This window comes from Corvus moneduloides, chromosome 33 (assembly GCF_009650955.1).
Source record: "Corvus moneduloides isolate bCorMon1 chromosome 33, bCorMon1.pri, whole genome shotgun sequence".
NCBI lineage: Eukaryota > Metazoa > Chordata > Aves > Passeriformes > Corvidae > Corvus > Corvus moneduloides.
Window position 1 is genome coordinate 753819 of NC_045508.1, and position 70742 is coordinate 824560.

General features: G+C 49.0%; 2 protein-coding genes across 5 annotated transcripts; one reads left to right on the plus strand and one right to left on the minus strand.

Annotated features, from left to right (window-relative positions):
- Window positions 1-8375: 8375 nt before the first annotated feature.
- Window positions 8376-40534, minus strand: LOC116437139 (butyrophilin subfamily 2 member A2-like). 4 transcript variants are annotated; one of them, XM_032094700.1, is made up of 16 exons: window positions 40265-40534; window positions 39952-40017; window positions 28450-28548; window positions 27565-27924; window positions 25993-26268; window positions 25549-25635; window positions 20421-20573; window positions 19333-19500; window positions 18826-18993; window positions 18253-18417; window positions 17388-17552; window positions 14302-14466; window positions 11987-12151; window positions 11477-11644; window positions 10169-10195; window positions 8376-9158 (listed from the first exon to the last, which is right to left on the minus strand). In XM_032094700.1, exons 3-16 carry the CDS (start codon window positions 28508-28510, stop codon window positions 8599-8601), a joined length of 2688 nt encoding a protein of 895 aa, XP_031950591.1. In that variant the 5' UTR covers window positions 28511-28548; window positions 39952-40017; window positions 40265-40534; the 3' UTR covers window positions 8376-8598. The 4 variants fall into 4 exon arrangements, with proteins under 4 accessions (XP_031950591.1, XP_031950589.1, XP_031950592.1 ...); XM_032094698.1 differs by having other exon boundaries at window positions 25549-25650; XM_032094701.1 differs by lacking the exons at window positions 25993-26268; window positions 27565-27924.
- A 16735-nt stretch (window positions 40535-57269) lies between these two features.
- On the plus strand, window positions 57270-59829 carry LOC116437164. Its single transcript, XM_032094768.1, has 2 exons — window positions 57270-58871; window positions 59593-59829. The coding sequence occupies exon 1, from the start codon at window positions 57617-57619 to the stop codon at window positions 58535-58537; it is 921 nt and encodes a 306-aa protein (XP_031950659.1). The 5' UTR covers window positions 57270-57616; the 3' UTR covers window positions 58538-58871; window positions 59593-59829.
- Window positions 59830-70742: the final 10913 nt, after the last annotated feature.

Consider the following 70742-nt stretch of genomic DNA (forward strand, 5'->3'; position numbering starts at 1 on the left):
GAGGGTGTTATGCCCTGCCACAGGCCTTTGTTGAGTCCTTGCCCACAGGAACAGGGCAAACCAGCACAATGTTCAGCAAGGACCTGCTCACATTTCTTCTGCCCTTTAAGCCTAAATATTGTTCCTTCTTCTTTTCTTCTTTCTTCCTTGTTTTATGCCAAGGGAACATCTGAATAGTTGAGATTTTTCTATATAAAGGACTAGAACAACAATTTCTGGGTATAGATAACAGCAAAATTGGGACTCGAAATTAGCAATTGCTGTACATCCCAGATTCTTCACACACACGAATTGGTAAAACACTTACAATCCAAGCTTCCCAGGACTCTTACCTGAGATTTGGTGTAGAACTCACTGGGTAATTCAGCTGCTCTGCTTTGGGGGGCACTTCGGCTGCTGTTTCCTTCATTTGCTGAAATGACACAGTCGATGTATCTGCCATGGCACAGGAGGATCACACACCAAATCACAGGAGATAGGAATGCCCTAAAAATGATCTGAGTCTTTTGGCAGCATGAGCACTTCCCAACACAGAGAGCCCAGGGAATGCAGGCAGGGTGGGAGGTCAAGCTCAGGACAAATGCGAAGAAGGCTGGACAGAAGTAGGAAGCAATACACAATTCCCTTAATGGCTTCTCCTGAGGACATTTAAATTCCAGCTCCATTCCTTCTTCAATCACAACCAGAATTATGGAGTAAAGTGATACTTTACACTAAAAGGATTTTTCCAAACACTTTGGAATTGCTTCCTGACTTCCATTCTGCTTGGTGATCAATAACCTTCCAAGAAGGATTCAGTACCTCTGTATGACACCACTCATTTCTTACGCACTTTCTATCACCATGTCTGCAAAGAAACAGAGGAAATGAAAATTAAATACACAAAGGAATTGGGTACAGATACAGTTCCATCTGACTTTGGAGATTCTGAAAATTGTGGTTTCAGATGTCTCATGCCCTGTGCAGAATCACAGAAACACAGAGTAGTTGAGATTGGAAATGACCCTAAGAGATCACCTGGTCCAACTCCAGACACCTGCTCCAGCAGCAGTGGCATGGCTCAGCTCCTGAAACACACTTGCACCGTCCCTCCAGACTTCCTGTGCCCTCAGGCAAAGCCTGCAGGGGGGATCCTGTCCCTGGGAGCCCTGGCAGGCCTGGCACAAAGGCCCCAGGCAAAGCTGGTGGGCAGCAAGGAAGGCAGGGGCTGCCCTCTGCTCCTTGTGCTCCAGCAGTGCCTGGGGCCAGCCTCTGCTTCCCTGGGCCAGCTGGGCACCCTCCCCGCAGCACGCTCTTGTCGGCACAGCACTGCGGGAGTGTCCTGGTTCTGGCCAGGACAGGGTTCATTTGGCAGGAGCCAGGAGGGGACTGGATGCGACCCCGGGGTTATTCTAGACCACCTCACACCATGTTCAGGGTCTGGGGGGGATGGATCCTTTCCACTCAGGGCAGAGGCGGAGTGAGTGGTCATGGAAGCACCAGGTTGCACGTGGTGAGCACTTGTGTGTGAATCGTGTCTCTCTTATACACTCTGCCCTTCATGTTGCTGCTGTAACTGCTCGTTTCTTATTTCATTGCTGGTTCACTGGTGGCTCCAGTGACCTGACAGGTCCCCACTTGAGTCCCCACACCCCCCACTCACACAGTGACACCAGGTTTCCTCACCGCTTCAACCCCAGGTTTCCCATGGCAGAGTCTCAGATGTCTCATTCCACAAAGCCACTGATTTGTGGTGCAATAACACAGAAACAGCTTGAGCTGGTGCATCTTAGTAAAGTACCCCTTGGGCTCACATCATTTTCCTGCACTTTTCCTATTTCCCCTGGTGTTTTCCACCCTTTCTTTTGCAAACCTTTTTTCCTCTCACTTTCCACCCTTTTCTCCCCTCACGTTTTCTGCCATTTTTCCTCTTACACTTCTCACTCTTCTGTCCCCTCACGTTTTCCACCTTTTCTCTCCTTCTGTTTCATACCCATTTTTCCTCTCACTTCCATCCCTTTTCCCTCATTTTCCCTGCTGGTTTTCCCCTTCAAGTTTTCTGCCCTTTTCTCCCTTCTTCTTTCCCCTGACATTTCCTACCATTTTTCTCTCACATTTCCCACCCTTTTGTCCCCTCTTGTTTCCCATTTTTTACCTCACATATCCTACCATTTTGTCCTCTCATATTTGTCACCTCTTCCCCCTCATATTTCCAGCCCAAAAGTCTCTCCTTTCCTCCCAAGTCTTTTTCTTCTGCTGAGTGTCTCCATGTCCATCCACCTCTCTGGCATCACAGGCCTTGGTCTCCTTTGTTATCGATCAGGTTTGGCAGGTCAGGGCCCCTGCTTTGTCTCTCAGTGTCCATCCACCTCGCTGCAGTCACTGGGTTTCTGTCCTTTGTTACAAAGGTTGGCAGTGCACAGCTTCTGGTCTCTCTAGGCTCCCAGCCAGAGCTCAGCCTGCATCTCAACCTGCATGTCCGTCTGCCTCTGGAACTGCAGCTGCAAACCCAGCTCCTGCACCAGCTGTGTTCCTCAACAGCAGAGCTCCGGGCATGCATCTGTGCGGGGACATACACACAGTGTTCTGCATTTCTGCTGTTATGTCTCGGTCTGCCATAATATTTTGGAAAATGTTTTGGGGGTGAGAAGCCCACTGCAGTTTCTCCTGCATTTTCTCATCCTTCTTTAGTTTAACTGAGTTTTTTATTTCTTTCTCTAGGTGGTCCTTCCAATTCATCTCCTAATGCTTTAAAATCCAGTCTTTTCATTCACTACAACTCACATGAAAAAATTGTGTCAATGAAACTCTAACAGTCAATGAGGTGGAAAACAATGCACAAGCCTAAAGAGGAAGTGATACTAAAAGGTCACTCTCAATAGTTTGTTAAAATTTCATTGCACTAACTGACAATTCGGGGAACATTTAAAATTTCACAGTGACGGAGGTCCATTATGTGTCAGGCAGCTCCACAGGCAATCCCACTTCCCTCAAGGGCTGCCATTGCCCCTGTGCCCATTGGCTCTAGAAAGAACAGGCTGCCCTGTGGGGGAACAAATGCGGCTTCTCCTGGGGAAAGCCTCAGCAAGGGGTCAGTTTGCCATTGGTCATTGCAGTGACTGCAGGAGAGGGGCATCCCACCATGGGACATTTCTTGGTCAACTCTAGACATGAAGAGTGGAAAACCGTCTATGACTTTGGTTTTGGCCTTAAGCTGTTGCTGTGTGTCTCAGTTTTGACAAATTTCAGGAAAAAACCCTGGAATGAGTGTTTCCTCTAAGGAGAAAGGGCTTCAATAACTCCCTTTTCTTCTGCCAATGAGAGAAATGGATACGAGAGGGTGAAAGTGAAAAAAAACCCCCTGTTTATTAAAAAAAAATTGAATAAATGCTAGATACTGAAATTGTGGAATCTTACCCCCCACCCCCCCCAAAACCCAGTGACAGTCTTCTCTCTGCCGCAGGCACTTTCCCCTCTGGTGCAGTTCCGGTCACGGCCGGCAGGGGCGCTGGTGGCTCCCGGCCGGGCAGGGCGGGTGCGATGGTTCCCCCGCGGCTGCAGGGGGCGCTGTGGCGCGGGTCCCGCTGTCTCTCTCCGTGTGGACGATGGCGGGCACAGCCGGCAGGAAGGGATGGAGAAGGAACTTCCTTCACAAACCCCCAGGGGCAGCCGATCCCAGTGCCTCCTCTGGATAGCAAAAGGAGCTGTAGTAGGAAACCTCAGGGGCAGCAAGCTGGAATGGCAGGGCGGGCTCTCCCGCGACCAGCAAGCAAGAGGCAGCAGAAACTCTGCAGCTGCAGCTGGACCACGGGACCTCCCAGCAGGCAGGGGTGAAACAGCTACAGCGTAGCAAACAACCCCAGAGCAGCAGCACAGGCATGGCGGGGTTTGGGCAGCAGCAGCAGCCCGACTCCCAAACACGGTGGAGAGAGACTCCCTGGGATTTCTCACCAGCTCTGGCAAGTCCCTGAGTCAGTGCCATGCGGAGGAGCGTGGCCCCGGGTCCTGGCGGGCACACACTGGCTCTGGGCTTCCCGACGGCAGAGCAGAAAAAGAAGCTGAAAGAAACAACTGTAGCAAATTTCCTGCTAAGCAGGTTTATTAATGAGATAAACGAGATTGCCCAATCAAAATTTATAAAGAAATAACATGTATTATGCGACCGAAATATCAGTCTCAAAAGCCACGATCGAGAAAAGCAGCACCGAGCCCGGGGTCGGAGCTGGGTGAACATGCATAGATCTGATCTGTATCGCATCAGAGCTCCCAAGTTCACGGCTGCTGCTTCGGCTGGTCCCTTTTTATACAGTTTTTGGGCAGAGTCTGAATTAATTCTATTCTTCTCGTAATTTTAGCATATTCATGAAGTTTTCTTGTCCCGGAATTGGGCTGCACAAAGCCTTTCCTGGGTCTGATGGACTGTCCATCCTGGGTGATGAGTGGGCCATTTCTGCTGATGGATGGGCCATCTCTGGTTCCTGGAACAGTTATTTTTAGTTCCCAGAATGTCCGATCCCTTATCAGATGAGATGTAGATATCAGAAGGTGGTGATCAAGTCGTCATGGTGCAAATGTCCCGGTGATAAGATCCAACCCCACCTAGGTGGAATCCTCACTTATTGATTACATCTGTGAGAGAACTTCTTTTGGTGCTGTGAAATTTTTCTCTCAGCCAGGCTGGTGGAGGGATTTTGAAATTCTGTCTCTGTATGGTCTGATTACATTTCAGTTTTATACATAATAGCACGAATTACATACTTTATTTATAACATTAACAAAAACTAACAATGGAGCAATTAAGGTTTCTAACAGCTGGCTAGCTTATTCCTGGGGAGGAGAACCCAACCCACGCTGGGACAGATGGTCAATGGGAAAAAGCTGTGAGGCGCAATAGAAGGAAAAAGAAAAGAAAATTGAGGAAAAGGAAAGGATCAGGCCTATATGGGGGTAGCTGCCAAGCAGCTCTGGGTCTGAGCAACAATGCTGCAGTGGGACAAGAAAGCCACAGATCATCTGACCAAACTTTCTGGCTGAATTCAAACATCACTGGGAACTTGAGTGATTTCCTAGCCATGAGGAAGGTAAGATCTGTGGTGGATGGAAGCACAGAATCATTTCTGCTGATTTGGAATAGTCATTCCTACCTGGATATAATCTGAGGTTTGGAACACCACAGGCAGCCCTTACCTACTAAATTCCCAGAGAAGAGCTATATAGCGACCAGAGGAAGACCAGACCCTTCTACAGGATCACCGCTTCAACAGAACCACTTTCACCACTTCAGAAGGACTGCAGCCACCATCTTATCGGACTGCTACCACCACCCTGACCAACAGGGTGTCAGGTTGTATCCTGACTCTGTCCGTTTAAGACAGTGTTTCTGTATTATTGCCTATATCTTAATTTTCCATTTAATTGTAATTCCAATTTGGGATCTCCCACTGGTGTGCTTTCAAACTAGTACACACTCTTTATGAATAAAACTTCGACAGGTTAAATTTTGAGAATTGCCAGTGATAGTATATGAACAAAAAAATATATTCAAAGCGAAATACTATCAAGCTCTAATCCCCAATAAAAACTAGCTTGAAATAATCATTCCACATGCACAGAGTACAGTTCTTACCCAATCAGCATCCCTACAGGGGGAGAAGACAGGTTCAGCCATCCACTGATCCCAGAAGTTACAAAGGAGTTAATCCCAACTTCTCCCCATTCTTAACTCACTTTTGTATTCTTTCTTTACATTTAGGTGGAGCTTGAGTGACTTTAGTCATACATATTACTCAGTGAGTGGTGGTCGTACCTTGGGGGTGAGTATCTCAGTACGTAAGATAACCTTGGGATGGGGACATGATCAGTCCAAGGAGAAGGATTTCCCAATGGCTGCTAGTTCAACAGCAAGACATCCTCCTGTATCTCCCTTGGTTTTCAGCTTCAAATAATCACCAAATTCCCTCCTCTGCAAGGGCTTTGGCAGAGCCTGGCAGTGGGGTCTCTATTCCCCTCCCTCTGTTAGTCTCCTTAGCATGTAGGGGAGTCAGGCACACCAAACATAATCTCTGTTTATTAAAATGTAAATCTACCCCCAGTCTTTTTCCCACATAATCTTACTGAAGGGCATTCTAAACTAATTTTTACAAGAAGAAAGTGGAGAATCCCATGATCAGGACTAGAGGGACCCTGTCTCCAACCAGTTGGACAAGAGAGACAACCAGATTTGGACTGGGTGGATCCAATGGCCTTGAACATCAGCCCCACGGCAGTCCAAGGCTCCAGCAGACAACAGGGCACAGGGTAGCCCAGGCAGAGGCCAGTAATCAGCAGTGTGGTCCAGGGGTCAATACTCGTGTTCTGGCCTTTTTAACATCTCCATTAGTGATTGTGAGTAAGGGGTGGAGAGTCCCCTCAGCATCTTGGATGATGAGCCAAGAATGGAAGAGATGGCTCATACACTGAGGGATTCTGCTGTCATCCAGGTGGACCTGAACAGGCTGGAGAAAAAAGGGCTGACAGGAACAATTTCAAGTTCAACAAGGAGAAGTGCAGATTCCTGTACAAGGGGAGGAACAAGGCCAGGTACCAGCACATCGTGGGGGACACCCAGCTGCAAAACATCTGGGCAAGAAAAGGGTCTTAGGGCTATGGTGGGCTCCAAGTTGAGGAATAAGCTCTTCCTGCAATGGGATATTGATATCCCAGGCAGTATTAGGAGGAATGAGGCAACGAGTTGAGACAGGGGATCTTTCCCTTCTCAGCACTGGAGAGGCCACAGCTGCTGTTCTGGGTTCCCCAGTACAAGAGAGACATGGAACTATTGGAGAGAGCCCAGGGAAGACCCACAGAGATGATTAAGGGATTAGAGCATTTCTGCCAGGAGGAAAGACTAAGAGAGAGGGGACTGTTCAGCCCAGAGAGGAGAAGGCTTGGGGAGATCTCAGCAATGTGTCTCAACACCTGAAGGAGGCTCTTCCCAGAGGTGCCACTGACAGAACACAAGGCAATGGGAAAAACTGAAACACAGTAGGTTCCTGAGGAACAACAGGAAACACTTTATTACTTTGTGGAGGACCAAGCCCAGGTACGAGTTCCCCAGAGAGGCTGTGGAGTCTCTGTCCTTGGAGATATTACAAAGCTATGTGGAGATGTGTGGTGGGGTGACCTTGCCTGGTCGTAGGTGCCCAACAAGATGTTTATTGGTATTCCTCCTCAGCAAAATGACAAATCACGGAGTATCAGGAAAAGGAGAGTAATTGCCTTAGTTTGAAAGACAGGCATCTGCCAAGGAAGGCAGGAATCTCCCTTGGAATGTAAAATATGATTCCCTCCCCTCCAAATTATTATAACTTTGAAGTTAAGGGGCTTTCAGGCAAAGATATGGGAAAGGGAATAACAGTTCTTTACCAGTATGTATATGGATAACAAGGCAAACAAACAACAACAGTGGCAGCCACAACAAACAGAACCAGAGTCCCAGTGACAGCCTTGTCCCGGCCACAGGCCCTTTCCCCCCGGTGCAGTTCCGGTCACGGCCGGCAGGGGCGCTGGTGGCTCCCGGCCGGGCAGGGCGGGTGCGATGGTTCCCCCGCGGCTGCAGGGGGCGCTCCGGAGCGAGCTCAGTCTCCTCTCTGTATGTGGGTAATGGCTGCCGCCGTCGGACGGGATGGAAAAGGGGCTTCCTTTACAAACCCCCCCAGGCAGTTGGTCCCAGTACCTCTCCAGATAGCAAAATGAGATGTAGCCGGGACCTCAGAAGCAGCAAGCTGGGATGGCAGGGACAAGTAGATCCCAGAGTATCAAATGCAAGGTATCAGAAACTCCACAGCTGTAGCAGAAGTTGTGGGATGTCCCAGCAGGCATGGGGTGTCTAGTTACAGTGCAGCAAGATGCCCTGAAGCAGCAGCAGAGAACAGCAGGGCTGAGCGGGGAATTGCTCCTCGGTGATAGCTGGCGGCCCCTGGGTCCAGGTTGTGCAGAGGAGGCGGCCCCAGCAGGGAACAGGGTGTACCTGGGTCCTGGCACAACATGCACTGGCTCTGGGCTCCCCAGCAGCAGAGAAGCAGAGAAGCAGAGAAGCAGAGAAGCAAGCCAGCAAGCACAGCAACAGTGCCGAAGGAAAAGAAAAAAAAAAGAAAAAGACAAAACCCACAAAGCTACGAGGCCAGCCAAAAAGCCCACCCAGAAGGAAGGAGCCGCCCCTCAACCCCTCCAACTCTCTCTGGAAACCCCAGTCTAGCTCTCACTCATTTCAATACTCCTGACAGTCAGGGAGATGGAGGGGGTGGGAGGAGGGGGGGACAGCAACCACCTTGGACACAAAACAAACAAACAAACCAAAAATGGTATGGGATAAAAAAAACCATCGCAAGACAGTAATTTTTCAGGAAAACTCACAATCCACAGAAGTGCTTTTTTCATACTACTATGAAAGAAAATTTCCCTTGACAACATAAAATTTCCCTCAAAAAACTTTTCATTCTGATGCATAATGTAGAAAGCTGACCACTATGATAGATTTTCCCTCTCCTTCAATACTTTTGTTCAGAAGACACAAATTTGGCAGCTGCCTCATTACAATGTGATTCTATCACAGTATTGACCTTTGACATGCAGAGTAAACTACTCATCATCATCAGAAAACTGCACTATTACCAGAGGCTCAGTGTCAGGCTCAGCAGCAGCAAGGCCTGTGGAGAAGAAGGGAATTAATTTCCCTTCCTGGCTTCTGCCATCAGCAATGCTGAAAGTGTACAAAGCTCTTGCCTTACAGACATCATAAAAAGAAACCTGCTTGGCTGGGATGTCCAAGAAGATCCCAATCTTTGACAAATTGCCAGTCACGATCAGACGGGTCCAAGGATTCGTGTAGGCCCAATAATCTTGCCCATCTGCACATGCGATAACCCAGAAGCCATTCTCAGGGCACAGAGTCAAAGTCCCTTTGCGAGTCACAGATTCCCAGGCAATACCCAAGGCCCAGATTCTTCTTGTCCCAACAGACACTTCCCAGTAGTGTTTCCCAGATGTGTATCCTTCCTTTGCCAGCACAAACAGATGGGAATCAAATCTCTTCTCATTGCTGAGCAAGAATGTGATGACACCTGTATCTTTCACTCTCCTCCCATCCGCAGAGATTTCCAATCTGGGATGAGCCGTGTCAGCATCCAGGGTGACATCCCCTGCAATGGTCAGGTCAGGCCATGAGGAGCAGAAAACACAAGCTCAGCTTTTCTGAGCCTTTCCCTTCTGTGCCCTCAGGCCACTCTCATTTGTCCTTCCCCCTTCCACACTCAGGAGCATTCGACAGCCTCTTGCCTCAGGGCACCTCCAGCTTCTCCCTCCCCTCCCACCATGTCCCTTCCTTGGGCTGCTGCCAGAGAGAGTGGCAGCCTGCAGGCATCAAATGCCAGGCACTGCTCCAGTGCTGCTGGGACTGCAGCAGGCAGCTCCAAGGAGGTGGCTGTGGGGCTGAACCCCCTCTCCCTCCATCTCTGCATTGCTGGGGGGGGGGGGGGGGGGGGGGGGGGCGGGCGGGGGTGGGAATGGCGTGAGGAAAAGGACCAGGAGTTGGCAGCAGCAGGAATTACATTTGGGTGCCAGGAGCTGGAATTAGGTTTGGATTAACTCCTTGGCAAAGTGTGAAGGGGATTTTCAAGATTTAAGTACTTTTTCCTCAATAACAGGAGAGCACCAGTGTAGGATATTGCTTGCACATGGATTAGAGTGGAGGAGTGATCCACTGCCACAAGGATAAGGGAATGTTTCTTGCCTCAGCTTTCCATGCTCATCGGGGGATGGGATGAACTTCTGACAGGACTCGAGCAAGGTGCAATATCATGAACTGAGCTCCTCTAGCTCAGCTCAGATTGAAAGGAGAAGGAGCTGCTCCTGCTGTGGAGCAAGATCAGCTCCAGAGACTTTTCCTGAGAGCCTCAAGAGGCCAAAGCAGGAGTGGGAGGCGGGGCTGCAGTGGCCACTGCAAGCCGGCTGTGCCTGCTCCCCACAGCTGAGAGGGCTCCTGACAAGCACAGGCAAGGCCTTGGGCAGCACATGGCAGTGAAAAAAGTCATCAAACCACCCTTCCCTGTGCGTGTTCTTCTTCAAACAGCTCTCTGAGGGGGTTGGATGTGTTTTCCAGAGCTGCACTCAGGCTCTTGAGTACTCACTTCCTCATCTCACCTATGCTTACCTCTGTAGGACCGTAGTTCTTGAAGGTCTGTAGGAAAGGAGAGAAGCAGGAAGTAAGTGGATTTGTCAAGGCTTGCTCTGGCAGTGAAACAAAATTGGCCAACTCTCTCCTCTCAGTGACAATGATGCCACTCTCACTCTCCCCTACGCCGACACTGACAGTATGGTCAGGCACAAGGCTCTTAGTGTTGCTGGGGCCCTGACAGTCCAATCAAACAGAATGGGATTGAGGAAATCTCTTACATGTGACACCCAACTATCTCCCCTCCATGACACTCATGCCACCTCCATGCTCCCCTACTCCCCCACCACACACACACACTGTTCTCTTAACCACTTCTACCTACTCTCATTTCACCAGACTCCCAGAGAAAACAGTAAATCAGGTTGTGTGATAGTTTTGTTTTCCAGACATGGAGCACGTGGCTCCACCTTGCTTCCTCTGAGGACGGAGGAGGACTAAAAGGTGCTGTGAGATGAGCTCAGCCTCTCTTTCCTTTTCAGATGGGAAGGAGAGGCCAGAGGAATGGCCAGACCTTAGACTAAAAAGGAGACGGGCTTTCACAGAGGAGGATTTGCCAGGAAGCAAAGGTGACTTTCCTTCACCAGTTACCTCTGGAGACACTTGTCAAACTTATCGGGAGCTCCTGGGCAAAGGGAAGGGGAGCAGGGTTTGCCCAAGGCCTGACCCCCTGCATTTCATCTGGGGCTCTCACACTCCTGTGGTCCTTCCCTCCCTGAAGTGTCCAACTCCCAGGGCTCAGGGGCACATGGGCTCTGGACAGAGGAGAACAAAGACCCTCGCAGCTCCTCGGATCTGGTTCGGACAGACTGACTGCTGGAGGGCTGGGGAAAGAGCACAGGCACTGTGAGCTTTCCTGAGGGCTTGGCAAAGGCCTGATGGGCAGGATGGAGGGTTGGGATTGTCCCCCCTCCATCTCTCCAAACAGCAGCTGTGGGCTGTGGGAGACAACAATCTTTGTTAAGAGGAAGAGAAGTGGGGAAAGCAAGAGAGACAATAGCAGGACATGCAGGTGGACTCCTTTACTACATATTGGGTCATAGAGAGCCCACACTACACATTCCCTTCAGAGACAAGGTAATGAAGAGGGGCCTTGACCACCTGCAGTCACCACCTCAGTGTTCAGGTATCTCGACAGGTGGGGACACAAGAGCTACTTGCCAAGAAAATCTGTCCCTCTCCATCCCCTTTGAGGAGCAGTGGACAATAAGCTCACAGGATAATTTGCCTGTAGAGCAGCTTTTGCATTCAGAGAGATGAAGTTCTGCTGGAAAAGGCCTTGCTCACCTAATTCTTTCTCCAAATATGTTCTGAGGAGCTGAAGGTCATATTCTGGGGACCCCAAAGTGGTCTGCATATCTTTTCCCAGAGCTTGGATTTCTTGGGAGAGCTGCTGGAGGTCCTTCAGCCGCAGGGATTCCAAGACCCTTGGGGTATTTTCCTTCACTGTCCTTTCTGTAAGAGAAGACTGGTGTCAGTGGGACAATGGTTTTTCCTCACCTGAGGTGAGGTGTAGTACTAGGAATTGCATGGGACCTTTCTTGTTAGAAAGGACGAAGAAGACACTGTTCTTCCTCTTCCTCCAAATGTGATGGAGAGATGATGGACATTGACCACCTCCAGTTGCCATCTCAGCATCAAAGGTGTTCTACTGGCATGGGACATAAGAGCTGCTCCCAAGGAAGTTCTGCCCCATGCACCCACTTGGAGAAAGCAACGAACTAGCTCACAGGACATTTGTAGAGCAGCTTCTGCCTCCAGAGAGATGAAGGTCTGCTGGGGAATTGGCCTGCTCACCTAGTTTGTTCTTCAGGTCTGCTACGGCAATCTGAAGACCAAGCTGTGAGGATGCCTGCATGTTCTGGAAAGCTCCCTGCAGAGTTTGCATTTGTTGGGAGAGCTGCAGAAGGTCCTTCTGCCACATGGATTCCGTGGTCCTTGTATTTGCCTCCACTGTCCTTCCTGTGAAGAAAGAACCCGCTCACTGGGACAGTCTCATTGCTATCTCGATGGGGACACCAGCAACCTGCAATCACAATGCCTAAATGATGAGGCTGACAGATGGACTGGGGGCCTCACAGAGCCTGAAATCGGTCAGAATTTACCCGTGAGAATTTTAGAGTGGAAATTTTGCAGCTTCAATGAAACCCACAGAGAAAGCCAAGAAGATAATCAATGAGAGAAGATGTTCTGGACACAAGGAGAGGATGTTCTTGTTAGGACATTAAGAGTGTACAAGGAAGAACTTGGCAGATAGTATGTAGCAACTATACCTTTGCTTGTATAGCTGATTGTTTTAATGCTTGAATGGTCATTGTTTGTTAGACAGCCTTGTCATTGTTTGCTAAGCAGCCAATCTCAACAGGCCACTGCAATTGTGAAGACGTATAAGAATAGCAGTAGAGAAAATAAAAAATCTTTCTATCTCTCTCGACTTTGGATTACAACAAATGTGTGCTGTTATGTCCTTCTCGACAAAAGCCACACTTAAAGCTCTGAAATAAATTCACTGCTAGAGCATCTTTCCTTAGGGCTCTCCCACTCCCTGTGGACCTCCCTAAAGGCTTGACCAAGGCCTGCTGGGCAGCACTGAGGGCAGCACTGACCCCACTCCATCTCTCCAGACATCATCTGTGGGCCCTGGGAAACAACGCTCTTTGTCAGGACGAAGGTGTGGTGGGGCATCCCCCACCTGCCCCTTGGACCCCACTGTGGTCTCAGGAATGTTCACTGGGCCTCAGCCTTGGTCAGTAGCCCCTGGGATTGGACATGGGCCCTGTGCCTGGCCAGGGGAAGGTCCCCAGACATTGGGCAGAGAGTGCCAGCTGGTGCCCTCCCTTGATGCCGTAGGATTTAGCTTTCATATTTTTCAGATCCTGTACTGTGTGGTGGCCTGTTAACCCCATGATTCTGTGATGTTCCCCTTGTTCCCTCCCTAGCCTTGGCCACTCCCTCGGTTTCTCCTTATTTGCTTCTGTACCCCAACCCTGCCCAGGGACCGCCCCTGGGCCCCTGACAAAACCATCCCGCACTCAGAGCATACTGTCTCTCTACCTCTGAACATCACAGGGACAAGATGTGATTAAAGTCATCTCAAACCCTCATGAGAGACCATTCTCTACCTTCTTTACCATCCACTGCATTGTAACGCTGCTAGCTGCTGGAGCCAGATCGCGGGGCTGTCCAAAATGGGCTCCCGGATGCAATTAATCGCACGGCCCTAGGAAACCCTCACTGAGCTTTCAGGCCTCAGCAGCCTGCTAGGCAGAGTCCAGTGGTTACAACAGTGCTGCTTTAGTTTGTAACTCTAAAACTCCATAGCCGGTTAGCTACTGTTCTCACACTCGGGTTAGACATAACAAACCCTCTCTGGGCCTGGACTCAAGGACACCTTGTTGTCTCAGGCCCTGAAACATGTAAACCAAGCCTCTGAACAGGAGGAGCAAACTTGGGGTAATTACATCATTACTTGAAATTGTAATTGGAGAATTAACCCTGATAGGCAATAGACCAAACTTAGAAGAGTGTGAAAAACCCATGACCTAGAGCCTATCTTGGGTGTATCCCCTCAGAGGGTTTTTTGACTCCCAGGGTGTACCTATTGAAGGCCCTCTTTTGTAAATACCCCCTTTCTTAATCTTGTCTAGCCTCTGTTTTCAGGTAGCCAGTCCTAGGTATCACCCTTGGCCCCCACCTCATGCACTGCCCACAGAGATGCCCCCAAGCTGAACAGGGGAGTACAGGAGAGGCTCATCATGGGCACAGACACTCAGGGTGTGCAGAGCCCAGCCTCACCCAATGTGGCACCAGGAGTGGGGCAGGAGGAGAAGGGCAATGGGGAAAGGGACAGAGACAGGGACAGGTGTTCCAGGGGAAACCTTAACGAATATGAGACAGTGAGAGAACTAAGAGTTCAAACTCTCTTTAAGGACAAGGGAGTGAAGAGGGACCTTGAGCCCCTGCAGAAAACACTTCAGCATGGAGGTGTTCCAGTGGCATGGATGACAAATCTATTACCCATGTAAGGACTGTCCTTCCCCATCCCCTTTGAGGAGCTGTGGAGGATGTGCCTTTGGAGAGATGAAAGTCTGCTGGGGAATGGCCTAGCTTACCTAGTTCATTCTCCAGGTCTGCTCTGATCATCTGAAGGTCACGCTGTGTGGACACCTCCATGTTCTGGATTGCTTCCTGCAGAGTTTGCATTTGTTGGGAGAGCTGCAGAAGGTCCTTCTGCCACATGGATTCCATGGTCCTTGTATTTGCCTCCACTGTCCTTCCTGTGAAGAAAGAACCCTCTCACTGGGACAGTCTCATTGCTATCTCGATGGGGAGACCAGCAACCTGCAATCACAATGCCTAAAAGCTCTGAATTAAATTCACTGCCAGAGCATCTTTCCTTAGGGCTCTCCCACTCCCTGTGGACCTCCCTAAAGGCTTGACCAAGGCCTGCTGGGCAGCACTGAGGGCAGCACTGACCCCACTCCATCTCTCCAGACACCATCTGTGGGCCCTGGGAAACAACGCTCTTTGTCAGGACGAAGGTGTGGTGGGGCATCCCCCACCTGCCCCTTGGACCCCACTGTGGTCTCAGGAATGTTCACTGGGCCTCAGCCTTGGTCAGTAGCCCCTGGGATCGGACATGGGCCCTGTGCCTGGTCAGGGGAAGGTCCCTGGCAGAGAGTGCTGGGTGCTGCCAGTGCCCTCTCCTGCCCCCACCTCACGCGCTGCCCACAGAGATGCCCCCAAGCTGAACAGGGGAGCACAGGGCGGGGCTCGTCATGGGCACAGACACACAGGGTGTGCACAGCCCGGCTTCGCCCAAAGTGGCATCAGGAGTGGGGCAGGAGGAGAAGGGCAATGGGGAAAGGGACAGAGACAGGGACAGGGGTTCCAGGGGAAACCTTGTGGTGATCCATTGCTTTTCCTATTTCACGTGCTCCCCCTATTCCCTGCCCTTAGCCGTGGCCACTCCCTCGGACTCACCCTCTTGGTTCCTGTACCCCAACCCCGCCCAGGGACCACCCCGGGGCCCCTGACAAAACCCCCCCGAGCCCAGACCACGAGGTCTCTCTGCCTCTGAGGGTTGCCGGCTCAAGATGTGATTAAAGCCATCTCAACCTTCATGGGGAGACCTTTCTCATCTCCTCTGTCATCACTGGTTGTAACACTGATAGCTGACCAGAGCAAGGTTGCGGGGCCATCGAAAACGGACTGCGGGATGCGACAAGTCGCATTGCCCTAGGCAACCCCCACTGAGCTCTCAGGGAGCTACAGCCTGCTAAGCAAAATCTAGCAGCTACAACAAAACCTTAATGAATATCAGACAATGAGAGAACTAAGAGTTCAAACTCTCTTCAGGGATAAGCGAGGTAAGAGGGACCTTGAGACCCTGCAGAAAACACTTTAGCAAGGAGGTGTTCCAATGGCATGGCTGACTGTGGCAGGGTATAGTGCCCCTCTCCCCACCACAGGTGGCCAGTGCAGATAGGAGAGATAACCCAGGCAGGCAAGGCCCAGCATGAATCATCTCCTGGTACCAAAGGGTCTGCCAGCCTAACCAAGAATCAACATCTTGGTATGGAGAGCAGATGTGGGAAGAGATAAAGGAAAACAAATACTGGTGACCTAAAGGCCTGCTTTACACTTGTTGGGGTTTTAGGAGCTCTCCTGGGTTTTTTTCTTCTGTTAAAGGATTTTTGCCCATCCAGGTTGCCAGGGGAGCAAATGGCTGAGTAGTTAAGAAAAACAAAAGAGCTAGCTACAGAGTGGGGTGCATCTGGCTACTCTTTTCACCTGAGCGTGTGGGGGCAGTCAGTCTCCGCGTCCGGAGAGAGGGAAGCTGCTTTTTCTTTGGCCGCTTTTCTTTCTGCTGGAGAAACACCGGGATCCCAATCCCGCCTTCCCTGCCCTGCTCGGAGCCAGGCCGTGGCCACACTGCCCCGCCATTGCTTTGAGCCTTCGCTACGTTGTAGCCGTGCTCGCCCTGCCTGCCCAGACCTCTGGGGGGTTCCCCATTTGGATACACCTCGTCTGCCATCTGGGATTTGTGCTCGTCCCTGCCACTCCAGCCTGCTGCTCCAGCCTGCTGGTCCTGAGGGTCCGGCTGGACACCGGGATCGGCTGCCCAGGGGTTTGTGAAGCCTTTGTTCCATCCCTTCCCGGGATCCCAGGCCCCCAGTGCCGCGTGCTCCCCGAGCTCGCTCCGGAGCGCCCCCTGCAGCCGCGGGGGAACCATCGCACCTGCCCTGCTCACCAGGAGCCGCCAGCGCCCCTGCCGTCTGCGAGCGGAACTGCACCCGAGGGGAAAGGGCCTGACAGCCGAGAAGGCTGGCACTGGGTTTGTGATTGTTTTGCTGTTACTGCCATAGTTATTGCTGTTTGTTTGACTGGTTATACACATACAGATATATGTAGTAAAGAACTGTTACTCCTATTTCCCACATCTTTACCTAAAAGCCCCCTTGATTTTAAAATTATAATAACTCAGAGGGAAGGGGGTTGCATCTGCCAATCCAAGGGAGGCTTCTGCCTTCCTTGGCAGACACCTGTCTTTCAAACCAAGACAACACTATAAAAGTAATACAGATTATCACAGAGGCAGATGCCTTCTACACACACACCCTGAAAGTGTGCAAGATTTCTTCCTGGAGTCTGGACACAGGTTCCATGGTTACTTTTCTGGGAATTGAGGGAAAGGATTTTGATGTGTGCTCCATCACAACTGGATGGTAAGAAACATTGGATCCTATGTTATGTTATTTCTTCGCTAGCTGTAAAATTAATGGTACCTTTAACCCTGCATGTAATACTAGTTGTCTCTTTTTGTCCTTATTCCTGTGTAATAATAGTTTATTTTAGGTCCTATGTCTGTTAGGTTTGTTTCTATTAAATAAATAATTAATTCTATAATAGACCAAATCAGCCGTTACTGAAGAACTTGCAGACGAGAGTGGGTTTTGGGGCACTGGCCATCCCTATGGAGCTACTGCCTGCTGCCAGAGGCCTGGCGAAAAGGAAGGGATTTATCTAAACCCCTCACACCTATTCATAACAATGACAAATCTATTACCCATGTAAGGACTGTCCTTCCCCATCCCCTTTGAGGAGCTGTGGAGGATGTGCTCACAAGAGAGCTTGCCTGTAAAGCAGCTTTTGCCTTTGGAGAGATGAAGGCCTGCTGGGGAATGGCCTAGCTTACCTAGTTCATTCTCCAGGTCTGCTCTGATCATCTGAAGGTCACGCTGTGTGGACACCTCCATGTTCTGGATTGCTTCCTGCAGAGTTTGCATTTGTTGGGAGAGCTGCAGAAGGTCCTTCTGCCACATGGATTCCATGGTCCTTGTATTTGCCTCCACTGTCCTTCCTGTGAAGAAAGAACCCTCTCACTGGGACAGTCTCATTGCTATCTCGATGGGGAGACCAGCAACCTGCAATCACAATGCCTAAAAGCTCTGAATTAAATTCACTGCCAGAGCATCTTTCCTTAGGGCTCTCCCACTCCCTGTGGACCTCCCTAAAGGCTTGACCAAGGCCTGCTGGGCAGCACTGAGGGCAGCACTGACCCCACTCCATCTCTCCAGACACCATCTGTGGGCCCTGGGAAACAACGCTCTTTGTCAGGACGAAGGTGTGGTGGGGCATCCCCCACCTGCCCCTTGGACCCCACTGTGGTCTCAGGAATGTTCACTGGGCCTCAGCCTTGGTCAGTAGCCCCTGGGATCGGACATGGGCCCTGTGCCTGGTCAGGGGAAGGTCCCTGGCAGAGAGTGCTGGGTGCTGCCCGTGCCCTCCCCTGCCCCCCCCTCATGCACTGCCCACAGAGATGCCCGCAAGCTGAACAGGGGAGCATGGGGTGGGGCTTGTCATGGACACTTCAACAAGGTGTTTCAAGTGTCATGGAGCACAAAAGCTGTTTCAAGTGTCACGGAGCACAAAAGTGTAAGGACCGTCCTTCTCCACCCACTTTGAGGAGGTCTGGAGAATGAGCTCACAGGACAGTTTGCCTGTAGAGCAGCTCTTTTCTTCAGAGAGATGAAGGCCTCGGGGGGAATGGTCTTGCTTACCTAGTTCATGCTCCAGGTCTGTTCTGATCATCTGAAGGTCACGCTGTGTGGACCCCTCCATGTTTTGGATTGCTTTCTGCAGAGTTAGAATTTGTTGGGAGGCTTCATGGAGGTCCTTCTCCAGCCTGGATTCTAAGGCGCTTGTATTTGCCTCCACTGTCCTTCCTGCAAAGAAAGAACAGTTTCACTGGGACAAAGTCATGGTTTTCTTGAGGGAAAGACCATTGATCCATAATGATGATGCCCAAAAGCTCTGATATAAAGTCCATGTCAAGGCTTTTCTTAGGGCTCTCCCAGTGCCTGTGGGTCTTCCTAATGGCTTGACTAAGGCCTCCTGGGCAGCATGGAGGGCAGGAATGATCTCTATCTCTCCAGAGGACACATGTGGGCCCTGGGAGACAACATGAGGATGGTGTGGTGCCACACCGCACAAAAACTGTTCCCCATGTAAGAGCTGTCTTTCCCCATCCCTTTTGAGGATCTGTGGAGGACAAGCTCACAGGACAATTTGCCTGTAGAGCAGCCTTTGCCTACAGAGCTATGAAGGCCTGTTGTGGAAATAGTTCTGCTCACCTAGTTTGTTCTCCAGGTCTGTTCTGATCATTTGAAGGTCACGCTGTGTGGAGACCTTCATGTTCTGGAAAGTTTTTTTCAGAGTTTGAATTTGTTGGGAGAGCTGCAGGAGGTCCTTCTGCCAGATGTATGCTATAGTCCCTGTGACATTTGCCTCCACCGTCTTTCCTGTGAAAAAAGACTGATATCACTGGGACAATGATTTTTTCTCCCTTGAGGTGAGGTCTTGTCCCACTAATGACACAGAGCTTTCCTCTTAAAAAGTATCAAAAAGATGCTGTTCTTTCACTCCCTTCTAAGACAAGGGAGAGAAGAGGGACCTTGACCATCTCCAGTTGCCACCTCAGCATCAAAGGTGTTCCCCATGACTGGGACATAAGAGCTGCTCCCAAGGAAGTTCTGCTGATTCTGACAAAAGGCAAAGGGTTAACTAACAGGTCAGTTTGCCTGTAGAGCAGGATTGACCTTCAGAGAGTTGAAGGCCTGCTGGGGAATGGCCCTGCTCACCTAGTTCATCCTTCAGATCTGTTCTGATCATCTGAAGGTCACGCTGCGTGTACACCTGGGTGTTTTGAAAAGCTTTCTGCAGAGTTTGAACTTGTTGGGACACTTCATGGAGGTCCTTCTTCCACATGGATTCCAGGGCATTTGTAGTATTTGCCTGTATTGTCAATCCTATAAAGAAAGAACAGTGTAATTGGGACACTCTCATTACCTTCTTGAGGGGGAGACCAGTGATCAGATTTAAATTCACTGCCAGAGAGTCTCTTCTTAGGGTTTTTTGAGTATTCTTGATCAAAAAAGCTATTCCCTGTTGTGGTGACCCAGCCCACTGTGGGGCGGGGGCAGCATGATGCCAATCAATCCCAGCCCTTCCCCTGGATCGAGTTTCCCGAAGAGGCAGACTCAGAGGGTGGGTCGATGGGCGGCTCAGAAGCCTAAGCTGCACCCGGCCGGGCAATGCCCGGGTACAAGCCACCTCCTCCGGTTTGGGAAAAATCTCAGTTACTCGGTTGTTCACTGGTTCTCTTTTATAACTCCTGCCTTTCGGTTTACCCCAGTGGTTCTTGTTAAATTGTATCTGACCCCTGGCTTCTAACTCATTGGTTGTTTTCCCCTTTCCCCACGGTTTTCAAATTGCCTATAAAACTGAGGACAAGCCTCGGGGAGGGTCCCATCGCATTCCATCCCTTCCAAGCTTGTTCTGGTTGTGAAACTTCTAACAGTAAACCTGTTAGGAGCCAGACCAGAACAGCCTCTCTCTTCCTAATGGTATCAGCTAACGTGAGCTGATACCATCAGCTCCTGCCGTGTTCCCTCTGCAAAGAAGCCAGCTAGCGAGCTCAGCCGGCAGCTCCTTCCTGATGCCGAAGTTCAGCGACACGCAGAAGTAACGCAGTTGGACTGTCTCTGACGTGGGGCACACCAGAGCTCGTTGCAGCGAGCACAAGTACTGCGTTAATTCCCCACATAAGGGTTGTCATTCTCCATCCTCTTTGAGGAGCTGTGGAGGACAAGCACACAGGACAGTTTGCCTGTAAAGCAGCTTTTGCCTCTAGAGAGATGAAGGCCTGCTGGCGAATGGCCCTGCTCACCTAGTTCATTCTTCAGGTCTGTTCTGAGGAGCTGAAGATCACGCTGTGTGGACTCCTGCTCATTCTGGAAAGCTTCCTGCAGAGTTAGAATTTTTTGGTAGAGGTGCTGGTGGTCCTTCAGCCGAATAGATTCCAGGGCATCCACTGCTCTTCCTGTGAAAAAAGACTGGTGTCACTGAGATAATGATTTTTCCTCCCCTGAGGGGAGGTCTTGTTCCACTAATGACACGGGGCCTTTCCTCTTAGAAAGGACCAAGAAGACGCTGTTCCTACACTGCCTTCAATGACAAGGGAGAGAAGAGGGACATTGACCACCTCCAGTTGCCATCTCAGCATCAAAGGTGTTCCACTGGCATGGGACATAAGAGCTGCTCCCAAGGAAGCTCTGCACAAGGCATCCACTCCAGGGACTAACTCACAAGTTAGTTTGATTGTGGAGCAGCATTTGCTTCCAAAAAGATAAAGGCCTGCTGGGGAATGGCCCTGCTTATCTGTTTTTTTTCCTTTTGCTTTCTTTCCTTATGCAGGGAGGGCAGAAGAAATTCAGTTCAGTTCCCTCATGTCCTGCCTGTTTCTAATTTATACTCTCCAGCCTTCTCTTTCCTCAGACAATCCTTTCTAATTCAGAGGCCTTGGAAAAGTACTCAGCCCTAAAAAACAGAGATGAGGAGTTCACATTCTGATGGACCTGTGGGCACAGTTATGGATCTCTTCCTTGGCTTTCAAATCCTTTTCCACCACGAGTTTTCTCTGGGAAGGAGCCTTGGCCTCTCTTCTGGACCTCTAGTCTTTCATGTGACATGGAGATTTTTTTCTCTTACAGTTTTTACCTGGTGAAAGGAGTCTCAGCAGCACTGTAAGCCCTTCTAAACATGGGCTTGGAGCTCCTGTGCTGCTGGTCAGGAATATTGAAAGGAACTCCATGGCCTCCTCACTGCCCAACAGCCTGGCCATGGGGGAGAGCCCAGGCCATGCAAATTGCCAAGTGTTCCTTAAGGAAAGAACATTCACTGCCAGCATCCCAGCTGGAAAGATCCTGTGCAGGAGAACAGCTGGCCTTAGAACCCATGGGGGATGGGATCCCACAGAGTCCAGGCTGTCCTGTCTGTGCTGGGAAAAGCCCACTGCCAGGGCAGCTCTGCACCCTGGGAGCCTGGGCTCCTGGGCATCTGCTTGGGGATGGGGAATATAACAAAGGACTTTCTGGAGGCCCTTGAAGTGGGAATGTCTGGAGGGGTGAGATTGTTTGATCTCACTGCCCTAGACCCTCCGGCATCTTCTTCTTGCCTGGTAGGGGTTTTTTTTCCAAGTATTGTGGGTATGTCCTGGCACTGATCTGCATGAAAAGGCTTCTCTTTGTGTGAGGGGAGGTCACATAGAACCTCCCCTTGGCCATCTGTCGATACTCTGACAAGAGGATGAGTCTCATATAAGTGCAGAATCACAGAATCAAACCATCAAACAATGGTTTGGGTTTTACAAGACCTTATAGATCCTCTCTTTCCAACTCCCCTGCCATTTCTTTCCAGACTTCCACTAGACCACATTGCTCCAAGCCCTACCCAACCTGGCCTTGAACCCTTCCAGGGATGAGGCATCCACAGCTTCTACAGCAACCTGTGCCAGGGCCTCACCACCCTCACAGGGAAGATTTCTTCCTATTATCTAATTTAAATCTACCCTCCTACAGCTTAAAATCCATTCCACCTTGTCCTAGTAATCTGTGACCTTGTAAAATGTGCCTTATTGTAAGCCACCTTTAGCTACTGGAAGGGTGTCAGAAACTGGGTATGTTTAGCGTGGTGAGCCAATGCCTTTGTGTGTGTCTGTATGTGCGTCTGTGTGTGTGTTTGTCTGTGTCTCTGTGTGTCTGTTTCTGTCTGGGTCTGTGTTTCTGTCTGTGTGCCTGTGTGTCTGTCTCTGTCTGTGTCTGTATGTGTGTGTGTGACTGTGTCTCTGTGTTTGTGTGTCTGTGTCCGTGTGTCTGTGTGTGTGTGTGTGTGTCTCTGTGTGTGGTCGGTGTGCCTGTGTGTGTCTCTCTGTGTCCATGTGTGTGTCTGTGTATGTGTGCATCGGTGTGCCTGTGTCTGTATGTGTGTGTCTGTGTCCGTGTGTGTGTGTCTCTGCGTCTGTGTCTGCATCTGTGTGTCTGTCTGTGCCTCTCTGCGTCCATATGTGCGTTTGTATGTCTGTGCGTCTGTGTCCGTGTGTGTGTCTCTGTGTCTGTGTGTCTGTGTGTGTCTCTTGTCTGTCTGCATCTGTGTATCTCCATGTCGGTGTGCCTGTGTGTGTCTCTCTGTGTGTCCATGTGTGTGTCTGTGTGTCTCTGTCTCTCTGTGTGTGCTGGTGTGCCTGTGTGTGTTTCTCTGTGTGTCCCTCTGCCTGTGTCTGGGTGTCTGTCTGTCTGTCTGTGTGTCAGTGTTTGTGTCTGTGTGTCCATGTGTGTGTCTATGTGTGTGTCTGTCTCTGGGTGTGGTCAGTGTGCCTGTGTGTGTCTCTCTGTGTATCCATGTGTGTGTCTGTCTGTGTGCGTGTCAGTGTGTGTGTCTGTGTATCCATGTGTGTGTCTGTCTGTGTGCGTGTCAGTGTGTGTGTCTGTGTATCTATGCGTGTGTCTGTGTGCCCATGTGTGTGCCTGTGTGTGTGTGTGTATCAGTGTGCCTTTTTCTCTCTCTCTGTGTCCATGTGTGTGTCTGTGTGTGTCTCTGTCTCTGTGTGTGGTCGGTGTGCCTGTGTGTCCCTCTGTGTGTCCCTCTACCTATGTCCGGGTGTCTGTCTGTGTGTGTGTCTGTGTGTGTGTGTGTCGGTGTGCCTGTGTCTCTCTCTGTGTGTCCATCTGCGTGTCTCTGTGTATGTGTCGGTGTGCCTGTGTCTGTCTCTCTGTGTGTCCATGTGTCTATCTGTGTGTGTGTCTGTCTGTGTGTCCCTCTGCCCGTGTGTGGGTGTCTGTCTGTGTGTGGTTGGGGGCGGGTCAGTGAGACAGTGCCCCTCCCCATCATTTTGGCTGTCAATCAATTACACATTGGGTGGGGCTGTCCCAATCCAGCCTCTGATTGGCTGAGGTTCCAGAAGTCCCACCTAGAAGGCGGGGCCTACAGGGTGCCAAGGGTTTAAAAGGGGTGACCATGCTGTGCCCAGCTGCCGCATCCTGCCAGCTGCTTCAGAGTTGTGATCTGACTCGTGCCGGAACCCTATGATATCTATATCTGTGTTTTTCTATATATTTTCTGTCTTTCTCTCTCTCTTCTCCTAATTCTCTTTTCATGGAACTTTGTGGGTAGCCTAGTATCTTAAGGATTTAAAAGTTTCTGAGTTGCTAAGTTAATGAAGTTAATACCAAATTAATGCTAAGTGATGCTATTATAAGTGCTTTCATGTTGAATTTAGTGTTATATTTAATCCTTTTGCCAAAGTTTCCTTAATCTTCTATATTTTTGCAGTAAACTCTTCTGTGATTTTCACATCTTGAGAATATCTGGTGGGGATTCCTCCTTTGCGCTAGCTAGAATAAAGGAACCTTGAGTTTAACCCCTGAATTTAAGTATCCAAGGTGTAACAAAGGGTGTCTAAAGTCTGCCTGGAGCCTTCTCTGCTTCCATTGTTTGTCATAATTACGTTGGACAATGAGCATGGACCATTCTAGATACACCAGGTGGGTGCTCCTGATGCAGCAAAACAGCTGACAACACACCAGTCCTCCAGCCCTGGAAGACATCTAGGACAGATAGAACCCACAGTCATGGACTAAATGGACTCAGCAGATATCTGGGTGGGATGACTATGGAGATGATACCTGTGTTTGTATACTTTCATATCTATCTATCTATAGTAGATGGTATAGACTAACTGCTGGAAAATGTCCTGGTTCAGGCCAGGCCAGGGTTAATTTTTGCAGTGTCTGGGGAAGGGGCATGAGCAGGACCCTAATGTTATTTGTTACAAACTCAGATCACTGGCAGGGAGTAGGGGAAGTGGAAAGGGACACTGTCTCTTCTGGGGAAAAGGGGTTCCTTCTGGTCAAGAAAAAGGGGCAGAGGGGGAAGTCAGCCTGTATTTGTTTGTTGTCATGGGGTCCTTGGTGTGCATTTTGCATATGAATCGCTCTCTCTTTTGTACAATTTTGTTATTAATATTGTTCTTGTTACTGGTTTTTTTTTTCTTCTCTCATTGCTGTTTCAAATAAATTGTTCTTATCTAAAACCATGATCTTCACCTTTTGTGCCTCAAATTCTCAACTCCATCCTGCTGCAGCAGGAATGGAGAAGGAATAGGGGAGTGAGAGAACAGTGTGTGGTTAGGGAGAGTCTTAGTGGGAGCAGTGAACTGGGGAGCTCCATTCCTAAACCACAACACAGACACAAGCAGAGATGAGGCTGGAGACACAGAGCTTGAGAGAGGCAAGTGGTCTGAGGTCAGTACAGCTTTTGGGGAAGGGTCAGTCCTGCCTTGCAATCAGCAATGAAGTGCTGGTTTGGGCTCTTGGCCATGACACTCTGCCACAGGTTCTCCAGGCTTGGCTGGGCCCTGCTCCAGCTGCCAGCCAGGAAGGAGAACCACATCCATAAATTCCCCCAGAAAGGGCTGAGCATGGCTGTGCCCTTGGACACCACAGAGCTGGAACAGCTGGCACTGGACTGGGGAAAGGGGACCTGTCTCCAGCCATGGCTGCAGAGGCAGAGATCTCTGGAGAGGCCCTTGCCAAGGTGGGAGGCACCACTGACACTTCAGGGAAAAAGGTCCAGCTGTGATGAATGAGCTCCACTGGAGGCTTGGGGGAGGATGAGACCAATGGAGGCAGAGGAAGGGACCCTTCTAATTCCCCCCAGGAAAAGTCCCCCAATCCCATCCTCCTTCCTCCTCTTGCCTGTAGATACCATGGTCCACCCAAGCCCTCACCTGCCTGTGGAGGCATTGCCCTTCTGCCTCTGGGTGACAGACGGTAAACTTCTACCTGCAAGAGAACTCAGCATTTCAGCTGAGTGGAAGCTAATGCATCTGTGTGCCAGAAGCAGACTCTACATGGTATTTCATCCTATTTGTCAGAGAGTAGTCTTACAAGAGGCTAAGAAATTACATCCTGCAGCCTTGCTTCTGAAAACATGAGGTCCTGTGAACCAAGAGCCCTTACCTCGAAATACAAGAACAGCACCAGCAGCCAATGTGAGAAGGAATAAAGGGAGTTGTATCCAGGAAGCAGAGACCCACTGAGATGCACCTGGAAAAACAGAACCTTTGAAAAAAATTATCTGAGTGTCATCTGGCAATGTTCAATCTTACCCCCAAACTTAAGCACCTGCCCAAAGAGTTTCTGTGGAAATAAATGCAGAAATAGTCCCAGTTCTTCACGGGTGGGCAGAGCCTGCCTTCCCTCGGGATGTGCACAGCCTGTGGGGCAGGAGGGACCCTGCTCATTTCTCACTGCAGCCTGTCCTGCCTGCAGTGCGCCGTGATGCTCTAGGATGGGTCTGTCTGGACTGGAGAGCTGTTGCCTTCCCTGGCACTGGGAAGGGCCTCACAGGGCTCCTGTGACCATGAGCCTCCAGCAAAGACTTCTCAGGATGATGGGACTCACCTGAGAGGAGCACAGTAGTTTCCTTCTCCACCTGCAGCAGAGGGTTCAGGATTTGACAGGTGACTTTTCCCACTTGCTCTCCTGTAACTGTGACTCGACTCCATACACTGAAGAGTTTCTCACTGTCCTGGTGTATTTCAGTGTCCACAGAGAGCCCCTGTCCATCCTCAGTAACCCACTGGACAGTAGGTTTGGGGAGCCATCCCTGTGATCTGCAGCCAAGCTCGAGTCCTTGCCCTTGGGGGCCCTGAATTTCAATGAACACTTCCCCAGTACCTTAAAGGCAAGAGAGTTTGTTAGTGGGAGAAGTTGGCATGAAAGCAGCTCTTCCTTGGATTCACAGCTCTTGCTTAACCCAGCGTTTTCTGCCAGTTTCTGTCAGTCCTTCACACAACCTTTCCAATGGTCTTTCTGTCATCCCACACTCCATCTGCCATAAATGCCAGATTTCCTTTGGCTGAGAAAGAGCTACAGTTTGGGATGGGTTTGTGTCTAAGCTCACCACTATTTCATGGAGCCAGCAGGGAGAAGGTGTGTGGTTTGTATTCTTCTTTCGGAATGACTCTGTGGGAGCCCCATCCAAGTTTGAGGATTGGTAAAGCAGGACACAGAGCACTAAAGCCCGGTCATCTTTTTTCACCTCCCCAGTCCATGCCAGCACTACAGGTGGGCAGAGATGGTCACTGAGAGGGACTGCGCCAAAGCTTCATCAGTGTGATGATGTGGGAGGCACCACACACATTGATGAGTCACGCTCCTGGTCAAAGCTGGATTTTACAGGAATTTGTCCAGTGCAATAGTAGGAAATGGGCATTGTCTTGAAGCTTTTTCTCTCTCCTGTCCCAAAAGCATCTCTAATCCCCTTTGGATGAGAAAATTTAGATTCGATGTTAGGAAGAAATTCTTGACTAAGAGTGAGGCGCTGGCACAGTTTGCCCAGAGAAGCTGTGGATGTCCCATCCCTGAAAGCGTTCAAGGCCAGGTTGGACAGCACTTGGAATAATCTGCTCTAGTGGAAGGTGTTCCTGCACATGGCTGGGAAGTTCAAATGAGAAATTCTTTTAAGTCCCTTCCAACTCACACTATCGTGTGATTCTAAGATTCCCTGATTCTGTCATTCCATGCTCTTTTTGATCAGTGAATCCAGGCTGACCAGCTCCACCTGGCTTTATCAATACCTGCACACAAACGGTGCCCACTGTCCAGCTGGGGGGAACTGGCAGCCCAGATCATCTCCTTAGCCCAAATGCGAAGTCACAACAGGGAGGGCCCCATTTCCCTCAGTCCCACAGCCAGGGATGCTGAGCACTTGGAGGTCTCTCAGGTGGGCTCACACCTCCCCAGCAGGGATTATTGCAGCTCGCCAGCCCCACATGGGTCAGAACAGGGATCAGGCTGGGCATGGAGCTTGCAGAGCATCTTGACAGGTGGCCCAAGGGCTGCTGGGAGTGGGGAGGTGATGTGTTGGGTCATATGAGGCAGCATCAGCTGGAGGACAGTGACCTTTCAGAGAGCTCTTTTCCCTCTGTAAGAGCATCCCCCCTTCCCCACCCAGCCCAGAAAGTCTCCAACCTGCAATGCTGAGCTTGGTGGATGTATCAGTGCTCCAGTCCCTGGATGTCACAATGCAACTGTAGATTCCTTCATCTGCTGGTTGGACATTCTTCAGTGTCAGGGACACGTTCCCAGTGGCAAATCCATCTCCTGGCACTGATGTTCTCCCACAGTATTTCTGCATTGGTTCGCCCCCAAACTGCCCATGTGGGTAGATGTCCTCTGTGTGCCCATCTGTGATTTTTATCCAGTGCACTTGGGGGTTGTCCAGTGGCTTTGTGGAGGAGATGGTGCAAGGAAGGATTGTATCCTGGCCGACAATTCCAACTACTTTCTCAGGAGAGGTGAGCTTAAAATTGTCTGTGAGTGAGCATCTGGCTGAAATCAATCAGAAAATGTACTGGTGTGAAGGAAACAGGTCTAGGAGTAATAGTGGGGAACAACTGAAAGTAAATAGATTAGAGGGAGAAAACAGGATGATGGAAGTTGTACAGGATGGGATTATTTGGGGAAAAAGAAAAAATAAATGCATAAGAGCATGTCCAGAGCCATTCCATGCAGCTTCCCAGCTGTCCCTGCCCCTTTGCAGCCCTGTGCCACCAGCAGCGGGGCAGCTGTGCCAATGCCAACTGCCCACGCAGGCAGGGAAATGCTCCTGGCACTGGGGAGGGCTGGACAGGGCAGAGCTGCCTTGGCTTAGGGCTTCCCCAGCTCCACCAAGGGAGAGAAACTCCGGCTGCAAAGGGCTGGATTCCCCAAGAGCAGAGGGGCAGGGCAGCTCTGGCTCTTGTGGACTTCAAATCAGGGCTGCTCAGGAGACCATGACCCTCAGCTCCTGCACTTCTGATCATCTGCAGGCTGGAATCCCCCAGAAAGGAGCAGAACAGCTCCTGGAAGCGTTACCTGAGACAGGGATGGCCAGAAGCAGGGCCAGAGCCAACAGGAGCCATCTCCTCTGCTCCATCCCTGCAGTCCCCGGGGTGGGATGATCCCGCAGCTGACCTGGAACAGGCACAGAAGGGAAGTGAGCAAAGAAGGGAAATCCTGTCCCAAAGCCCTCTGATCTCTCTCACCTGGCACCTGGCACCAGCTGTGACTTCTGAAGGTGCCAAGTGCTCAAAAGTTTGAGTTCAGACCTCAAGAAAACTTGTGCCTTTCCAGAGATCTTAGTTACCCCTGCGGCTTCTGGGAATTTCAGTCTAATATGCTGTCTTGGTTTGAGACAAATTGGAGGAAATGTCCAAAATGAACATATCCTCTAATAGAAGGCAGATTTCAGCAGCCCCTCCCCAACCAGGTTCGGAAAGAAATTCCTTGGAGGAAAGTGAAAAAAACCCTATTTACTTAAAAAGCAAAATCCATGCAGGCATGGAAAAAAGAATTAATAATGCTAAATAATAAAACTTCTCACTGTGGAGAAGACCTGGAAAGATTTCAAAGTCTTTTCTTTGGGTGTGGCTCTGCCCTCTCCGGAGCTGGGATTCTGCGTGGGCCCCTCTGGGCTGTAGTGTAGGACATCCCAGTGATGTTCTGGTGTTGCTGAACAGTCCAGAAGAGAAGAAGCCGAAGTCCCAGGAAAACCTTTTTCCTCAGCTAATGAATGAGAAGCTAGCTAAAAAGCAATGCCGTGTAACTCTCTTCCCTGCTGCAGAAGCTGAGAGCTGAGGAGAAGAGCCGGCGAGTTATCTGTGTTTTTGAACACAGCCGCTGAAGGAATTCCACTGCCTTCCCCCGGCCTCTCAAGTCTGCCTTACAGGCACAGAAAGGCACAGGATTCACGTCTGTGCATAGAGCAGGCAACAGGGGGATACAGCATCATAAAGTCACTCCAAGACATATGCTCCCAGGAAGCTATGACAGGGGATGCAAGAGAAAATTCAACCCAGTCCTCACTTCCTGCTGTGAAATTTAAGGGGCACAGTAGCTTAAATCTTTGGTTTGGAATCAAAGAATCACAGAATCTTTAGGTTGGAAAAGACCTCTGAGATCATCAAGTCCAACCTTTAATTGAAGACCACTTTGACAACTAGACCATGGCACTTAGCGCCACATTCAGTCTTTTCTTGAACACTTCGAGGATGTTGACTCCACCACCTCCCTGGGTAGCCTGTTCCAATGCCTGACCAGCCTTTCAGTGAAGAAATTCTTCCTGACATCCAACCCGAACCTCCCTGGCACAACTTAAGGCTTGAATTTCCTCTTGACCTTTTGCTAGTTTTCTTGCAGAAGAAACCAACCCCCAGCTTGCTACAATTTCCTTTTTGGTAGTTATAGAGAGTGATAAGGTCACCCCTTCTCCAGGTGTGTTGACTTTGTGTGGGTGGGTTTTGGTAGCAGGGGGGTTACAGGGAGTGCCTTCTGTGAGAAGCTTCCAGAAGCTTCTTCCCCCAAGTCCAACAGAACCAATGCCAGCTGGCTCCAGGACAGGCCCACCGCTGCCTAAGGCTGAGCTCTGAACAGATTGTGGTGATGCCTCTGTGATAACATATTTAAGAAGGAAAAGAAAGTTTTGTGCAGATGTAATTGAGGCCAGAGAAGAGTGGGCTGAAAGTATGTGAGAAACAGCTCTGCAGACAGCCAGGTAGTGCAAAAAGATGGGCAGGAGGCGCTCCAGACACTGGAGCAGGAATTCCCCTGAGATTCCATGGGGAAGCTCATGGTGAGGCAGCTGTGCCCCTGCAGCCCGTGGAGGGCATAGGGTGCAGAGATCCACCTTCAACCCTTGGAAGAGCCCCACAGTAGAGCAGATGGATGCCTAAGAGAGGCTGTGACCCCTTGGGAAGCCCGTGCTGGAGCAGGGTCCTGGTAGGACTTGTGACCCTGTGGGTGACCCATGCTGGAGCAGACTGTACCTGAAGAACTGACCCCATGGAAGAGTGACCCACATTGCAACAGTTCACGGAGAACTGTTGCCTGTGGGAAGGACACACACTGGAGAAGTCTGTGGAAAAGTGTCTGCCATGGGAGGGACCCCACACTGGAGCAGAGGAAGGATTCTGACTCCTCTCCCTGAGCAGAGTCAAGAACAAGGTGTGATGAATTGACCATAACTTCCATTCCCCATCTCCCTGTGCCACTGTGGGGAGGAGGTAGAGCTGGGAAGGAGGGAAGGGTGGGGGGAAGGTGTTTTTAAGATTAATTTTACTTCTCATTGCCCTGCCCTGCTTTATTTAGTAATAAATCCTATTAATATCCCCGAGTCTGTTTTGTCTTGACAGTATTTGGTGAGTGATATCTCCTGGTCAGTAACTCCTGAATCTTTCACTATATTTTCTTTCCCCTGTCCAGCTGAGAAGGGCAGTGATAGAGCAGCTTTGGTGGGTATATGGCATCCAGCCAACACACTACACTAGGTTAAAGAACCACAATGCTCTCAGCCACTCCTCATTGGACATGTGCTCCAGACCCCTCACTAGATTCACTGCCCTTCTCTCTGGACTCGCTCCAGCACCTCAATGTCCTGCTGAATTGATGGGCCTAGAACTTGACACAGCACTCGGGGTGTGGCCTCACTAGTGCCAAGTACAGTGGGAAAATCTCTACCCTAGTCCTGCTGCCATGCTATTCCTTATACAAACCAGGATGACATTGGTCTTCTTGCCTACCTGGGCCATGTTCAGACGCTGTTGACCAGTACTCTGAGGTCCTTATCTGCTTGGCCACTTTCCACTCTGCCCCCAGCCAGGGCTGCAGGGAGTTGTTGAGGCCAAATTGTATGACCCAGCTCTTGGTCTTGTTGAACCTCATGCTGCTGGTCTTGGTCCATTGATCCAGCCTGTCTAGATCCCTCTGCAGAGCCTTCCCACCCTCCAGCGGATCAATGCTCCCACCCAACTTGGTGTCATCTACAAATTTACTGAGGGTACATTCAATCTCCTCATCAGATCATCAATAAAGATATTAAACATGACTGATCCCTGGGGGAAGCCACTGGTGACCAGACAACAGCTGCGTGCAGCACCATTCCCACCACTGTCTGGGCCCAGCCTGCAGTCAGCTCTTAACCCAGTGAAGATGCACCTGTCCAAGCTGTGGGCTGCAGCTTCTCCAGGAAAGACTGTGGAAGACTGTTGAAGGCTTTGCTGAAGTCCAGGTAGACACATCCACAGCCTTTCCTCATGCACCAGATGGGTCACCTGGTCATAAAAGGAGATCAGTTTGGTCAAGCAGGACCTGCCCTTCCTAAGCCCAGGCTGGCTGGGCCTGATTCTCTGGTTGTCTTGTATGTGCTGTGTGATCACTGTTAGTATTATCTGCCTTGCAGGTAATACTAACAAGGCTAGTATTATAACCTTGCCAAGCACTGAGGTCAGGCTGACAGGCCTGGAGTTTTCTGGAACCTCCTCAGCCCCTCTTGAGGATGGGCATCACACTGGCACCTCCAGTCATCTGGGACCTCCCCTGTGAGCCAGAACTGATGATAAATGATGCAGAATAGCTTGGTAAGCTCTTCCACCAGCTCCCTCACCACCCTCAGGTGAATCCCGTATGATCACATAGATTTGTGGGAGTCTAAGTGGCTCAATAGGTCACTAACTATTTCCCCCTGGGTTACAGGAAGTCCATTCTGCTCCCCATTCCTGTCTATCAGTTCAGGTTTGTGCTGAGGATAAGAGGTCTTACTGTTAAAGAATGAGGCAGAGAAGGCATTGGGAACCTCAGCCTTTTCTTCATTGTTGGTGATACTATTTCCCCTACATCCAATAAAGAATGGAGATTTTCCTTGGTCCTCCTTTTGTTGTTGATATATTTATAAAAACACTTTTTACTGTCTTTTAGAAGCAGTGGCCACTTTGAGTTCTGACTGAGCTTTTGTCTTTCTAATTTTCTTTTTACATGACTTAATGACATGCTTGTATTCTTCCTGAGGTGCCTGCCCCTTTTTCTAAAGGTCATACACCATCTTTTTTATCTTGACTTCTTGCAAAAGCTCCCCATTCAGCCAGATCTGTCTCCTTCAGCACATAGGGACAGTTTGCTCCTACACCTTCAAGATTTCTTCCTTAAAATATGTCCAGCCTTTCTGGAAGGCTGGGTTACAAGAGTCTCTCTGTCCATGCACTGAAATGGGATGAAAAGGAGGAAGAAAAGTTTATCCCCTCCCAAGCCTACATTTGGAGAAAGGGCAATCCATGGCACTTGCTATCCCAAAGTTACCACTCTCTGGAAAAAATTAGACTGCAGAGTGACAGTGCATCAGCTCCAGAACAAACCCGAAATCATTTAGGGAGCTGCACCAGGGTCAGTTTTGCTGCACTGCACTAAAGATCCTGCCCTTCTCTGGCTCTGGCTCTCTCAGTGCATTTTCACATTTCCAGGATGTTCCTGACCTCAGTCCCCATAGCAACACTTTTGGTGTGATATCTTTATTAGTTTATTAATGTTTAACATTCCATGTTTAATGAGCAGTAAAGAAGCTGAGGCATCCTGATGACTTCCAAGCAGGAGTCAATCACCCTTCACTGCAGTGTCTGGAAGAGAAGATGACCTACAGGCCTCACAGCTACATCTGATGTGACTAAATTGGATGCTGTTAGAACAGGCATGGTGGTGGATCAAGGCAGACAGATAAAGAGCAGTGACAGGGCAAGTGTTGAATTCACATGGTTTTAATAACAAATTCTCCCTCTTCACTTCCCAAGGAGAGACAGGGACTCCCAGAGATATTTCTTCAAATTCATCATAGATCACTAAGATGGGGGTTCATGTCTCTGATCTCCATAGCACAGGCTCTTAGCTGGTTGCTCTGAGCTCTATTTATGGTGCATGGAGGTAAATGAGCACTGTGAGTTCTCTGTTCTGGTTTCAGGTGGGATAGAGGTGTTTTGTTCCCAAGTAGCTGGTCCAGGGCTGTGTTTTGGATTCAAGATGAGAACAATGTTGATAAGGTTGTTGCTCCATTGTGTTCACCCCAGGTCAAGGATTTTTCAATGTCTTTTCCTCTGCCAGCAAGCAGGTGCATAAGAAGTGAGGAAGAAGTACAGACAAGACAGCTGACCCAAACTGACCAGGGGAATATTCCAGACCACAGAACACCATGCCTTTTGTGTAAACTGTGGGAAGTTGGCTGGAAGGGGGTTGATCAGTGCTCGAGTACAGGCTGGGCATCAGTCTGTGGCTGGCAAGCAATTACATTGGACATCACTTGGGTTTTTTTCCTCTCTCTCTCTCTTTCTCTCTCTCCCTCTCTCCTTTTCAACACAATTCATCTTTTTGTTATTGCCATTGTTTATTTTACTTTGCTTCAAGTTCTTCTTATCTCAGCCAACAAGGTTTAGCTTTCCAAGGGGCTCTAGGGCACCAGGGAGTGAATGAGCACCTGTGTGGTACTTCTTGGCCATCTGGTGTTAAATCACCATCAAGTCTCACATCATTCATGAAGCCAAGGGTCTTGGGCTGAGATGGCCACAGCCACCAACCACATGTCCATAAACCACACAGACAGCTCAGGGCACTGAATATGAAACTGGCACAAAATTTTAGAAACTGTCATGTCAAATTCTGCTCTTTCTACTGCACAGGGGTTTTCATGGGCTTGGACACACACTAAGTTCATGATTTGCAGACAGTTATCACATGAGGCCATATGGAATTTTGTTGGAGGCATTAGTTTGGAGATCTAATATGGGAAAGAGTTTTATCTTGATTAGAGATATGGGGGCTGCTCCTCAGTCACTTAAAAAGAGGTCTCAGGGGCTGTTTTGGATATTATTAGAGTTGTGATACTAGACCAGGTATTTGGGGAGGGGCAGATGTGACACAGGACTTGGAGATACCTGTTCCCCTCTGGATCAGCTGCTGGAGGCTTAGAAATGGAAAATGTCACAAGTCAGGAACATCTGACTCAGGAACTCCAGCCAGAACATGCTGAGATCTTACACACCTTGTTTAGCAACACTGAAACTTCTCACAAATATCATGGTCTTTTTACATCCAGCTTTTACAAAATTCTCCTGTCATCCAAGGAAGGCCTAAAAGATCTCTCACTGCCTGACAAGTCATTAGTTCCTTTGGAGGACAAAACCACATTCCCAAACAAGTTGAATGCTTTTCCAAAGAAGATATGGAACCACAGAATCAACGAGGTTGGAGAAGACCTTTAAGATCATTGACTCCAACCTTTGATCCAACGCCACCTTGTCAACTAGACCATGGCACCAAGTGCCACATCCAGTCTTTTCTTAAACACCTCCAGGGACAGTGACTCCACCACCTCCATGGGCAGCTCATTCCAATGCCCAATCACCCTTTCTGAGAAAAACTTTTCCTAACGTCCAACCTAAATCTCCCCTGGTGCAGCTTAAGACTGTGTCTTCTTGCCCTACTGCTGGTTGCCTGGGAGAAGAGACGGACCCTCACCTGACTACAGGTAGTTGTAGAGTGTGATGAGGTCTCCCCTGAGCCTCCTCTTCTCCAAGCTAAGCAACCCCAGCCCCCTTAGCGGCTTCTCACAGGACTTGTGTTTCAGACCCTTCACCAGCCTTGTTGCCCTTCTCTGGATGTGCTGGAACATCTCAACATTCTTCCCAAATTGAGGGGCCCAGAACTGGACACAGCACTCATGGTGCGGCCTCACCAGTGCCAAGTAGAGGGCAAGAATCACTTCCCTGGTCCTGCTGGCCACAGTGTTCCTGATCCAAGTCAGGATGCCACTGGCCTTTTTGGCCACCTGGGCACATCGCTGGCTCATGTTCAGTCAGCTGTCAACCAGTACCCCCAGGTCCCTTTCTGCCTGGCTGCTGTCCAGCCACTCTGTCCCCAGCCTGTAGTGCTGCAGGGGCTGTCGTGGCCAAAGTGCAGGACCTGCCACTTGGTCTTCTTGAATCTCATTATCTTTTGATTTGGCCCATCTATCCAGCCTGTCCACATCCCTTTGCAGAGCCCTCTTACCCTCCAACAGATCAATGCTTCCACCCATCTTGGTGTCATCTGCATATTTGCTAATGGTAGACTCGATCCCCTTATACAGATCATGAATGAAGATATTAAACAGGACTGGCCCCAACACTGATTGCTGGGGGACACCATCAGTGACTGGCCACCAACTGGATGCAGCACCATCCCCATCACTCTCTGGGCCCAGCCACTAGCCAGTTCTTAACCCAGCAAAGATGCATCTGTCCAAGCCATGGGTTGCAGCTTTTCCAGGAGAATGCTATGGGAGATGATGTCAAAGGCTTTGCTGAAGTCCAGGTAGACACATCCGCAGCCTTTCCCACGTCCACCAGGCTGGCCACTTCTTAATAAAAGGAGATCAGGTTGGTCAGGCAAGACCTGCCCCTCCTAAACCCATGCTGGCTGGGTCTGATCCCCCAGTCACCCTATAGGTGCTGTGTGATGGCACTCAGGGTGATCTGTTATAGAACATATAACATATAACACCTATAACCTTCCTGCCACTGAGGTCAGGCTGACAGGCCTGGAGTTTCGCAGATCCTCCTTCCAGCCCTTCTAATGGATGAGTACCACATTGCCACCTCCAGTCCTCTGGGGCCTACCCAGTGAGCCAAGACTGATGATAAATGATGTAGAGCGGCTTCATGAGCTCTTCTGCCAGCTCCCTCATCACCCTAGGATGGATTCCATCTGGTCCCATAGACTTGTGAGCATCTAAGTGGCTCAGGAGGTCTCTAACTACTTCCTCCTAGATTACAGAGGGGCTATTCAGCTCCCCATCCCCATCTATTAGCTCGCGGCTAGTTGTCCTGAGGACACTCTGTCTTATTGTTGAAAATTGAGGCAAAGAAGGTGTGAAGTACCTCAGCCTTTTCCTCCTCTCTGGTAACTATATTCCCCCCTAAGTCCAATAAAGAATGGAAGTTTTCCTTGCTCCTCCTTTTGCTAGGAAAGTATATAGGGAAATGCTTTTTATTGTCTGTTGGAGAGGATGAAAGTTCGGTAAGAAAGTTTCACAGATATGTAGGCTTGGCAGAAAGATCTCTGAATGTAGAAACTGAGGATGAGGTAGAAATGAAAGCAAGTTTTGATATAGAGTAAAAGATGTTTTGCTGAAACACTGACCACTAAATAACTGAGAAGGCAAAGGTTGGAGATGAGATGGAAGGAGATTTTTAGGATTAGGACAAAGGTATGTGACTACAAACAAAGACATGTTTTTCACCAAGTAAATAAGTCTCAAGAAGAGCATAAGTAAATAGAAAACATGTTTTTACCAAAAAGAGAGATATGGCAGGCAAACAAGAAATGTCGATGTAGCAACAAGAAGAGAGGTCTGAGAATTTCCCATTGTAAGCTTAAACTGTAACTTACTTACTCTTGAGATTGGATAATAATGACTAAAATATGGTGATGGTAGTAGTTATGATAGGCTATAGGCAAATGTAAAGGTATTGGGTATGGTGCTTCTTGGTTGTTATGTGTTAAGATACTCAGCAAAGAAAAGTATCTAATGCTTTGTAACTTGAACAGCAAGTGGCTTCAGGTATGCCCACAGCTGGAGCTGGCAGCTGTAGGGCTGGCTCTGGATACCCACTCCCTGAACTGCTGTAACTTCGCCTATGCAATAAACAGCTTTCAAGAGAGCCACCTGAAGTCCAGACATCCTTCGTGAAACTTTCTCCTATAATTGTTCTTTACAGAAGCAGCCAGATTAAATTCCAATTGAGCTTTAGCCTCTCTAATTTTCTTTCTGCATAACCTAACAACATCCTTAAACACTTCCTGAGTTACCTGCCCCTCTTTCCAAAGATGATACGCCTTTTTTTCCCCCTTAGTTCCTTCAAAATCTCCCTGCCCATCCAGGTCGGTCGTCTTCCACACCAGCTCATCTTTCAGCACATAGGGACAGGATGCTCCTGTGTCATCAAGATTTCTTTCTTGAAGTATGTTCATCTTTCCTGGATGCTCTTTTTAAGGGCTGTTTCCCAAGATGCTCTACAAATCAGTCTCTTGAGTAGGCTGAAGTCCACTCTCTGGAAGTCCAGAGTGGAAGTTTTGTTGATGCCCCTCCTTGTTTCACTGAATGTTGAGAATTCTATTATTTCATGGTCACTGTACCCCAGACAGCCTCGGACCACCACATCTCCCACCAGCCCTTCTCTGTTTGTAAACAGCAGGTCTGGGAGGGCCTCACCCCTGGTAGGCTCACTCACCAGCTGTGACAAGAAGTTCTCCTCCTAAGAACCTCCTAGAATGCCTCTTCTCTGCTGTGTTGAGTTCCCAGCAGATACCTGTCAAGTTAAAGTCTCTCACAAGAACAAGGGCTGGTGATCTTGAAACATCCTCCAGCTGCTTATAGAATAACACATCCACCTCTTCATCCTGGTTGGGTGGTCTGTAACAGACTCCCACCAGGATGTTGGCCTTGTTGGCCTTTCTCCTGATTCCTACCCATAGGCACTTGACCTTACCATTATTGACCACAAGTTCTGTAATGTCAAGGGACTCTCTCCTATACAGAGCCACTCCTCCACCTTTTCTCCCTCTCCTGTCTCTTCTGAAGAGCCTGTGGCCATCCATTGCAGCCCTCCAGTCACGCGAATTATCCCACCACATTTCCATGATGGCAGCTACATCACAGCTTTGCTGCTGTACCATGGCTTCCAGCTCCTCTTGTTTGTTACCCGTGCTGCTTGCATTAGTGTACATGAACTTCAGCTGGGCTGCTGACTTCACCTGACTCTGGTTTATCATGCTTAGGTTCATCTCTGGACAGCCTGGTTTCATCCCTATAGGAGAAAGTTTCATGAAGGGTGTCTGGACTTCAGGCGGCTCTCTTGAAAGCTGTTTATTGCATAGGCGAAGTTACAGCAGCTCAGGGAGTGCGTATCCACAGCCAGCCCTACAGCTGCCAGCTCCAGCTGTGGGCATACCTGAAGCCGCTTTCTGTTCAAGTTACAAAGCATTAGATACTTTTCTTTGCAGAGTATCTTAACACATAACAACCAATAAGCACCATACCCAATACCTTTACATTTGCCTATAGCCTATCATAGCTACTACCATCACCATATTATGGTCATTATTATCCAATCACAAGAGTAAGTAAGTTACAGTTTAAGCTTACAATGGGAAATTCTCAGACCTCTCTTCTTGTTGCTATATCGACATTTCTTGTTTGCCTGCCATATCTCTCTTTTTGGTAAAAACATGTTTTCTATTTACTTATGCTCTTCTTGAGACTTATTTACTTGGTGAAAAACATGTCTTTGTTTGTAGTCACATACCTTTGTCCTAATCCTAAAAATCTCCTTCCATCTCATCTCCAACCTTTGCCTTCTCAGTTATTTAGTGGTCAGTGTTTCAGCAAAACATCTTTTACTCTATATCAAAACTTGCTTCCATTTCTATCTCATCCTCAGTTTCTACATTCAGAGATCTTTCTGCCAAGCCTACATATCTGTGAAACTTTCTTACCAAACTTTCATCCTCTCCAACACATCCCCTTACCCCTTTAAACCTAGTTTAAAGCCCTCTCAACCAGCCCTGCCATGAGAACACAGGTCTAAAAAACTCAACACAACAAAAAACACACAGAGGCGGAGTTTCTCCATCCCTCAAAACTTCATGTTCAGCACTGCTAAACAGACACACGGGGACACAGTTTAACTGAGGACAAGAATCAGTGTTAGACCAGAAGGGGAGAAAATTGAGTGAGGATGACATTGACTCTGCACCACCTGTGAGATCTGCAAAGACCCCTGAACACGGTGGAATTATGAGATGAATTATTTAATGGGTAAACAAAGACAATGCTGTGATGACCTGAGGTTTGCTGCTTATGAACTGACAACCTCAATCACTTAAGGTACTTAAGGTACTAACTGAGAAATTTTAAGCTTGTTAACATTTCTGTATGAGCAACTGACCCCTGGGTGCTCTGGGAGTTATCATCATCCTGAGTTACCATAAAATCAAGGCAGTTTCACACTGTTGAAGCTTCCAACAGGAAAGAGTTCCAAGTGGCCAGACTTGGGACCAGCCTTGCTCTCTGAGAAGGAAGTTCCAGCATTATCATCAGCCCTGCTTTGCCTCAAGGCCCTGCCCCAAGGGCGTCCCTGGGCCCAACAGCCCTTTCCAGAGGGGGAATTCCGCCCTTCTCTCCTGCTCTGCCACCTCCCCCTGGACAGCATCAGAACGATCCTTGGGAAACAAACACCAGACCCAGAGGGCCAGTCCATATCTCAACTTTTCCCCCAAATGACCATTCCCCATAATGTTTAGTTCATTCCCCATAATGTTTAGTTCATCTCTGAGACCTTCTGGGAACAGCTGTGCTGCTGATGACCCCAGTTCTTGCCACCTTTGCCTGAGGACACCTCGGGGTCGCTGGGCCCTGGGTATACAGCTGGGGTGAAGGGAAGAGAGTGGTTCCTTTCCACCCCGACAGCAGCAGCACATTCACCACTTGTTCAGGAGAGAAAGAAACAACAGAGAGCTGCTTACCTGCCTCGGTCAGCAAAGATGAGCACTGATATGGGACTGGTATTTTCTTGCCAGAGAAATTTCCAGCTGCAGAAGGGAAGGAAAATGAACAGAAGAATCAGATCCTGAAGTTCAAATATGGTGTTTCTTTGCCTAAAAGTCACTTTGCTTCCTGAAGGTCACATCTCATCTGCTATATGAGGGCTCTGTGTTGGTGATGTAGGCAATTAAGTGCAAATGGAGCTTCGATGTCAATGAGAGGTTTAAGACAAGCAGAGATCCTACTCAACACCCACAAAATGTGCCCTGTTTTAGAATTAGAGCTAGATTTTACCTGTTGTCAGGTAAGAATGATCTCCACGTCTTCAATCTATAGATGAAATGTGAACTTTGATCAGCTCTTTAAGGAAATAACTTTCAAGAACGAAACCAAAATGAAGAATTAAACACTGGAGGATTAACTCAGGGTGTGGCTCTGTTTGAAGATCAAGGATCATTATTCTGTTAGACTGATGTTTTTGTTGACAGGTTACCTAGGGAATGAAGGTGGGGTTTTCCTGGAACTTACAGTCACCCTTTAGAGAAATCAACTTGAAATGGGAGAAATTCTGTTTTTCTAGAGGATGACATCTGAAGTACTCTTGGATTCCCATTCAACTTGCCCCTTAGTGTCACTTTTCTCAGCTGTTTCTTCCTTCAAAGACTGTGTCAGAAGTATTTCTCATTGCCCTAGAAATTATTTGATATTGGGAAAGTCTTCTCTAACTAAATTGATATCCTATGATAAGTCACCTGCCTCATGATAGAAAGGTGCTGGATGAAGCTTTCCTGGGTTATAGTGATAGTGACCCTGACATCAGCCTTCTGGACAAGGTGCCCAGCTGTGAGACAAACTGGTATATGGTACCCTAAGTGAAGAACTACCTGATTGCCAGGGCTCCAGGGTTGTAGAAAATACAGCTACCTCTGTCTGATGGACAGTCACCAGCTGAGTTCCTGCAGGCTCAGTCCTAGAGTATGTCTGTTCCTTGTGTTTATCAGTGATTTGGGTGCAGGAATTGAATGTACCATTAGCAAGTTTGCTGATGATGCCAAACTGGAGATGCTGCTGAGTTTCTTGAGGGGCAGGAGGCTTTTCAGAGGGGTCTGGATGGATTTGAGTGTTTGGCAATTGTCAAAGGCATAAGATTCAACAAGAACAAGTGTTGACATCTGCGCTTAGGGCAGAGTAATGCCAGAGAAAAATACAGACTGGGAGAGGAGTGGCTACAGAGCAGCCCTGCAGAAGTTTTATCAAAGACATCAGAACCAGTAGTAAAGAGAGGCAATGATCCTGCTGCACTGAGTGTTGCTGCAGCCTCACCTCATGTGCCCCACTGTTTAAAAAGAATATGGAGGTACTTGAAGGGTGGCAACAAAACTGATGCAAGCATTGGAGGATAAGTCCTGTGAGAAGCTGCTATAGAAAACTGAAATCCCTTCTCCTTAGATGGCCTTTGCCAAGAATCCACAGAGCCTCTGGGACAGTAACAGTGGGGCACTTTGAGCCACTCATTCCCAGTCAGGCTGATTCCAGCCTCCATTACAGTCACTTGCTGGGATCCTACATCACTCCAGAAGTACAGACAGGTTCTACCCCTCTGTAGCCTGATGTTGTTGGGGTACTCTGTGCCCCAGTGTCTGCTGGAACTTTGTACTCTGGTGGGGCTGCTGTGCCAGGCCATCAGATGCACACACTCCAGTAAAACTGTTTGTCCCTCTCCTTCTCCCAGCTGGATGCAGGGTCTCCCTGGTTCTGATCATAGGATCCTCTGCTTACTTCATGTAAAAACAGCTTATAATGTCTTTCCATAGGATCAGGAGTAAGATCAGCACTTTCATTCTGTCTGGGAAATTGACAGCTGGAGATTGGAGAAGCTGAGTGGAGGAAATGGGAGAGAGTGTCTCATGTGCCGGCTCCCAGCAGCTCGTGGGCTAAATGGCACCTGCCTTTTGTTTAATGTGATACTTTATTTCTGAGTCACTGAGAGATCTGTAAGGAGCCATGAAAATTCAACCCATGTACCACCACCCAGGAGGGAACCCAGGAACTGGTGATCTCACCAGCCCCATGATGGTCATGGCAGCTCTGGGAGTTTTAGGCAAGGAAGGAGCTCTAAACCTGAATGTTCCAGGAGACCCAGCCTGGACTGCACTAGGTTCAAACGCAGTTTCATTGTGTGGTGAAATGCAGCAGGCAGGAACAGCTTGGTTAAGGTGCAAAAGAGCCTGGGGGGAGTTCCTGTGCCAAGAGATGCTCTGGATGCTCCATGCCCTGCCTGAGCCCTGTTCTGACCCGCGTGGGGCTGGCGAGCTGCAATAATCCCTGCTGGGGAGGTGTGAGCCCACCTGAGAGACGTCTGAGTGCTCAGCATCCCTGGCTGTGGAACTGAGGGGAATGGGGCCCTCCCTGCTGTGACTTCTCATCTGGGCTAAGGAGATGATCTGGGCTGCCAGTTCCCCCCAGCTGGACAGTGGGCACCGTTTGTATGCAGGTGTTGATAACATCAGGTGGAGCTGCTTAGCTTGGATTCACTGATCAAAAATAGCACAGAATCATAGAATCATAAAATTATTTCATTTGGAAAGGACAGTGAGAAACTCTTCAATGTGTGCAAAGCCACAGTTACAGGAGAGCAAGTGGGAAAAGTCACCTGTCAAATCCTGAACCCTCTGCTGCAGGTGGAGAAGGAAACTACTGTGCTCCTCTCAGGTGAGTCCCATCATCCTGAGAAGTCTTTGCTGGAGGCTCATGGTCACAGGAGCCCTGTGAGGCCCTTCCCAGTGCCAGGGAAGGCAACAGCTCTCCAGTCCAGACAGACCCATCCTAGAGCATCACGGCGCACTGCAGGCAGGACAGGCTGCAGCGAGAAATGAGCAGGGTCCCTCCTGCCCCACAGGCTGTGCACATCCCGAGGGAAGGCAGGCTCTGCCCACCCATGGAGGAATGGGACTATTTCTGCATTCATCTCCACAGAAACTCTTTAGGCAGGTGCTTAAGTTTGGGGGTAAGATTGAACATTGCCAGATGACACTCAGATAATTTTTTTCAAAGGTTCTGTTTTTCCAGGTGCATCTCAGTGGGTCTCTGCTTCCTGGATACAACTCCCTTTATTCCTTCTCACATTGGCTGCTGGTGCTGTTCTTGTATTTCGAGGTAAGGGCTCTTGGTTCACAGGACCTCATGTTTTCAGAAGCAAGGCCATGGGAGATCAATCCTTGTGACAAATTTCTCTGCAGAACCTGCTCTAGCAGAGGCTGTTCCTCATGCTTGGTAGAGGAACGCTCTACACAAAGGTCAGGTGAAGTGGCTGAGGGCTTTACACATCACTTTTGGGTTTCTGTTTCACTCTTTGACTGTAAGGGAGCATTTCTCAGCTCCTTGTTAGACTAGTCTAACAAGTAGGATGAAACACCAAGGGAAGTCTTGCTCTGGCCCACAGAAGTAGCAGACCTTCCTCACTCTGAGCTCTCCTCAGGTAGAAGTTTCCCATGTGCTCATCTGTTATCCAGAGGCAGAAGGGAGATGCCTCCACACGGCAGCTGAGAGCTTGGGTGGACCATGGTACCCCAGAGGCAAGGGGAGGAAGGAGGATGGGACTGGGGGACTTTTCCTGGGGGGAATTAGAAGGGTCCCTTCCTCTGCCTTCATTGCTCTCATCCTCCCCCAAGCCTCCAGTGGAGCTCACTCATCAGAGCTGGACCTTTTTCCCTGAAGTGTCAGTGGTGCCTCCCACCTTGGCAAGGGCCTCTCCAGAGATCTCTGCCTCTGCAGCCATGGCTGGAGACAGGTCCTGTTTCCTCAGTCCAGTGCCAGCTGTTCCAGCTCTGTGGTGTCCAAGGGCACAGTCATGCTCAGCCCTTTCTGGGGGCATTTGTGGATGTGGTTTTCCTTCCTGGCTGGGAGCTGGAGCAGGGCCCAGCCAAGCCTGGAGAACCTGTGGCAGAGTGTCATGGCCAAGAGCCCAAACCAGCCCCAGGAAACCATTGCTCATGGCAAGGCAGGACTGACACTACCCTAACAGCTCTCCTGACCTCACACCACTCACAGCTTCTGAGATCTGTGCATGGAGCTTCATCTGGATCTGGAGAGGTCCCCAAGGGCTGACAAATGCCCAGGGAAGGACCACCATAAGCACACAGGGGAAGGAAGAAGTGCAGCTGATGAAGCCATGGCAGATGGGGCTGTGGCAGACACCTGGGGGCACGTGTGGACACGTGGGCACAGAGCCCACCTGACCAGGCCGTGTTGGTGACCTTGGCAGAGGCTCCTGGTGCCATTTGGACTGTTCTTATACCAGGTTCATACTGGAGTATCTCTCACCTGGCTGGGGGGTCCCTCTCTGCAGCACCACTGGGAGATACAAACCTGACCTCTCTGGTGTCAGGAGTGCTCAGCACCCCTTTGGCTGAAGCTCTGAGCCCTCAGCTTGTTCCTCAGGGCAGACCCTGCTCTCAGCACGAGACCCCACTACACACCTCCTGTGCTCCTTCCCACCCTGAGCAGTTCTGCTGTGTGCTGACAGAGGAAAAACCAAAGTTCTAAGTCAAGCCCGAAGAACCCAACTGACTTGTTAAGGAATTTCCAGGCACAAAAAAAATGCTGTTCAGGGGAGGTTCTGGGAGGAGAAGGGCAAGAGCAGAACAATCCCTGTGTGGGGTCGCAGGAAGGGAAGGGGCCAAGTGAGGCCCGAGCAACCTCCCTGTGAAAGCCCATGTGGTGCTGCAGAGCCCTGGGGTGTGATTGTCACTGCAGAGAGAAGCGAGGCCAGTTGAGGTCTGTGCCCAGAGCACGTTACCTGCAGAACCCCTTCCAGTGCCTGGTCTTCAGGTTGGGGTGATTTTGGCCACAAGGATGTCCCTGTTTGAGGAGAGATACATCCTCCTAGAGCAGAGGGTATTCCATGCATTTGTAAAGGAAAGCTCTCAAAGGCACAGTCCCTCAATTCTGGGGCTCCTTTTCCTTTCTCTGACCTCTAAAGGAGGAATCTCCTCCTCATGTCATGCTACATGGCAGGGGTTAGAGTCTGTGGGAGCTTCTGTTATTTCCTATGGAAAGCAGCTGACAATTTGAAGGTCACAGCCATGCTCAGCCCTTTCTGGGGTGCCTTTGTGGACTTGGTTTTCCTTCCTGGTTGGGAGCTGGAGGAGGACCCTGTGATGCCTGGAGAACCTGTGGAAGACTCTGATGGCCAAGGGCCCAAACCAGCATCATGAAACCATAGCTCAGGATAAAGTTTGAAAGACTGGAGGAGACTGCTGGCTCAAAACATTTTGGATGCATGTGTGGGAGAAGGGGAAGGTCGGGCCTTGCTTTTGGTGAGGAATTGCCCTGCTACCCACACCCTAACCCCCAGGGCCTTTAGTTCAGCCCTCCAGTGGCCGCTGATCCCTGGCACACCAGAGGTGATCTTTCACTGGCCGCCCTGGAGCCCCTAACCCATCTCCAGAGTGGCTACCAGACCAGAAGTCGCACCTGGGGAAGGGCCCAATGTGGAAACCATGTTTTTACTAGAAAATGATACATATTGTGAACCAGCCATAAGATAGAAAATCCAGAGCACGTAAGACAGAAGGACTTAAGCACATACACAGGGGAAAAAGTCCATGGGAAGGTTGTGAGAAAGGAACAAGCAGCATTGGGAAGGATGTGAACGAGGAACAAGCAAGGGAAGGATAAGAAAATGCCAACTGAAGGACAGTTGTGACATACACAATGGACACACATACAAGAACCAATCATAAAGCATAAAGCAGCTTTGTGTGAAAATAGGCCTTAACCAATAATAATTATGCACAATCGCGTGTAGGAAAGCAAGAACTGTGTATTAGGGACAGTAGTTCATCAATAAAATGGCCTCAGCCTGATTCACATTGGAGCATGTAGAGTCCATTGTTTCTCTCCACAGCCCACGAAAACCAAAACGTACTTAAACCAGGATACAAGGAAAGCACATGGCTTGACCCTACCTCATCCGGGATTTTATATCATCAGAGACACTGCTGGAACTCAGGAGCAGTAGCTACATTCATTCTTTTCTAAATCTTCTCTCTTTCTCTTTCTCCTCCTTTTTCTAGCTCCATCTTCTTGGAGTTTTGAGTAACTTAAAATTGAATGGGCTTGGAGTTTGCTAAGTTGAATGGGCTAAGGTAGTGCTTTGTGAAATGTTTTCTGTTGATTGAATGCTGCTCTAAACTTTTGCTAAAGTCCTCTGATTTATTGAAGTTGCCAGTAAAGTTTTGTTGTTTTGACTTTCTGAGAGTATCTTGTCACTATATCACCCATGTGTCTAATTCAGAGTTCATAAAAAAAATGTAAGAGGCTCCTCGAGCAAGTTTTTGGGGCCTTACACAAGGCAGGATGGACCCTTCTCCAAAAGCTGTACTGACCTCCTACCACTTGCCTCTCTTGAGCCCTGCACATTCAGCCTGATCTCTGCTTGTGTCTGTGTTGTGGTTTAGGAATGGAACTTCCCAATTCACTGCCCCCAGCAAGACTGTCCCAAATCACACATCACTCTCTTACTTCTGCTTCCTCTACCTCTTCCTGATGCAGCAGGATGGAGTTGAGAATTGGAGGCACAAAAGATCATAGGTTGAGATAAGAACAATTTACTGGAAACAGCAATGAGATAAAAAAACAAAGAGTAAGAGCAACAGTGTAGGAACCCAGAGTGCCGAGATAATAGCAAAAGGTATAAGACCATCCTTAGATCCAGTTGCCAAGGTTGGAAGCTCTAGCAACCATCATTAAAACTCACTGGTATGAACTATCTCTATGGGCACTTGCACTGAAACCCATCAATACGGTCAGGTGCTATAGAAACCAACATAAAACCTGTTGTCATGGATATTTGCACTGAGACACATTGCTGCATTAACGGCTGCCATGGCAACAAGCACTTGACCTGTTGTGATGGTGGATTGCCATGGCAATCTGTATTAAGGCCTGTGGCTGGGGACTGTTGCCATGGATACCTGAACTGAGACCCATTGCTAGTCGGTTGCCATGATAATCATCAGTAAACCCCTGTATGGGGAGAGATAAGATAGAATCGAGCTGTGAGCTGTGGGATGTGCCTGCAGAGGCACATGGCAGCACAAAGGAGCACATGGCGGCACAGAGAAGCTTGTCTCCACTGGACCCTGGGGGGAGGTGTCACACAGCAGACCCCTATGGAGAGGAGCCTGCCAGGAGCTGATGGACAGGTGAACAGCGAGTGATCATCCCACAGAAGGATATTTGGAAAGTGTGTTGCTGATGTGGCAACACAGGATAGGTCACATAGTGAGAATTGCCATATAAGGAAATACTGTGCCTTGAAAAAGTGTATAAAACCAGCTCATTTCTTTGAATAAACAATTCAGATTCCCTGCTGGTCTGGGTCCATGCCTCAATCACCGACACCACTGCTGCTAAGGAGTGTTGCTACACTCACTTGCACTGATACAGTTTTCTGTCAGCAGGTGCCAATAACAATGAGCATAAGTTCCCATTGTTGGGATCAGTTGCCATGAAAACCTCCATGAAGATCCATTGCTGTGGTCACCTTCTATGGCATCTATAAAGCCCATTCCTAGGGACCATGCCATGGACACTTACGTGAGTCGGTTGCCATGTAAACCACCCTAAAGTCCTGTTGACATGTTGGTTGCCATGACAACCATCATAAGGACCCCCCCCCCCCCCGCTAGACTCAGGTGCCACTGCAACCATCCAAAGGTCCCATTACTAAGGATGATTACCATGGCAACCATGATAAGGACTTGTTCTTACATTTAGTTCGATACCTACCTGCAATGTGACACTTGCCCAGGTTCAAGTCCCAAAGCAGCCAAAACATGGATGCACTGTGATGTTCAGTTGCCATGGAACCTGCACTAGGGCCCATTGCTAGGGACCAGGGCCATGGGAAACAGACACAGGGATCTGTCGCTATGGATTTGTGCTTTGGAACTTTGGATGTGGGGTCCACAAACTAGCAGAGTTCAAGATGGTGAAAGGAGGGGGTGTCACAGTGACCACTTCTCCACAGCCCAGCTAGCACTCGCAGTGTGCGGCAGGAGTGGGGAGCAGCCGAAGGCACTCGGCTTTAAGGCTGCTCCTCTGGAGTCTCAGCTCTGCCCAGGGGAGCTGAAACCCCAGGTGCTGTGGCTGTCAGCAACCCCGACAAGGGAAAAGATAAAAGGTTGTGAGGAGGTTTGACTCTGGACACAGCTCCACATTCACAGCCACGAGGGAGTCCAGGGAGAACAAGCGCAGATCAAGGGCGGGCAACAACTTACAAAGGAGGGTGTTACAAGGGGAATGGCTCGACCATAGGCCAATAGGGATCTCTGGGGGAGGGATATGGACAGGGACAGATGTACACACAGACCAATGGCCTTAAGGGGCGGAGGGAAAGGGGCCACATGCCCCAATGGGGCGTCGAGGTTTAGGGGATTTCCAGAGGGGAGGTACCACACAGGGCAGGGTCTCTGGGGATTGACAAGAACCATATAAGGATAATCAGGGAGGGCTTAGGTGATGGACACAGAACCATCTGGAACAATGCGAGGGGCTTGGGTGATTGATGGAGAGCCAACTAGAATGAGGGGAGGAGAACAACCATGTAGGGAGCATTGGGGGAGCAGCTAGGGTTTGGGGTGTATCAACTGGGAATGGGGGCAAGGGAGTAATAGAGTTAAACCATTGAAGCATCCAGAGCATGTGGACAAAACATACAACAAAACATCGCACCACCACAAGGGGGGAAGGAGAGCAGCAGAGAAAAGATCCAGAATCTGAAGAGAGCATTCACCTTCTTCAGCAAAAGACAACTGGGATGCTCCAGGAAGCAGCTAGAGAGGCAAAGGTAGTTGGGAGAGCAGAGATATCAGGAGATGTGTGGCAGGGGGAAGAGGATGAAGCCCACCATAACTTCTCTTACTTTTCTGCATACAGATTAATTCACCAAAGTGATCTAGAGCACCCAAAGTTGGATCTCTTGTGTCTTTCTTGGGAAATTGGAAAAGGACGAAGCATCTAAGCAACTGCTCTGCTTTGCCTACAATTTCTTGGCCTTTTCTTGCCTGCCACTCCATTGCCTTGCTTTGCTTCCCCCTCATTGGTATGGCCTTGACTTCCCTACCTCTCTCGACTAGAATTGCCTAAACTTTGACTACATTGCCTTACCTACTTGGATGGCAAGGCAAAGCAAACCAAAGGAGGGGAATGGAAGGCAAGGACAGGGAAGGAGAGGTAGGTAGGGAAGGCAAAAGCAATGGTAGGCTGGGCAAAGCTAGGCAGTGGTACTGAAGGAAAGGCAAGGCCAGATGATTCAGAGTGCCTTTCCTTGAGAAGCAAAGGACACAGTTCTAGTGTTGGTGGAGCTGATGATAAGGTACTATGGGGAGGCAAACTCCAGCAAGACATTTTTGTCCTGGCCCCTTCTGTGTAGGAGAAACTGTTGGATGTATGCAATAGTGGAGGTGGTAAGCGACTTTCACTTGGTAAGTTCCTGAATGAGAATGGCAATGCTTTTTCACAGGAAGGAAATCATGTAGCCCCAGTGTTTCATGTGCAGAGAAGAAGCTGCCTGGTGGAAGTAAAGGGTGGCAGCAACTTTTTTGGTATATTTGGTGTGGAAGCATTCCCTTGACTTGTACAACCATGGATTGGTATCCATATATTGAAGGTGGTCTCCTGAAAGATTCAATTTTTGGCATATTGTTTCCAGCTTTTAGAGGTCGTCTTCTGGACTTTTTGGCAGTATATTTATTATGGGCAAGGTAAGCAGCTCTGCTCAGTCTTGGTGTGCAGCTGATCTAGTGCCCAGGGGAGGCAATGTCCAGTAGCAGTGTTCTGGCATCTTTGTATGGGATTAATTCGCGGATGTTTTGTATTTTCAAGGAGGGGATTTCATTTCTTTTGAGATGGGCTTATGCTTCCTCTGGCAAAGAAACTAATTTTGGATGCACACACTGCAGCATACAAAGTGCAGCACACACAGGTCTGTGTGCTCAGCTCTATGGACCCTCATGCACTTCCAGTCTAACAGATTCCAGTTACAAAACTAGACACATTCAGCCGCTGGACCCACAAAAAAGAAGAAACAGACCATCTAACCCAGAGAACTGCCTATTGCAAAAAGCCTTTAAATTCACTAAGAGCACCCAACATGCGGATCCAAACTTGCTTTCTTTGCCAGTGAGAGGAACTAGAAGCCCATCTCAAAACAAATGGCATCCCCTCCTCCAAAATACAAAACATCAAGGGACTGATCCCATACAAAGGTGCCGGAACACTGTTACTGGGCATTACCTGCCCAGAGCACTAGATCAGCTGCTCACCAAGACTCAGGGTACCTGTTTACCTTGTCCAAAAGACGTGTGCTGCCAGTATTTCAGAAGGCCACCTCTGAGAAGCGGAAACCATATGCCAAATTGATTTTCTGTCAGGAGACCACCTTCCAAAGATGGATACTGACTTCATAATTGTATGAATTGAGGGAATGCTTCCACACCAAATGTGCCAGGACAGAAAGTTGCTGCCACCCTTGACCTCCACCAGGCAGCTTCTTCTCTGCACCCCCAACACTGGGGCTACGCTCTTTCCTTCCCATGAAAAAGCATTGCCATTCTCGTTCAGGAACTTACCAAGTGAAAGTCGCTTACCACCTCCACTATTGCATACATCCAACAATTGCTCCTACACAGAAGGGGCCAGAAGAGAAATGTCTTGCTGGAGTTTGCCTCCCCATGGTACCTTATCATCAGCTCCACCAACACTGGCACTATGTCCTTTGCTTCCCAAGGAAAGGCACTCCAACTCCCTTGGCCTTGCTTTGCCTTGCCTTCAGTACCTTGCCTAGTTTTTCCTAACCTACCCTTGCTTTGTTTCCTTTGCCTACGTCTGCCTTGCCTCACACTACCTACAACTTGCTGGCTTTGCTTTGCCCTGCCTACCACTCTTTACCTTGCCTTCTATGCAGGCAAGGCGCTGCAAACCAAATGCAGGCAATTGTGGGCAAGTCAAGGGAGAGGTAGGCAAGGCCAGAGCAGTGAGGCAAAATAGCTTGAGGCTGGTAGAGACATTAAGACCCCTTTCAGACATTAACACCCATAATTTCACACACTGAATTGTTTCTAAAGACACTAGCACACATCTTTCCTATGAATACCCCCTCTTCTTATTTCTCAATTGATCTTTACAAACCTTACTTATCATTAATTAAACTTTTTTAACCACCTGGCATGGTATAAAAATTAACATCTGAACTTCCCCTTCCCAGCTTTTCCACATCTGGCCCCTGAACCAAGTGTGGCAAGGAAATAGTGTATTAACGCACTAATCCACAGAGATCCATGGTACTGATCTGTTTCACTTTTGTGGAGTTAGCTGAGGTTTCCCATTCTTTCCCTCCTGCTGATAAGTCCAAATCTCTGGGGTTTTAGAGGCCTTGATTGGAGTATGATGGGTCCACCCGTGTTCAGCTGTCCTGACTTCTGTTTCTGTGGTCCTGGTTGGATGCTACAAACAGCAAAGTCCAAAGGCAGTGTCTGTGCTAATTGGGCTTCCTGTCAAAGAGATTTCACTAGACCCAATATTCTGGTCACATATTGGTTTAAACATACATCACTTACCTCCGTTCCTTTGACTAGGTTGAGAATTATCTCCTTGGGCTTGGTTCTTTTCTTTTCTACTTGACCTGAATTCTCAGGATGCCAGGGATATGGAGGTCCCACTGAATTCCCAAAGGAACCATAATCCTTTGAAGGATCCCCTTGCAAAATGAGTTCCCCTGTCCAAGTCCACTGCCCCCACAATCCCATATTCCGGAATCATTTGTTCTAAAAATACTTTAATAACTGATCCAGTAGTTGCTGAAGCAACTAGAGACACCTCTGGCCACCAGCCAGCTGGCATACCACTACCAGAAGATATTTAAGCCCTCTCACCTGAGACATCTCAGCAAAATACACCCGTCATCCTTGGAAAGGATGTATAGCCCAGGGTCACTCCCCGGCCTTGCAATCTCCTTTGTAGACTGGCTATTAGATTTGGTCCAAATCAGGCAGCCCTCAACTGCTCATTTTGCTAAAACAGAAAGACCCAAAGCAGTACATCTTGAGGAAGGCTTCTGCCAATCCTTGAGAGCCCAAATGACTCCCCCCATGGAGTTGTTTTAGTATTTGCAGGATCAAAGCTCCTGGAATCCACTGCTTACTGTCCTTTGTAAATCAATTCTCCCTTCTTTCTTCTGCCCCACCACTCACAATTATCTCCAACTCCTCTGGTGGAAAAGACAGTTCCCCCAGCAATGGCTGAGCCACTGGCAGCAAAGGGAGGATCCCGAAGACCTCTGGCAAAAGTGGTGCTTTCTGAGCCTCTCCATTTGCCAGTCTCTGCTGAGTACCTTGCCTGATGTCCCCTAACATGTATTATTTCTACCTCTTTTGGTATTTTCACCACCTCCAATAGGTAAGTAATAAAGCTCTCCTGAGAGAACTTTTTTCCCCTACACATTAATAAACCTCTGTCCTTAGTTTTGCAAACAGATTTACCACCCCACATGCGTACTTTGAATCTGAAAATATATTCACCACCTGTCCTTGATACAATTTGCAGGCTTTTGTTAAGCATATAATTCTGCAGTCTGTGCTGACCATGTGCATGGTAACTTCCCCTTGTTATGAATGCATTGTGATGATGGCTTTTCTCATGTTATATAATTGTTATGAATGTATTGTGATGTTGGCTTTTTGCATGTTCCTTAAAGTTAGAAAAACTTTACCTAGGTTCTGTAATGTAATACATGATATAGAATGTCTATTGTTTCTGTAGTCAATTTAGAAAAGATAGGCAGAGAAAGCCTTCACATTCCTGGAATATCTTATCAGAGAAGAAGAAAAACCAGAAACCAGAGAGAGAAGAATTTATGGAGGGAGCAGAGATGGAATGGAGCCAAGGAGGAAGATAAGGCAGATGGGATGATACACAGAAACTCCAAAGAATTTATGACTCATGCATGATTGTGCTGAATATGCAATAAGAGATGTACTTTTAAAGACGATCTTTTGGATGTAGAGGTGTGCCTTTGGATTTCTGCCAAAGCACCCAGCCGTAATACCCTTTTTGCTGTTGTCTCCTAATTGTCCCTTTTATTAAACTTTTTTTAAATTTTACGAAGAGTGAACCTCGTTTTTCACACCCTCTTCTTTCAGTTCCGTTCCTTTAACTATACCATATCCAGTAATTCGTCTTCCTTCTATTACTCTTGAAGTTATATAAATAATTTTGGCTGAGAGGTATCCTATAAATCTTCCCTAGCTCAGGTCTGGAGATCTATTGCCTGGATACAATCATGAGCCTCCTTTAAGGCTCCTTCCTCGGGACCAGTTAAACAGGAGGCTGAGTTAAACCCTTCCCCGCTTCTCAATTCTAAACTCTCTTGTTCCATTAAGCAGGTTTCATACTGTAACAATCTAGTGCTGGTCATCCATTTAGAACTTGATGCTAGACTTTAACAATCCTGCTATCAGTTGCCATCAAAGTCGTGGCTGCACAGTTCTGCAGACAACAGAGCCTCAGTCACCCTTAGAGCAAACAGTGGGGCCACCTCCTCATCAATGGGTCAAATATTTTAGCACTAGAATTCCTTTGGCACAGCCCTGTTTAACATCCACATACAATTCAAATTCCTTTTCTGAGTCTGCAAAAGCTAAGGCTGGGACAGTAATCAATTCATCTTTTAATTTTCTCAAATTTTGCTCTGGTGTCCATACCACAACAGTGCGGCTATCTTGAGTTAAAAATCACACAACAGTCTGGCTAGAACAAAAAAGTCCTCAATCCGGGTCCTCCAATATCCTGTTAATCCTAAAAATTGTCACAGCTCCCCTTCAGTCCTGGGCAACAGCACCTCCAAGATTCCCTGGACCCCCTCTGGGCCAACACACTGCAAGCCTTCAGTCAAAATATGCTCCAAACATTCAACCTTTCTCTCCATCACTTGTGCCCTCCCTTTAGACGTCCCTGTGGATGCTAAAAAGCTAGGAGCAGAGGAATTTTCCAGCTGCTGAAGCATTCTGTAAAGCTTTTCCTTTCTCATGCAAGTTAGCTGAGAAACGATTTGAGATTTTTGTAAACCAAGACTTTATCTTGCGCCTCCAAACTTGTTTTCCAACTATTGATTTGGTACACTGGAGAAAATATTTTGAATGGGCGTTGTGGAACCTCCACCAATCATTCTAAGAGGTGGTTGATCAAGGGACCAATCGTATCATGCTCTCTTGTGAATCAAGTTATATAACCCAGCTTGTAATTAATAAAATAATTCCATTTCTCCTTGGACTTATGGTGTGATTCTTGCCGTTTCTCGGTACAATAGCTACATCTTGTGGCCCGCGATGTGTACTACTGATTTACCAACATATGAATATCGATCTCATATCGATATCCAACTGAGACAGACAAAAGCTCTCTAACAGTTTAGAGTTAGAAAGTGAATGTTTTATTGGCGCCCCACAGCGGCGTGGAACAGCTTCCTAATGCGCAGTGTCCAGGTATGAACGGTTACAGAGTTCATTTATCCACAAAAGTGATGAATATCCAAAATACAAATACATATTTATAACAATGACCCCTGCCATTCTCCGCTTCATATGGAAATGAGCTTTAATGTCATTAAGCATGCCTAGTGCGTGCTCTGAATTGAGTCGCTGCTCTCAAATTGGGTCAGTGGTCTTAAAAAGATGAAGCATGCTCATCTTCCTCATTTTGACCTTTTCGCCTCTCTGAACTTTAACAATCTTAATTACTTTAGCGACCTCCACATTTCCTCTTGCGTGACTTTTGAACAGGTTCTCACAGAGGGAGGAAATTGGTAATTGTCCTTGTTCCCTACACCAACTGATCAATATTTCTGTTCCTCGTTCTAAGCACAGCTAAACAAACATACAAATGACAGATCATCAATTATTCTGTAATCAGTTACTGACATCTTAAAAACCATTTCAAATCTAGCTCTCTTAACTATTTTAATTAACTCTAGTCCAGCTCCAATTCTTTCTTATTCTAACTAATTTCAACACAGCTAGCCTATAACTAAAATTTTTATGTTTCTTTTAAATCTATGTTTCACTACGACCACAACCGAACTTCAGAGACTCTCCGGCAGCTCGGAGGTACGTGTGCCATTTTCCCCCCCGCCCCTGCCCTGGGGCTATGGCGATGGAACTCTAAACTGAAAGATGGGGCATAAAAATTCAAAGGAAAGCACGGTCCTTGCTGCCTGGACAGCTGTTTTATCGGCCACGAATGCCAATATTTCTGATGACGCTCTTTGTAATGTATTGCGTTAGGCGGCAGATCACGGCTTTTCAGCAGAGCCTGATACTGCTTTTGGCTTGGAAACTTGGATACAGTTAGGGGATAGATTACTTCATGAGTTCATATATGGAGATACTGGTGTGCATGACCTACTTCGTGCATGGCGTTTCTTATTTGATGTCTTACAAGACTTTTATGCGAAACACGAAGGAAAGGGACAGCCCAGTTCGGGGAGTCCTGAGGGAGATACTATTCCCGAGGAGATAGAGTCATCAGAGAGTCTAGAGACTCAGAGCAGTGTGGGTACCGAGTCTACGGACCCATCGCCGGCGCCGCCTGAAATGGAGGTCGCTCCCGCAGCTCCAGTACCGGCAGAACCGGAGAGAAACGCGGAGGCTGCGCAGGGGTCCTACCTTTTGCCCCAGAACTATGTTCCGCCTAAATATCCGTCCCTGCATGAGTTTGTGATGCCGAAATACTCCTCGCCTGCTGGGCAGTTACCAAAGATAACCGAACAACGTAACAAGATGGAGCATCCCCCACCTTTCGCCCCAGCGGCCACCCCTCCCTCCTCCGCAGCCCAGATGGCTGCACAGCCACCGACTTCAGTTGCGGCAGGGGGGGATCCGTAATTCCTACAGCCCCCCCGATGCCGCAGCCCGCAGCAGCGGGAGGCGTCCCAGCGGTCGCTCCACAGCCAGCCCTGGCGGCACCGCCCGGCACGCCCGCGGCGCCTCCGCCACAGCCGCCTTTAAGCTGGAGCAGCGGCGCGGCCATCGGGACCCGTAGTTTATGGATTATATACCACACCGCTCCACGCATGCACCTGAGCCGCCCTATCGTGCTGCGCATGCGTCAGCGGCGCCCGGCTTCTCCGCGCAAGCGCCATCATCCGGGCATTTCCCCGCACAAGCGCAGACAGGGCAGCTGTCGATGGCGGAAATCTCCGCAGCTCTAGAAGACATTTCGCGGTGGCTGGCAGTGCTGCCGGAGATGATGCAGCAGCTTGCAGCACTGCCGGACGTGTTGCTGCCCGGCCTGCACCAGAGAGACCCGAGCCGGCTGTGCAAACCGACGCGGCGAAGGCGGAAGTGGCGAACGCGGAAGTCGCAGCGGCTCCGGCCGCGCCCGTACAGACACCGGTACCGCTGCAGTCAGCAATGCCACATCACTGCTCCACGGAACCAGCTACAGCCCCCGCTGCTGCGCCGTCCGCTGGCCCGGCAGTTGCTAACACGAGTACCACAAAACTGTCCTTGGACACGGCCAGACTGTAGGGTGACGGTACGTCCAAGACATGCGAAACAGTTCTGGGAGGTGGTTAAACTGCGTGCTCTAGAAGAGGGAGATTGGGATTTAGTAGAGAAGGTAGGCATGCCTGGAGAAACAGAGGGAGCTGTACAGATGCCTCAGGAGGAACCTATGCAGGTTCCTATGATTTACCAAAAAACTGAATATCGATCTAATACCGATATCCAACTGAGACTGACAAAAACTCTCTAACAGTTTAGAGTTAGAAAGTGCATGTTTTATTTGGCGCCAGGCTCTGCATGGGATAGCTCCCTAAGATGCAGGGCCCCGATCCAAGCAAACATGATACCTTTTATTTCCAAATATTATGAATATCCAAAATACAAAATGCATATTCATAACATTAACATCTCCCATTCTCTGCTTCGTATGGAAATGAGCCTTAAATGTCATTAAGCATGCGTAGTGTGTGTCCTGAATTGAGTCGGTGGTCTTGAATTGGGTCAGTGGTCCCAAAAAAGATGAAGTAACTCATCTTCCTCATTTTGACCTTTTTGCCTTTCTGAGTTTTAACAATTCTAATTACTTTAGTGACCTGTAAGTTTCCTCTTGCGTGACTTTTGGATGGGCTCCCACAAAGGGAGGAAATTGGTAATTGTCTTTATTCTGTACACCAACTTATCAATGTTTCTGCTCATTATTCTAAGCACAGCTGAACAAACATGCAAATGACAGATCATCAATTATTTGGTAATCAGTTACTAGCATCTAAAACTCTATTTCAGGTCCAGCTCTCCTAACTATTTTGATTAACTCTTACTGGGCCCAAACTTACTATTGAAGTCCCAAGCGTATGACTAAAATCTTTATGTTTCCTCTAAATCTATGTTTCACCTACCTCAGGAAGGTGCAACAGTAGTTAAAGACAATAGTGCCTCCTCAGAGGGGGTTATTGAAGCATTTCCTGTAGAGAAAGCTCTTCCCAATTCGGGTCAGCCTGACTAACATGCAATTATTGCCTGGAAAGTAGTCCAGGATCTGCAATCCAAAGTAGCACAATACAGGCATGGTTCTCCTGAAGTTATGCAGGTTATTAGAGTGTTGAATACTGAGCTGCTTTCTCTGTTTGATGTTAAGCATTTAGCTCAGGTGTTATTTCAACCTGTGCAATATACAGTTTTTGAGAACTGGAGAAGGCTGGCTGACAAGGCTGCAGCTCAGAATATGATGTTACCTCCAAATCATCCCAGAGCGGGAGTTGGAGTGGAGGCTCTTACGGGACTTGGTATCTTTTCCAATCCCAAGCTCCAAGCTAATTGGGATCCTCTGGTCCTTGAACAGGCTCAAAATGTTGGCATGGGAGCTTTATTAAAAAGCATAGACATGGCTGCTCCTAAAATACGATATGTGAAAATTTCTCAGGGGCAGAAGGAGCATTTCTTATCCTTTGTGGAAAAGATCACTGCAGCCCTTGAGAAGCAGGTCGAAGATGAGACCTTGAGGCAGATGTTGTGCAGGCAACTAGCAAGAGATAATGCCAATGATGAGTGTAGAAGGATCATTGATGCTTTGCCAGGAGAACCCACACTAACAGACATGGTTGAAGCCTGCTCTAAGGTGGGATCTGGAGATCATAAGTCTGCACTTCTGTGGCCTATTCAGTTAAATTCTGATCATGGGACAAAAAAGCAATCTAAGGTTGAGAGCAGTCAGAAACAGATTAGAGAAAAGCAGAGAAATAAGGAGAACAGGGGAGCTGCTCAATGCAGGAGATGCGGTAGGCCAGGTCATTGTGCAGAATACTGTGAATCCATGTACCATGCCAATGGTCGACTTCTGACACGCTTGGGAAATTTGACCAGGAGCACAAGGGGAATGTGCGCTCAGACACAAATACTTCCCCGGGGCATGGCTCCTCCAACACAGGCCTACTCAGCCAGCTTAGAGGCAGCACCCAGGGATCAGCCAGGGTGGGTGTGCACACCACAGCTACAGTCACCTTAGAATCCTGTAGTGTTTATAACGATCCCTTGGATGCATATGGACCCCTAGGTCAAGGCTTTAGCGCATTGCTTGTGGGCAGGTCTAGTGTTACCATTCAGGGGATCTTTGTACACCGAGAAGTTATTGATGCTGATTTTACAGGCCAGATTTGTGCTATGGTTTCCACACCCACCCCCCTGTCACTATTCCTGAAATGATGCGCATTGCTCAACTTGTGCCTTTTAAGTCGTCTGTTCCTAGGTCAAAACAACAAAATCATGGAGATGGTGGCTTTGGATATACGGGACTTCCGCAGATCTTCTGGACTGCAGACATCTCTAGCCAAAAGCCACAGGTGACATGTACCCTAATCCTGCCAAATGCCCAGCTGCCCAAGCTACAGCTCCGAGGTTTGATTGACACAGGCACCGATGTGACAATCATCTCCTTTTCTGCGTGGCCTCCTGTGTGGCCTTTAGCCCCTCTGGGGTCGGCCATCGCAGGGTTGGGAAGAACCACAAAGAGCTACTTAAGTGAACGATCTGTACTGGTAGAAAACCCAGAGGGACAAACAGCTACAGTTCAAGCCTTTGTCACTGCAGTTCCGCTTAACCTCTGGGGGTGGGATGTATTGGCTGCCTGGGGGGTATGGATTGGGACAGATTTTTAATGGGGGCCACTGTGCTGAAGGGCGCAGAGTATCCTACACTGCCTTTGCGGTGGCTAGTAAACACCTCTATCTGGATTCCCCAGTGGCCCCTACCAAAAGAGAAAAGTTGCCCTTCACCAGCTGGTTCAGGAACAATTAAAGCAGGCACATCTTGAGCCTTCTACTAGTCCCTGGAACACTCCTGTTTTTGTAATTAAGAAAATATCAGGGAAATGGAGATTGTTACAGGATCTCCGACAAGTCAGTGCAGTAATGGAAGGTATTGGGTCATTGCAGCCTAGTATGCCCTCACCAACCATGATTCCAACAGGGTGGGAAATCCTGATCATTGATTTGAAGGATTGTTTTTTCACTATTCCTTTACATCCTGATGACAAACCAAAATTTGCTTTTACTGTGCCTGCAGTTAACAATGCTGAACCTGCAATGAGATATCAATGGAAGGTTCTACCTCAGGGCATGAAGAACAGCCCGACTATCTGTCAATGGTATGTCGCTCCAGCTTTGTCCAGAGTCCATGAGCAGTTACCATTACCATAATATCCTGGTGGCAGCATCCACCCAGGACGAGCTGCTGAGGATATAGCCTCTGCTGCTCAATACTCTGCATTCTTATGGATTGCAAGTGGCTCCAGAGAAAGTTCAATAGCATCCTCCTTGGAAATATTTAGGAGTAAAAATTCTGGATCAGACTATGCAACACCAAGAGGTGCAATTCTTGGGTTATATTAAGACCTTGAATGATGCTCAGAAATTGCTGGGTATCATCAGTTGGTTACATCCATATTTAGGGCTAACCACAGTGTGGATACAAAAATGCTGTTAGCATTGCTTTCTAAGCCGTGGGATACTTTTCTCTCTCATGAAGAGATTAGCAGAAGTTCTGTAAACCATGAACACCTGCGACCTTGTAGAATTTTGTTTATAGTACAGTAGGAAAATATTTTGATAATGGATATTTTAGGATTTTAGCCAATCACCCCAAGGGGTGGTTGATCCTTTGTCCAATTAGACTATGAAGAAAAAAGTCTATAAAAGAGTTTGTAAAGTAATTAAATAAATCAATCTTGCTGCACAATTCCTGCCTGCTGGATCTTCTCTCCTCCTCCTCCCTACGGCTGCGGGATATGGTAATATTTACTGCGCATTAATTGGTGTACGCCGACGTGATCTGCATGCTGCGACGTGTCCTGCTGCTGTGAGCCAAGCCGAATTCCTCTAGAGCTACGCTGTTCCATTCCTCCCCCACCCCGGGACCGGGAGGCCCGACGGGACTGAGAAATGGCGAACAGCGGCTCATAAACCAACGCTGTGGTCCTGGTCTGGAAAGGTGTTTTCAGTATAATGCACACCTCCATTCCTGAAAACTCACTTTGTGAGTTACTAGACTGGGCTGCCCTGCATGGCATTTCCATGGACAGAGATACTGCCCTGGACTTTGGGCTGTGGCAGGAACTCGGCTGTGCTATACGGCACGAGCTCTCGTTTGGGGACCTGGCAGTGTTGGAATTATTCCAAACTTGGCGTTCAGTGTTTATTCTGCTGACAGACCTTAACTGTGGCAGCAGAGCTGGCTTGTCTGTCTTGGTGGCGAGTGAAGGAGAGATAGCCGAAGTGGACCCCACTGACCGGGCTCCAGGGGCGCGTGGTGGTGGATCTGAAAAAACCCCTCCGGGTCCACGGGCGGAGCCTGCCCCGGAGCCTGCACCGGGTTACCCTGCGCAGTCACAGGGCTCCGCGCCCCGCAAGGACCCTGTGCCGGCAGTGGCGGCGGTGTCGGGGCAGCAGGCGGGCATGCAGCCCGCCTTGCTGTTTGGCTCAGTGGCGGATGCAGCTTATCCGCGGCCGCAGGTCAGCGGTCTGGCCTGTTGGACCCCCATGGCGGCTCCTAGCCCATCCACACATGTGTCTGCTGCGCTGAGAACGCCTGGATATAAGACATCGCCCTCCATAGCGCCGGACTGTTCTGCGCAGTCACAGACCCGAGCAGCTGGCATTCTAAGATGTCATCTGCCTTTGTTGACAGAACTGCCGAATATCTCACGGCAGTTACCAGAACTGCTCAGCTTGCAAAAGCAGCTGCTGCAGGGGCTGGAGGCACCCCGCTGTGTGGGGTGGGCCGGGCCCACGCCGCCCCCGAGAGACGCGGCTCCGAATCCGGAAGGGACACGGCCAGCGCCAAACCCAGAAGTGCCACTGCCACCGGCGAACCCGGAACCCGCGGCCGCGGTGTCAGCAGCCAGCGCAGGGCCGGCGCTCCAGCTGCCTGCGGAGCCGAGACCAGCGACAGCAGTGGCGGCCATGCCCCGGCCGGCGGCGGCGCAGAGAGCTGCCGTGGCGCAGGAGATGGCTGCAGTTCTGGAAGCGACCGCAGCCCAGGGGCCAGCGGCAGCACCGAACACTGCCGTGGAGCAAGATACAGCAGCAGCTCTGCGAGCGGCTGCAGCCCCAGAGACGGCCGCAGCAACTCCAGTACCAGATCGGTCGAAGCCGGCCGAGATCGCATCCTCAAAAGAGCCTGCAGTTCAAACAACAGCACAGCCGACTGCAACCTGTGCTTCCTGTTCTGCTTCTGGTCAGTCCGTTCCTCCCCGCCAACCTCTGTTCATTCCCAGCGCCTCAGAGTTGCCTTTACTTGATGACTCATCGTCGGGCAGTGAGGCAGAGGAGGCTTTGGCCCCAGGGTGTAAAGCTGCCGCAGCCAGGCAGTGAAGGAAAAGGCTGCGCCGGTCTCGCCCTTGGACCTTTCAGGACTGCACGGAAACAGTGCGTCCGACCCACTACAATCGTTTCTTAGAGTCTGTTAAGATGCAAGCATTGGAGGAGGGTGATTGGAATTTATTGGAAACACTTGGGATGCCAAACCGATTTGAGGATTATGGGAGTAATCAGGAAGCTGTTAGACTGCATCCTGAGGCTGTGCCAGTAGTTCAGGATGGTAGTGACTCCCTGAAAGGGGAGATCCAAGCTTTCCCAGTGTATAAGGCTCTCCCAAATTCAGGCGAGCATGATAAGCATGAGGTGATTGTTTGGAAGGTTGCACAGGATCTGCAATCCAAGGTGACACAACATGGGCTAGGTTCTGCTGAGGTTATGCAGATAATAAGGGTGATAAACACGGATTTGCTTGCTCCATTTGATATCAGACACCTGGATCAAATCCTATTTCAACCTATACAATTTACAGTTTTTGAGAAAACCTGGAGAAAGCTGGCCGACAGGACTGCATTAGCGAATATGCAGCTCCCTGCTGCTGATCCTAGACAGACAGCAGGAGTGGATGCTTTGATGGGGACTGGTCCCTTCTCTGATCCCAGTCTACAGGGTAACTTGTCCTCTAGCATCCTGCAGCAAGCTCAACAGGTCGGCATGGCTGCCCTGTTGAAAACCATAGAGTTGTCAGCGCCCAGAAAGAGATATACTGAAATAGTTCAAGGGAAATCAGTCAAGGGAAGTCGCTGCTTCTCTCAAGAAGCAGGTTGAGGATGACAGGTTAAGGCAGATGTTGTTAAGGCAGTTAGTGAGAGATAATGCAAACAAGGAGTGCAGAAAAATCATAGATGCCTTACCAGGAGACCCTGAGGTAACAGACATGGTCGAAGCCTGTGCTAAGGTGGGATCTGGGAACCAGAGAAGGTCTGCTTTGGCTGCGTTCCTGCAGCCTATTCACATATCTTCTGGTCGTGAACCAAAGCAACCCAAACACACAAAAATAGGGAAATGGCCTAAGCCAAGCCAAAAAGAGAACACACCGATCCCCCAGTGCAAGAGGTTCGGCACAGCAGGGCATTGCTCAGACTATTGTTGGAGGGGTTTGCAGCCACTGAGAGCTGGCAGAAGGGGGTTTTAACCCCTCGTATACTGACACAAAGCCCGGAGGTCAACGCTGAAACCTCTCTGGAAGGCGGCACTCAGTGCCCAACACACAGTGAAAATGGGGTAGAGCTCCTCACCCAAAAGGGGCTGTATCTTTCTGTCGCTATTTAGCAGGCACGCAGGCAAAGGCAAAGAAGTAAAGAGAGGGGACTCTCCAGATGTGTTCCACGCAGGTTTATTCCTGTGAAGCGACAGGGATGAAGAGACCAATTGGTGGGAGAGTCCAGGGATCTTATACTGGGTACAGAATAGGTGGGGAAAGGGATCTCAGCCAATGGGATAGACAAGCAGGTGGTATTGACAGGAAGGGAACCAATGGGAACAACACATAGGAGGGACTTAGGGAAGGATCCAATGGGGCGTCGAGGAACAAAGACCTTTCTAGAACTAATACATATTAAACAAGGAAAATGAATATACATAACTTCATACATAAAACAAGGTGACAAAATATTAACCAGTCAGGGGAAAACATGCAAAAGGTAAAACAAGGGAATCGTGGGTTCTCACCATGACTGCAAAGTTACATGCTAAACTTGGGTTGCTAACCACCACAGCTGGTTGTCTGAGTTCTCCTCAGGAGAAAGAATAGCTGCAGCCACCTGCACTGCTGCATATTGTAGATCCCAGACTCATGCCAAAGGTCAGCCTTTGTTGGAAACTTCCACCAGGATGCAAAGAGGGGGAATTGCTCTCCGATGCAGTCGCTCCCCCAGAGAGTGGTACAGGCACAGGCCTACCCAGCCACCCTAGAGACGGCACCCAGGGATCAGACGGCACCCACGGATCAGACGGGTTTGACGTCCACACCGCAGCCGCAGTCGTCTTAGACTCTAGCGGTATTTATAAGGTTCCCTTGGACACATATGGACCCTTAGCCAAGGGATCCAGCGCGATGCTGGTGGGAAAACCTGACGTTGCCCATCAAGGAATCTTAGTGCACTCAGGAGTTACTGATGCTGACTTTAAAGGTCAGATTTGTGCTATGGTCTCCACACAAAAACCCCCTGTAACTATTCCTGAAAAGACCTGCCTTGCTAAATTAGTGCCTTTTAAGTCTTGTGTCCCCAGGATAGAGCAACAAACTCACGAAGATAACGGCAGTGGATCTACGGGACTTCCGCAGGCCTTCTGGACTGCAGACATCTCTGACCAAAGGCCACAGATGACATGTACCCTGATCCTGCCGAACGCCCGTCCGCCCCGGACTCAGCTTCGAGGTTTGATTGATACTGGTGCTGATGTAACTATCATCTCCTTCTCTGCGTGGCCTCCCTCATGGCCTTTAGCCCCAGTGGGATCGGCCATCGCAGGATTAGGAGGAACCACACAGAGCTATTGAAGCGAACGGCCTGTGATGGTGAAGGACTCAGAGGGGCACACAGCTACAATCAGGCCTTATGTTGCTACCACTTCCCTTAACCTTTGGGGGCGGGATGTGTTGGCAGCTTGGGGGTTATGGATTGGGACAAATTTTTCGCAGGGGTCACTGTATGTAAGGGCGCACAGTATCCTACACTGCCTTTGCAGTGGTTGACCGACACACCAGTCTTTGAGCCGCAGTGGCCCCTACCAAAAGAGAAGTTAGACGCCCTTCATCAGCTGGTTCAGGAACAGTTACAACAGGGGCACCTTGAACCTTCTACTAGCCCCTGGAACACTCCTGTTTTCGTAATTAAGAAGAAATCAGGGAAATGGAGATTATTGCAGGATCTCTGAAAAGTTAATTCAGTAATGGAAGGTATGGGGGCATTGCAGCCTGGCATGCCCTCTCCCACCATGATTCCTACGGGGTGGGACATCCTGATCATTGATTTAAAGGATTGTTTTTTCACAATTCCTTTGCATCTTGATGACAAACCAAAATTTGCCTTTACTGTGCCTGCCATTAACAATGCTGAACCTGCTAAGAGATACCAATGGAAGGTCCTCCCTCAAGGGATGAGGAACAGCCCAATTATCTGTCAGTGGTATGTCGCCCAAGCTTTAGCCGGAGTTCGCAAGCAGTTTCCTGATGCACGCTGCTACCACTACATGGATGATATCCTGGTGGCAGCGTCCACACGGGACGAGCTGCTGAGAATACAGCCTCAGGTGCTCTCTGCTCTGCATGCCTATGGATTGGAGGTAGCTCCGGAGAAAGTTCAACAGCATCCTCCTTGGAAATATTTAGGAGTGAAAATTTTGGACCAAACTATCCAACGCCAAGAGGTGCAATTCCCGGATTCGATTAAAACCTTGAATGATGCTCAGAAACTGCTGGGTGTCATCAATTGGTTACGACCTTATCTAGGTCTAACCCCAAAGCAACTTTCCTCACTTTTTAATATATTAAAAGGGGATCCTGATCTGAATTCACCTCAGGAGTTGACTCCGGAAGCGCGACGAGTGCTGCAGGAGGTCCAACGGGCTGTTTCTGCTCATCAGGTTTATTGAGTCATTCACATACTGCAATAACCTAGTCCCTGGGGGTGGGTTGAATTCTTAAAGCTTTCCCAAATAAAACTGGTGCTTATGTATATCTGCAGAAGGACCGTCTATATCAATTGTTGCTTTACCATTTTCCCTTTTTCCTCTTGTTCCCACTCAAAAGCAAAATACTGTTTACTATCCTCTGTAAGTGGACATCCCCAGAAAGCATTTTTTAAACCAAGTACTGAATAATAGCAGTGTGAGGAGGGAAGTTCAAGGTGGCATAAGGACCTGGGACCATGGGGTGCCTGGGTTTAGTAACATCATTTATTATTCTTAGGTCCTGCACCATTCTATAGGTTCCATCTGATTTCAGAACTGGCAGGATAGGGGTGTTATAGGGAGACATACATGGCTCCAAAAGACCTCACTTTAACAGGGACTCAATTACTGGCTGTAACCCCTTCCTTCCTTCCCTTGAAATGGGGCATTGCTTTTTAGACACCACTTGTCCTAATTGCTTCAGAGTAATTTGGAGAGGCTCCATATCCACTTTTCCAAATTTCCCTGGGACTGCCCACACTTCTGGGTTTATTTTAGCATCAGCTTTATCAGCACAACAGTGCTAGCCTCCCCATCACCCCTCACAACACTTCCCACAACCACGTTCCCAACTCAGTCATCAAATCCCCTCCTAGCAAACCGTAACCATAACTAGGAACAAACAGAAATGTATACATTTCAAACCCATCCTCCACATTCACCAGCAGTGGCTGAATAAAACACACTGCTCATCTTTCTCACTTACTTCCTGAATAAGGAAAAAACCATTTGGACAATTGTCCCCGCTTTGGCATAAAATTCAAAGTAATCTAAGTGGCTCCTGTGTCTATCCTTCTCAGTTCAGACCCACCCTGCATGTTATCAAGGGCTCCAGAATGGGTAGCCCCTGATACAATAGGAGACTTTGACACCCTTAACAATCCATTTCTAATGTTCTCTTTTTTTTCCCTACATATGGCACATTGATTCCTTCCCAACTGCTGTCTTGGCTGACCCCGTCCCACTGGGGAAGACGAATTCCTGTTAAATCCCAGTGGCAGCGTCCTTCCCTTTGGTCTTGGGGCTCCCTGCATTTTTTCTGTTGGGAGTTGTAAAAACTGTGCCATTATCCTTGCCCTTACCTTTACCTTTTCCTCATCACCTCTTACATATACCTGATGTGCCTTTTTAACCAACTCCTCCAGGGGCCCACTCTGCCACCTCTTCAACCCGTGCTCATGCTGCCTGTGGGCTCTTACCCTCCTAAAGACACTGAGCTGTCTGCAAAATCACTCGTTTCTCTGGTGACCGCAAAAAAATCCCTTCTTGCATAAAGGCAGGCTTTAGTGACAAATTGTACCTTACACTGTATACCAAAGCCGGTCCCTGTCCTGATGCAGTGTCCAGATGCACCCCCCCAGCACACCCGTCCAGGCCCTCTGGCCGCTCTCCCAGCACCACAAATGCTGTAAAGCACCAGGTGCCAGCGCATCTCAGCAGGCAGGCACCACAGGGACAAATGGGACATCCTGCCAGCCTTATTGGAGCCAGGGGGCCACTGCAGCTCCTGCCCGTGGGGGTGGCAGTGTCAGGCACTGCCCAGCGCTGAGCCCACAGCCTCAGTTCAGTCCCGCACCTCCCCCACAGACCCCCAGTCCATGCCTCCAGTCCTGCACTTTTTCACCTGGCCTAGGCACTCCTCGCCATAGAGAAACCCCCTCGAGTCCTGAGAAGTAAGCATACAAACCCAAATCCTTCTACCCTGGCTCCATAATGGCCCAGGGAGGAGTGGGGGCTGTAGGAACAATGCCTCTGTTTTTCCTGTCCTGGAATCCTACAGCCAGACCTGTATTAGGTTGCAGATAGAGAGGAGTACATCCCAACATCACTGTTTCCCTTTTCTTTCCTTATCACATAGACTCCTGCATTAGGGACCGAGGCCAGAGAGCTGGCCGGATAAACAACACGTACACCGATGCAATTTGAGCATCGTTCTCCCTTTATTGTTCAACTATGCAAGCTTATATCTACTTTTGCAAAGATTCACGCCCAGTCCCTCTAGACAGCCTCTAATCAGCGGGGGAGACGACCAGTGTATAACTTGCCGAGGACTTTCAGAGCTGCCTGCAGCCAGGTGCTTTCCAGGCCTGCCTGCAGCCAGGGGCCTGTTCAGGGGTTTTTCCTCAGCAACCCTGGGTTTTCCAATCTTTCCAGGGCTATCATACGCCCTTGTTCCATAAGGAATCCCTCTACACTCCTGCTGCTATTTGCCTCAACCATAGTCCTCGACACCCCTCTTCAGTGAATCCTTTCCCAAACCAACACCATCCATCCCCTGTTGTCAAGACTCCTTCTTGACGTTCCCTCACTGCCCCCTCATGGCATTCATTGCTGAGACTGCTTCTTGACTTTCTCTTACTAACCCCCTTGGGCATCCCCGTTCTCAGTTACCTCTGGGAGAATGTGCAAACTACCTCAACAGTCTGCCAAGGGACCTTTCAGAGATATTTCGGGAACGTCATCCCTATAGTCAAGACCCCTTCTCGACTTTCTTTTACTGCCCCCTCTGGGTGTCCAGCCATATTTATTTCTGGAAGACCCCATTGTAATCCGTGGTGAGATTTTCAGTTGTCCTTCCCTGCAGACTCTTCACAAACCCCTTTGGTCCATCACTTGTCAATCTCCTGGACAGTCTCGGGAACCCAATCAATCATCCAGTGCCAGCTAACATAGAAGGGAGCTGATCACCAAAACTGGGTGAGGCGTTCCTCCAGCTCCCCTTGCTGTGGAAGATGGTGGAAGGACACCGGACGAGCACTCATTTGTGCGAGAAAATCATGCTATGAAAAACCAGTGTCCATAAAGGAGACAGAGGAGTCCTGTGACTTTATTTGAATAAAGGGAGAGAGTCCACTGGGACATATCCCCATGGGGTTTCTCTCTCGAGGTTTCAGAGGACAGAGCCTCCTTTTATCCTGAAGTCCTTTGGCATGTTGCCCTCTTCCTTTCCCCACTGGCTGAGGTACTAGGAAGGTACAGACTTCCCAAACCACCTATCACATATTCCCCACCCTGAATATGTCATTTTCCTCCAAAGTTCAGAAACTCAGGTGTCGTGGTTTGACACTGCCCAAATGCCAGGCAACCGTGATAGTCACTCACTCGCCCTCCCACAGGCAAAGAGTCCTCCCAAAACTGCTGCAGCATGGATCACTCTTCCACAGGGTGCAGTCCTCCAAGGACAGGCTTCTCCAGCTTGGAAGAAGGGGTCCCCTCTCTCCATTAGGTCTCCCACAGAATCACAGCCCCCTCCAGGTATCTACCTGCTCTGGCGTGGGCACCTCCCCCACAGGCTGCGGGTGGATCTCTGCATCCCACATGGACCCCCAATGGGCTGCACAGGCACAGCTGCTTCACCATGTTCTTCACCATGGCCTGCAGAGAAACCAGGGCTCTGGCGCCTGGATCACCTTCTCCCCTTCCTTCTCCACTGACCATGAATTAAAACTGAATGCCCCACTTGGTTTTGATTTTCTTCTTAAATGTGTTATCACAGAGGCATTACCATCATCCCTAATTGGCCCAGCCTCGACCAGCGGCATGTCCATCTTCAGCGCCATCAGGGATTGGCAATGACAGACATGGTGGAGGCTTCTAGCAGCTTCTCACAGAAGCCACCTCTGTTGCCCCTCCACTACAAAAAAAGCAGGCTGTGCAAAACCAACACATCAGGGTTGTGTGGACCTATTTGTCTATTTCAGGAGTCAAACTGCCTGGGTTCTGCAGCAAACTAGTGTGAGGCTGGTAGAGACATTAACACCCATATCTTCACATATTGAATTGTTTGTAAAGGCATTAGCACACATCTTTCCTATCAGCCCTAACAAATCTTTTCACTCTTGCAGAGTCCAGCTACAAACTTGAAAGCATCTGGCAAAAACAGAGCTCACAAAGAAAAAGCTCTTGCTGCCTACAACTTCAGCTGCACCCATTGAACTCTCAGCACACACCAATGCTATCCGCACTTTCCTTCTCAGATCTATGTACCATCCTAAGCCTTCAGCCTCATGGAGTCAGGATGGAAATGCAACCACACCAGGGACTGCTCACACACTAAAGGTACCAGGAGAAAAAGCTCAACAGCTTGGCATTTGCATTCCCACTGATAGTTCAACAGCTCTAACCCAGGGAACTGCCTATTGGGAAAAGCCTTTAAATTCACTAAGAGCACCCAAAGTGTGTATCCAAACTTGCTTTCTTTGCCAGTGAGAGGAACTAGAAGCCCATCTCAAAACAAATGGCATCCCCTCCTCCAAAATACAAAACATCAAGGGACTGATCCCATATGAAGGTGCCAGAACACTGTTATTGGGAATTGCCAGCCTGGGCACCAGATCAGCTGCACACCAAGATTCAGTGTAGGTTCTTACCTTGTCCAAAAGATGTGTGGTGCCAGTATTTCAGAAGGCCACCTCTGTGAAGCGGAAACCATATGCCAAATTGATTTTCTGTCAGGAGACCACCTTCCAAAGATGGATACTGACTTCATAATTGTATGAATTGAGGGAATGCTTCCACACCAAATGTGCCAGGACAGAAAGTTGCTGCCACCCTTGACCTCCACCAGGCAGCTTCTTCTCTGCACCCCCAACACTGGGGCTACGCTCTTTCCTTCCCATGAAAAAGCATTGCCATTCTCGTTCAGGAACTTACCAAGTGAAAGTCGCTTACCACCTCCACTATTGCATACATCCAACAATTGCTCCTACACAGACGGGGCCAGAAGAGAAATGTCTTGCTGGACTATTCCTCCCCATGGTACCTTAACATCTGCTCCAGCAACACTGGCACTATGTCCTTTGCTTCCCAAGGAAAGGCACTCTGAGTCACTTGACCTTGCCTTCAGTACCTTGCCTAGTTTTTCCTAACCTACCCTTGTTGCTTCCCTTGCCTATGGCTGCCTTACCTACAACTTGCTGGCTTTGCTTTGCCCTGCCTACCACTCTTTACCTTGCCTTCCATGCAGGCAAGGCAATGCAATGCAAAACAAGTGTAGGCAATTGTAGGCAAGTCACAGGAGAGGTAGTGATGCCCAAGGACTAGGCAAGAAAACAGTGCTCCATATTATAAGGCCTAGAGAGCAGGTATTTGTTTATTTAACACCGGGAGTGAGGGGGATAGCTCCACCACGAACTCACTCATCCATTCTTTGCACAGTACCAGCTT

Coding starts and splice junctions, on each gene's coding strand:
- LOC116437139 (XM_032094698.1), bottom strand. CDS start 28,510: ATGGAGCAGAGGAGATGGCTCCTGTTGGCTCTGGCCCTGCTTCTGGCC. Junction 20,574..25,548: donor TGCTGTTCTTGTATTTCGAG/GTAAGGGCTCTT, acceptor CTTTTTTCACAG/GAAGAGCAGTGGATGCCCTG. Junction 14,467..17,387: donor AGACCTGGAGAATGAACTAG/GTAAGCTAGGCC, acceptor CTTTCTTCACAG/GAAGGACAGTGGAGGCAAAT.
- LOC116437164 (XM_032094768.1), top strand. CDS start 57,617: ATGCAGGTTATTAGAGTGTTGAATACTGAGCTGCTTTCTCTGTTTGAT.